The 72,089-nt window shown below is 44.6% G+C and overlaps 1 protein-coding gene and 1 pseudogene across 1 annotated transcript; one reads left to right on the top strand and one right to left on the bottom strand.

Moving 5' to 3' along the window:
- The first annotated feature begins 4,662 nt into the window (after positions 1-4,662).
- Positions 4,663-6,522, top strand: LOC110743625. The gene has a single exon (XM_021940295.2). The coding sequence runs from the start codon at positions 4,923-4,925 to the stop codon at positions 5,343-5,345; it is 423 nt and encodes a 140-aa protein (XP_021795987.1). The 5' UTR covers positions 4,663-4,922; the 3' UTR covers positions 5,346-6,522.
- A 16,940-nt stretch (positions 6,523-23,462) lies between these two features.
- LOC116272772 lies at positions 23,463-25,591 on the bottom strand (annotated as a pseudogene).
- Positions 25,592-72,089: the final 46,498 nt, after the last annotated feature.

Raw genomic sequence — 72,089 nt, 5'->3', positions numbered from 1 at the left:
GCAGTCACAGAGGGTGACTATCTTAGTCCACTTTTGCTGCTGTAACAGAATACCTGAGACTAGGTAATGTATAAAGAACAGAAATGTATCCTCTCACGGTTCTGGAGGCTGGGAAGTCCAAAACCAAAGCACTGGCATCTGGGGTGGGCCTCCTTACTGTGCCCTCACATGGTGGAAGGTAGAAGAGCATGAGAAGAACTCATTTGCACATGGCAGAAGAGCTGAAGGCAACCCCACTCCTGCAAGCCCTTTTGATAATGGCATTGATCCATTGATGAGAGCAGAGCCCTCAGGACCTGAGCACCTCCCAGAGGCCACACCCCACAGCACTGTTGCATGGGGATTAAATTCCCAACACATGCATTTTGGAGAGGACATATTCAAAGCTAGCAATGATTAAATGACACTTAGTAAAAGGACTGTTTTCAAAGGTGTGGCCCAGGTAAAGGACAACAAGGAGTGGTGAGGCACCCCAGGGGTTTATTTTTCTCTCATACCTGCTCTTGCTCTCATTCTCTCCTCTTTCTCCCTCTGCCTTTTACTGCAGCCTCTAGCACAGACATTAGAATTTACTGAGGAAATACATGCCTGATATAACTCCACTGCACCTTATAACGATCTCATTGTTACCCTTTTAACCTCTCCTTCCACTCCTTGGGTTCTGTGAAATTCTGAATTTTCAGCTGTATAGATCCAATTCCCCGACCCCCACTCCTGGGGTGATGATTAATGGAAGGTCGAAGCTGCCTTTTCTTTTTTTTTTTTCTTTTTTTCAGATGGAGTCTCACTCTCTCACCTAGGCTACAGTACAGTGGTACAATCTTGGTTCACTGCAATTGCCACCTCCCAGGTTCAAGTGATTCTCCTGCCTCAGCCTCCTGAGCAGCTGTGATTGCAGGCATGCACCACCTTGCCCAGCTAATCTTTTTGTATTTTTAGTAGAGACAGGGTATCGCCATGTTGTCCAGGCTGGTCTCAAACTCCTGACCTCAGGTGATCCGCCTGCCTGGGCCTCCCAAAGTGCTAGGATTACAGGTGTGAGTCGCTGCGCCTGGCTGAAGCTGCCTTTCTTTCTTTCTTTTTTTTTTTTTGAGACAGCATCTCACTCTTGCTGCCCAGGCTAGAGTGCAGTGGAGCGAACTCGGCTCACTGCAACCTCCGCCTCCCAAGTTCAAGCGATTCTCTTGCCTCTGCCTCCCGAGTAGCTGGGATTACAGGCGCCCACCACCATGCCCAGCTAATTTTTTGTATTTTTAGTGGAGACGGGATTTCACCATGTCAGCCAGGCTAGTCTTGAACTCCTGACGTCAAGCGATCTGCCTGCCTCAGCCTCCCAAAGTGCTAGGATTACAGGTGTGAGCCACCACGCCCAGCCTGAAACTGCCTTTTCTTAGCCTTTTGGACTCCTCCACACCAGCATCCCTGGTGAGGGTTTGCCACATTATGCAATGCTGCTGTCAGGGCACTGGACACAGTAACGAGCTAACACGTGGGTACCCCGTATGGTTGGCTGGGATGAGCGCCTGAAACCGCCTCTCAAGATTTGAATGTGGTGTTGCCCACAGGGTCATACCCTTTTCCCTCTGGTCCCTTGTACACCTACATTTCTCACAACGCCTAAGAGCATTTCTTCAGGAGGAGACCAGGGGCTATCTCCTGCCTCTCACATACACATCCATGCAGAAGGCCGGAGCAGCCTGTGAGTTTGGCCCAGATCTTCATGATCACTGATGCCTCAGTCCACAGCCAACACTCACCTGTCTGATTACAGCCTCTTTGGATTTGCTTTTGATATACCACCCCAGGTTCAAGAGCAGCCAGCTACCTTTTATCATCGTCCAGCTGAGGTAACCACATGGTGGAGAAGATTCCACTGGGGGTGAGTCAGCTCAGCACCTGCAATGGCTCCTGCCTACGCTTTAGCTAAGCCGCAACCTGTTTTCTCCCTTACAACCCCCTTGTACTCTGCCTCACTTGAAACATGTTCAACTCCCACTAAATTATTAGAAATTATTAGAAATTATTATGCCCACTACTTGCCAAGTGATCAGGAACCTGGGACCCTTCCTCTACTCTCCTTACCCTCCTAAGACCCCATCCAGAGCCAGCCCTGTCCACGGCTGCTTTGAAACCCTCTGCTTTCAACCCACACACCACTCAGTAGAATCCTGCGAATTCTCCAGAGCCCCTCTGATACATTCCATCTTGTAGCTCTTCCTTAACTGAATCCAATTCCTACCACCACCACCCACTCCCTGGGCCAACTCTGCATCCCCCACCAAAGCCTTCACTTTTCATTCCTGGGAGAAACATGGGCCTCATCACCTGCTTCTGCTCCCGTCCTGGTAACTTGATGTGGCGTCCATGGGAGCTTTTGTCTGCTGTGGTCTTCGTGCTAGTTCAGACGCGTCACTGGCAGACCTGTTTCCCCTCTGAGAGTAAGCCAACTCTCTCACACAGTCTGCCTAGATTCATCAATTGTTAATATCTTATTTCACTTGCTTAATGTATACATATATATACAATTTGACTATATGTACATATGCTCTAAATACATATGTATGATATATACATATATGTTTATATGTGTATGCATATATGCATAGGTGTGTATACATGTATATATGTGTTTGTATGTATATATGTGTAGCTGAACCATTTGAGAGTCCATTGAAGACATCATGCCTCTTTGAAATACTTCAGTGTGCATCTTAAGAACAAGGATGTTGGCCGGGCGCGGTGGCTCAAGCCTGTAATCCCAGCACTTTGGGAGGCCGAGACGGGCGGATCACGAGGTCAGGAGATCGAGACCATCCTGGCTAACACGGTGAAACCCCGTCTCTACTAAAAAATACAAAAAACTAGCCAGGCGAGGTGGCGGGCGCCTGTAGTCCCAGCTACTCGGGAGGCTGAGGCAGGAGAATGGTGTGAACCCGGGAGGCGGAGCTTGCAGTGAGCTGAGATCCGGCCACTGCACTCCAGCCTGGGCGACAGAGCGAGACTCCGTCTAAAAAAAAAAAAAAAAGAACAAGGATGCTTTCTTACATAACCTCGATACAATGAACAAAGGAAATTCAACGCTATGATAATACCCCTGTATAATATACAGATGAGGCCAGGCGTGGTGGCTCCCAACACCTTGGGAGGCCAAGGTGGGTGGATCACGAGGTCAGGAGTTTGAGATCAGCCTAGCCAATATGGTGAAACCCCATCTCTACTAAAAATACAAAAATTAGCCAGGCATGGTGGCATGCACCAGTAGTCCCACCTATTCAGGCGGCTGTGGCAGAAGAATCACTTGAATCCCGGGGCAAAGGTTGCAGTGCGCCGAGATCGCGCCACTGCCCTCCAACCTGGGTGACAGACTGAGACTCCATCTCAAAAATAGATAGATAGATAGATAGATAGATAGATAGATAGATAGATAGATAGACAGACACATAGATACTCAAATTTTAACAATTGTCTCAACCACATCTTTTGTAGCATTTTTTTTTCGTAATCCTCCTTCCAGTTCAAGATCCCCACTGCACTTAGCTGTCATGTCTTTCTGAGTCTCCTTTCACCTTGAAGACTTGCTTGGCCTTTTTCCTTCAGGACATTGACATTTTGGAAGAGCACAGGCAGACATTTTGTAGACTGTTATTCAATTTGAATTTGGTTGTTTCTTCATGGTTAGATTCAGGTTAGGGCATATTGGCAGGAATGCTACAGAAGTGATATAGCTCCCGGGCATATTCAATTCTGGCAGGAGAAGCTTGGAAGAAATCAGTTTAAATTCTTCTCCCTGGAGTTCTCCTTCCCTTCCCCCATTTGAGCAGATAGGAGATCCTGGCCTCCTTACCTCAGGGGAGATTTGAGGCAGGGCAGGAAGTGGTAGCTCCCTCCAGGCCCCTTCCTAGCTTTTATTTCCAAAAGCACAGGCTTATTGAGATTAGATGGAGGGACTTTGAAGGAAGCAGAGAAGGGGAAAGAATTGTCTCAGACCCAAAGGAAATTCCTCTAGGGTAGAGACAAGAGAGACAAGTGTGTGATTCCCACTAGGAAACAGGGCGAGCATCCTATTCCCTGGCAGAGCTCATGAGGTGGCAGGACCTCACAGGGAAGCACTGTGCGATGGCCCAGGCAGGCTGCATCCTAGGCCTGGGCCCCAGACTTCACAAAGACTCCTGTGCTCCCAGTAGAAGAAGGCCCAATAGAGCGGGCAGCCCTGAAGCGCGGTGCAGACTAAGACAGTGGGGGCCTGCTGACTGCAACATGGGGGCCTCGCCAGTGCCTGGCCCCAAGAATGGCCAGAACCTCTGTGCTCCTCTGGACATAGGCACAGCCCTAGCGATGACTGCCCAGCAGTCACTGGACTCGAAGGTTAAATTAAGTGTATTTAAGAAAAGCAAACATGGCTGGGCAAGGTGGCTCACACCTGTAATCGTAGTACTTTGGGAGGCCAAGGTGAGAGGATCACTTGAGCCCAGGAGTTAGAGACCAGCCTGGGCAAGACTCTTTGTAAGACTCCGTCTCTACAAAACTATAAAAATTAGCCAAGTGTGGTGGTGCAAGTCTGTGGTCCCAGCTACTCAGGAAGCTGAGGTGGAAGGATTGCTTGAGTCCGGGAGGTTGACGTTGCAGTGAGCCATGGTTGTGCCACTGTACTCCCATGTGGGCAACACAGCGAGACCTTGTCTCAAAAAAAGAAGAAGAAAAAAAAAGCAAAGCAAAGGAAATGAACTATTTATCTTATCCCCAAATTTATGGCTGAAATTCAGGCCTGCTGAACATACCCCTCACTGCAGCCCCTCTACCAGGTGTGGACCCAGCCTTACAGAGCTCATTCTGAGGCTGGGATTTCATGCAGAAAACTAGTTGCAAAGGTGCTGAAGGGGCTGGGGGAGCACAAGGGAGAAGGAGATCGCCCAGACATCAGGATGCGGGCACCCGACCGGCCAGCACAGCACTGGCCTGTTGGAGGCTTTGCCACTGTGCTGACGGGGCTGCGCGGGGTCCTCATCGGGAACCAGGAGCCCACACCCTCTGGCTGCTGCCATGACCAGAGGCCCCTTCAAGGGGCAGGAGGCCACAGAGCCTCATTTCTTCTTCCTGCTTTCAGCTTCTATCAGTGCCTCTCGCAGGCAGACCCCCAGCAGAAGCAGCTGGCAGAAGGAGGGTCTTGGAAATGTACTCTGGCCTCTGCCTCCACTGCTGCGCCCCAGGCCTGCAACACCGGGGACTCTGCAGAAGGACCGCTGGCCCTTCCACACATACCCGCTGCCATCTGGTCCTTGGCCCTTTGCCTTGGCTGCCAGGAGACCACCCTCCAGTCAGCCTCTCACTTGCAGTGGAGGATGTAAATGTTAACCAAAACCAATGGAAAATAATGGAATATGAGCCACACCTGCACAGGTGGCGGCTGGCTCTGGGTCACACATGGCCAAGGCTGGCCTTACTATTCAATTTGTCAGCTGTGGAATCCATGGTTAGGAAAACCTGATGCTTTATTTTGTTTCTTTAGCAACCATTCAGGATGACTTCCTTACATTTTTTCAAGTTCAATTTGTTCTATATTTCCTAGGAGATAGAGCAGAAATATTTGACTCGAGTGCTACACAAAACAGGAAATTGCATTTCACCAGGTTTTATGATTGCTGGTTCCCTTTAGCTCCTAGTGCACTTCCAAGTCAAATGCCTGCCTTTGAACAAGTGGCAAATTTAGCGGTAATTCGGAGACATTTATTGACAGCCTGCTGCTACTGGCCTGACCCTAATAATTTAAAAAGAAAAGGAAAGAAGAGAAATAGAAAAGAATGTCAGGCTCCTCATCTTTAAGTAGCTTACAGTTTTGTTTAGGAATGAGGCTTCTGCACACGCAACTTGAAGAAACAGATACAGTATAATATATTCTACAGTGTTGAAGTCTGTGCTGCAGATTCTAAGGAAGACAGAACAGCTGTCTCTAAAGGGATTGTATTTCGAAGGCAAAGGAGAGGGCAGGACAAGTTCCTAGCATGAAGAACTCTGACAGCGAAAGAGAGAAGTGAACAGGCACCTGGGAGTGGGCACTACGATTGCCCAGCTGCCTGACGGAAATGCGGGTCATATGCTTAAGGGTCTCGAACATCAGTTTGAGGAAACTGAACTTCATTCTAAAATAGCCAAAATGTGGTCACGAAAGCAATGACAATTATAAACCATGTTGTCATCATTCTGGTTTCATAAAATAATCATATATAAGCAGCCTAAAAGATGCAATATTTTAAACAACCTGACTCTTAAGTAATAACTTCAGTTCTGTAAGACTAATAATTAGGTTTTTATAAAATACTGATTCATTAGGTATCAGAGAGCAAATATTTTATCTTATACCTCAATGTATTTTTTTCTCCTAAAATACAAAGTATAAATATTCCTTACTCTGTGACTCCAGTTGATTCTTGAGTAGGGGAAGTGAGATTAGATAGAGAGGGATACTGTGCTGTCCATTTCTATGTAGCCCCTGAATTCTTGAGTTAGGAAAGCAAGGGATTCAAGCCCTAACTCAAAAATGTATTCCATTGTCTTCCGTCCCTGAATGCATATGGGGAGGGTTAAGAAAGCAAAGCTGGTCTATACCAAACTTGCCAGGGCTCCTTCCCTCCTTCCATTCCCAACCCCCCTTTCCTCCCTGCTCCCCAGGGCCTGATCCAACCCAAGGCCCCAATCCAGGTCAGCATCTTCTATCACCTACTCTTAGGTGGGGAAGTTGATAATCCAGCCTTCAAGCCCACGTGCTACTCAGGCACGCGCATGCGTGCGCACGTACACACGTACATACGCACGCGCACGCACACACAGAGGCACACTCATTCTGTTGTTAACTTTGAGAAGAGTCCCTCTGGTGGCCACCTGTACACCACACTGTGGGACCGGATGCCTCTGGATGGCTGACGTTGGTAGGTTACCTCACAGTGGCTACACTTTAGGTTTTCCGAGTGGGAGAGGTGGGAGAGGAAATGAAGAGGTTGGCTTTAGCCAGATTGTGAAGGGCTTTTGTGGCTGGACTAAGGACTTTGTCCTTTCCCTTATAGCAATGTGAGATGTTGGGCACCCAAAGTTTTAGAGGAGACAGTGAAGTGATCAGTTCTCGATTTTATAAAGGCAATGCTTGCCTTTAGTACTTGGGTGACTATCAGACAGTAAATGATGATAATAAAGTAGCTAGCTTAAGACATAAAAAATAAGCCATAAAAAATAAATAGGTCTGGGCACGGTGGCTCAGGCCTGTAATCCCAGCATTTTGGGAGGCCGAGGCGGGCAGATCACGAGGTCAGGAGTTCAAGACCAGCCTGACTTAACATGGTGAAACCCTGTCTCTACTAAAAATACAAAAATTAGCCGGGTGTGGTGGCGGGCACCTGTAATCCCAGCTACTCACGGGGCTGGGGCAGGGGAATCACTTGAACCCAGGAGGTGGAGGTTGCAGTCAGCCGAGATCGCACCACTGCACTCCAGCCTGGGCGACAGAGCGAGACTCCATCTCAAAAAATAAAAATAAAAATAAAAATAAAAATAAAATAAAATAAATGGAAACATCTTTGTATGTGCCTGGCTCAGTGCAAAGCTGAGAGGAAGGTGCTGCACCTCCTCGTTTACCAGGCTGAGGGGGGTAGGTACAGAAATTGGTGTAAGGCCTCTTAAAACGCAGCGCTCCCCACTGCCTCCTCAATCCCCAGGGACAGCCCGTCTCCTTCTCCATCATCACTCTCCCACGGTTTCAGACAGGGACATCTGTCTAAATGGAGATCAAGGACAATTGAAAAGGGAAGAAAAGAGGAAGTTACCACCAAAAAACACTCTAAGGCCCATATCAGTTAGGATTAGTAAGTTCATCTCAGAGTAAAAATTCCAAAATAACAATGGCTTCAGCAGATATAATCACTTTTATTTTTGTGGGATTTTTTTTTCTCTTTTTCATGTAAAAGTCTAGGGGCAAGCAATTCAGGGCTGGATTGTGGCTCTGTCCTTCCCAGTTCTCAGGAAACCAGTCCATTTCCATCACTATTCTGCTGCCCCTAGAAAGTAGTTCTTATCTTCATGGTCCAAAATGGATGCCAGAACCCCAGCCATCACATCTATGTTCTGGGCAACAAGGTAAAAGGAAGATCAAAGAAAAGGGGAGGAGCACATGCTAGCACATTTTAAGGAAGTGTTCTATAAGCTGGAACAGCAATTCTGCTTACACGTCATTGTCCAGGCCTTAATCACATGATCCCACTACGTGCAAGGGAGGTTGGGAAATTCTGGAAGCCAAATGATAAAGTATGTCTGTTCGGAAGAGGATGGTGGGTTTCTTTAAGTCCCAGCCAGTGACCTTATCTTCTTACCTTTTCTGTCCCTAATGCCCATTGTCTGTTGCCTGTGTCCCAAGCTTGTGTTGTGCCAGCGCTCCACAACCCACTTCTTCCAATGTGTTCTGCAGATAAACAAGACTGTTGCTGCTGTATATTTACTGCTAGGGGCTCAAGTGCAGGAGGTACCTTTAGAATAAGACTTTTATGTTCTAGAATGGGGGTTGGCAAACATTTTCTATGAAGAGCCAGATAGAAAATAGTTTTGCCTTAGCGGCCCATGCAGTCTCTGTTGCAACAATGTACTCAGCTCTGCCATGGCAGTGTGAAAGCAGTCATAGATGCTATGGAAACAAATGAGTGTGGTGTATTCCAATAAAACTTTATTTGGGGACATTGAAATGTGAATGACATATAATTTCCATATGTCATGAAATGTTATGTTTTTGGTTATTTTTCAACTATTTTTAAATGTGGCCCGGGCGTGGTGGCTCACACCTGTAATCCCAACACTTTGGGAGGCTGAGGCAGGTGGATCATTTGAGATCAGGAGTTCTAGACCAGCCTGGCCAGCATGGTGAAACCCCATCTCTACTAAAAATTAAAAAAAGAAATTAGCCGGGTTTGCGGTACGTGCCCATAATCCCAGCTGCTTAGGAGGCTGAGACAGGAGAATTGCTTGAACCCGGGAGGTGGAGGTTGCAGTGAGCTGAGATCGTACCACGGGACTTTAACCTGGGTGACAAACGAAACTCCACCTCAAAAAAATAAATAAATAAAAAATAAAAACGTAAAAACTGTTCAGTTTTGACCCATGAACTGTAGTTTACCAAGCCCTGCCCTAAAAGACGAAGGCGTAGGATAATCATTATAAATGTCTTAGATATATGACATTGTAAACGACTAGTGGTAGTGCTGAGCTAAGTCCTGTACACCACCCTCCCAGTAACCCATGCGTAGATAGCATCTGATTTTATAGATGAGGGAACTGAGACCCAGAGAGGCTAATTAACTTACCTAAGATCACACAGCCAGTAAGTGATCAAGCCTCATGCAGAGTTTGTGTCAAGTCACAGCACTGTGTCAAACTGACAAAGCTGTGGAACCTGCATGGGAGGCTGGAAGGAAAGATTGAAAGAACAATCAGGGAATATCCTACAAAGGCTCAAGGAGACACAGAGGCAGGTGCCTGCCCAGAGCAACTTGGTGGTAAAGAGTAGACTCTAGGTCAGAAGCCAGGTTCAAATCCCCACTCCACCATGTATTAGCTGTGTGGACTTAAGCACGTCACAGGACCTCTCTGAGCCTTATTTCTCTCATCTGAAAAATAAGGATAATGATATTACTTGCCTCATGGAGTTGCTTGGAGTGAAGTGCTTAGCTGGCACCTGGCACAGAGTCACATTGTTGTCAAATAGAGGTCCAAGGAGTTTACTGTAGGATGAGGGACAAGCTGTGTCCTTACTGTGAGGAGGCAGGAGAAAAGGGCTTTGGGAATGGCATTGCTATTTCAGGAAGTATTCAAATACCTAAAGAGAAACTCTTGGGCTTATGCTGGATGGGAGGAAAGAACCTGAGAAATTGAACTTGCGGCTTTGGGCTTTCACACCATGCACTGGGCTGAGGGTGGAGAGGGTTGGAGAAGAGAGAACAAGACCCCACTCAGGGGAGCTGCCTAGCTTGTGGGAAGATGAAACGCTTAGATTTGAAAACTAAGAGATCAGGTGCAAAGCCGTATTTCGTTACCTCCTGCCTCCAGCCCTGCTCAGCCACAATCACAAAGACACTGTTCAGGAAATGAAACCCCCTAAACACAGCAGGCAGGACACTGGGAGCTCCAGCTCAACCAGATCAGGGCTTGAGAAGAACAGGTTTTGAGATTGATTACACAACAGAATCCCTGGGCAGCTTGTTCGCAAATATAGATAGCTGGGCCTCACCCTCTTACAGATTTCTATTCAGTAGGTATGGGGAGGGTCCCAGGAGTATGCATCTTAAAACTTTTTTAAACAACATTTTATTTGGAGATAATCGTAGGTTTACATGCAATTGTAAAAAAATAATACAGAAAGATCCTGCAGGCCTTTCACCTACCCTTCCCCAGTGGTAACACCTTGCATGACTATAGTACAGTATCACATCCAGAAAATCAACATTGATAAAAATCCAGCAACTTTATTCAGGTTTTACCAGGTTTAACATGAACTCATATGTGTGTGTCCTTAGTTCTGTGTGATTTTATCACATGTACAGATTCATGTAACCGCCACACAGTGAAGACAGTCAGTTCCATCACCCAGATCTCTTGTGCTACCTTGTATATCTGAAGCCATTCCCTTCCTCCGTAACTCCTGGCAACCACTAATTTTTTCTAAGACAAATATTTTTAGTAGCCTTTCCAGGTAACTGTGGACATTCTTTGATACTCTATCAGTAGTGCCTCTCTCTCTCCTTTTTTTTTCAGACAGTATCCCTCTGTTGCCAAGGCTGGAGTGCAGGACTGTGATCATGGCCCACTGTGGTCTTGAACTCCTGGGCTCAAGCCATCCTCCCATCTCAGCCTCCACCTCCCCATAAGTAGCTGGGACTACAGGTGTGCACCACCACACCTGGCCAATTTTTAAGTTTTCTGTGGAGACAGGGTCCCACTATGATGCCCAGGTCGGCCTCAGATTTCTGGGCTCAAGCAATCTGCCCACCTCGGCCACTCAAAGTGTTGGGATTACAGGCATGAGCCACCACGCTTTGTTTATTGTTGTTGTTTATCTCCAGAGATAATTACTTTGCATAACTGAAACTGTGTACCTTTTGACCAACACTTCCCCAATCCCCCTGCCCACAGCCCCTGGCAACCACCATTCTCCTCTCTGCTACTGTGTGTGACTACCTTAGAGTTCACATTCCAGGGGTCACGCAGGATCTCTGGCTTGCTTATTATTTCACTTAGCAGCATAATATCCTCCAGACTCATCCATGTTGCTGCAAATGCAATATTTCCTTCTTTTTAAAGGCTGGATAGTATTCCAGCATGCATATATACCACATTTTCTTTATCTGTTTATCTATTGATGGACACTTAGCTTGATTCATGTCTTGGCAGTTGTGGCTATGTGCTGCCATCAACACAGGCATGCAGCTATTTCTTCGAGATTGAGATTTCACAGGAATATGAATTTTAACAAAAACACCAGGTGATTCTGATACATGCCAAGGTTTAAGAAGCATGATGGGGCTGGGCACGGTGGCTCACGCCTGTAATCCCAGGACTTTGGAAGGCCAAGGCAGGCGGATCACAAGGTCAGGAGATCGACACCATCCTGACTAACATGGTGAAACCCCATCTCTACTAAAAATACAAAAAATTAGCCGGCCATGGTGGCGGGTGCCTGTAGTCCCAGCTACTCGGGAGACTGAGGCAGGAGAATAGCGTGAACCCAGGAGGCGGAGCTTGCAGTGAGCCAAGATCGCGCCACTGCACTCCAGGCTGGGCGATAGAGCGAGACTCCATCTCAAAAAAAAAAGAGGTGGTAGGGAACAGTGGTGAAGACCCTATAACCTTGGTGGAAATGGGAGCCTGTTGCGAAGATTAAACTGCAACTGGGCTTCCAGAGAATCACGAAATAAATGTTGACTTTGTTTTTAATCTTCCAAACCCCAGTTAAATTCAACAAAACCGATTGAGAGTAAAAACGGGTGTAACAGAAGAGACCCTGATCTAAGCAGGCTCTTGAGCCAGAAGCAGGAACAAGGAGGCTGTAGGGCAGCTGTCTGGGTAGGGAAAACGTGTTACTCATCCCCTGCTGTGGGGACACCAAAGCTCTGCAAATCAACTGTCCCAGCCTCATCTGAGGAGAGGAGCAAGGGTGCGGGACTCAGGTGGGAGGGCCCAGGGACCCCTGCCTCAACAGCACAGTGGGGTGAACCTGAGGGGCAGACTGGCCCTTTGCTCCCCTGCGGCAGGCAGCTAATGAAGTTTTTCTAAACCAGTTTACTGGGCCGCAGATATTGTCATCCATGGAGAACTCGAATTGTCAGAATCACCAAAGATTCTAAAACACAGATGGTGGTGGTTCAGTGGGCTCCACTGGACTCCTCCTCTTCTGATGCTCAGAGGCAAAGGTCCTTTTCCTGATTTCAGGAAAGGGGGCAAGAGCGGCCACAAGGAAATCATGTGAGCAGGGAGAGAATCATGGCAGTTCGGGGTGAGAACGCTGACTCCTGCGGATTAGAGGGCCCACGTGACGGTAATGGCCAGCCTTAGGGCCGGTGGGCAAGGGTCTGTGGTGGGGTGGACCCCACCTGGGCTTGCATGCTGACCCCGAGAGGCAGCAAGAGAAAGCAGAAGTAGTTTTCTGCCTGCAGTGGAGGATCAGGTAGTGCCTTTCCCTGCTGCTTCCTTCTTGGGGCCCTGAGATCCTATTCTCCCTGCAAGGAAACAAAAAGGCAATTAAATGAGTGGGACTAGAAAAGACTGACAGGAGGCCGGACGCGATGGCTCACACCTGTAATCCTGGCACTTTGGGAGGCAAAGGCAGGTAGATCACCTGAGGTCAGGAGTTCGAGACCAGTCTAGCCAACATGGTGAAACCCCGTCTCTACTAAAAATACAAAAATTAGCTGGGCGTGGTGGCGGGTGCCTGTTAGCCCAGCTACTTGGGAGGCTGAGGCAGGAGAATCACTTGAACCCGGAAGGCAGAGGTTTCAGTGAGCTGAGATCACACCACTGCGCTCCAGCCTGGACCACAGAGTGAGACTCCATCTCGAAGAAAGAAAAGACTGACAGAGAAACAAATGGGAAAACACAGAGGAAGAAAGTCTATACTAAGCAAGAGCCACAGAGAAAATAAGAGTAGAAATGGGAGTGAGGGTAAAGAAAAGGAAGATGTGAGCAGATACAGGGAAAAGGAGAAGAGGACAAGCCTGCTTTAGAAAGAGCAAGAAAGCTGGTCAGAGCCAGAGCACTGTCTCGGCTTCTGAATCATGTGGCCTGTCCATGGGCTCTCTGACCCGGCCGGGCCTTCCATGGGGCCAGGCAGGCTGAAAGCAGGCCCATGGTCTTCCCCAGAAGGTGAAAGCTTTAGACATGAAGACAAGGAGAGGAAGCCATTGGAGCAGCAGAGAAGGGGGTGGAGGAAGGTTATCCTCCCTCATGATGGGGAACACGCAGTGGACAATGGGGATAACAGCACCCACTCTAAGGTTATTGAGAATAAAACAAGACAAGGCCTGTGCAGTAGCTACCTCAGCAGCATCCCCCAAGGACTGTTCTGAGAACAGTGATGACAGCCTGCACCATCCAGGGGATTGTGGGGACAGTATGGAGTTGATCCCAGAAGCATATAAGAGTCAAGATTGACTAGCTGTAGAAAGAAGAGCAGAAAGAGGCCAGGGGTGGTGGCTCATGCCTGTAATCCCAGCACTTTGGGAGGCTGAGGTGGGTGAATCACCTGAGGTCAGGAGTTCGAGACCAGCCTGGCCAACATAGTGAAACCCCGTCTCTACTAAAAATACAAAAATTTGCCAGGTGTGGTGACGCGCACCTATAATCCCAGTTACTCAGGAGGCTGAGGCAGGAGAATCACTTGAGCTCAGGAGGTGGAAGTTGCAGTGAGCCAAGATCACTCCACTGCACTCCAGCCTGGGTGACAGAGCAAGACTCCATCTCAAAAAAAAAAAGAAAAGAAAAGAAAAAAAGAAGAACAGAAGGAAGACCCAAAGTCTGTTCCTGGATTTCTGTTTTGGGTAACTAGTGGGTGATCATGACAGGGAATAAAGGAAATGTGGATTCTGGGGAGGAAATCAGTTGTTTCATATTATTAACATTTATATCTGGGCAGAAAAGTATAACGGGCCAATAAACATGAACATGTGCTCCTCCTCACCAGTAACTAAAGAATGAAAATGAAAACAAAATCCTTATTTATCAGAATGGGATACAAAATTGAAAATATCCAGTACTGGCAAGGATACAACAGGCATTCTCATACATAGTTGATGGAAGTATAATGTATAAAACCATTTTGGGGAACAATTTGGAAAGATTTATCTAAAATGTTAATTGTGCTTTCTGTTTGATCCCATCATTCCCCTTTAAGGAATTTATTCTAGAGCTTCCGAAGTTAAAAGCACCAAGCTATTCCCTGAAGCTTGTTTGTATTAGCAAGAACACCTCAATTCCTCCACGATCCAACCATGTGATCTTGGGCAAATTACTTCCCCTGCCTGTGCATCAGTTTCCCCACTTGTAAAATTGGCACACACACACACAAATAGCACTTAGATCATTCATTTGTTAGGATTAAATGAGGAAATGCAAGACAAGCGCTTAGCATGGAGCCTGAGCGATGATCGGCGCCCAGCTAAGGTTAGCATTCCTATTCCTCTTGCTAGCAGCAGGGGTTCCTGATGGTGCCTTAGTGGAGGGACTCTTAGGGAGGAGGGAATAGCTGGGCTTTGGGGGAGCACTGCTGCATGAAGCTGAAAGCCCAGAGCAGACAGGAGAGAAGATGAGTCTGCTACTAAAGTGCCCACTTCAATCACAGCAGGGAAGGAAGCAGGAGATTCAGAGACAGTCTGGAGAGATGTGTAACGACAGTAGACGAAAAGGAGAGGTAGTTGGGATTCTTTGTTTTTTGATTGGGGAAATCTATAAACCAATGAGCCTCAAGGTTCCTGCGGAAAAGTCACCAGCCTGGCACAGCCCCAGAGTCTGGGGGTGGATTATTTAGCGCTCCCTTGCTGCAGAAGTGCACCTGGGCTTCCAGAACAAGCAGGGGTGAGGAGCGAGGGTGGCAAAAGAATGGCTGGTCTGGAGCTTTGTGGCCTCACAGTGCTGGGAACCCAGTTCAATCGTTCTAGGATGACTTTGGGAGCACGTAGTGCCTTGGTCTCCTCGGTAGGAACGGGTCTGTGGCGTCATGAACCTGACTTTGCTCTCAGCAGCTGTGTCACATGGGATAATCCGTTGTCTGTACTTGAATTGGGTGGGCACAGCTCTTTTGCATTCTATCTGCCCACTTTTCTTACTGTCACTGCTCATGGGCTCAGAACTGCAAAGATGTTCTGGGCCTGAGCATCTCTTCCCCTCGATCCCACCAAACCTCCATGCTGTGTAGGGTATCTGGAACAGAGTTGAAGGAGTAAGCAGACACCTTACAGTGCATTTTGTGTGCTTACAAATAGCTCTTGAAATTTCACCCTTAGAGAGTCCTATGTTTTGGGATTCCGCAAGTATTCCTGACAAGTATGTTAACATTCATCAATTCACATCTGTGTGAAAAAACATGTAATCCTACTGAATTTCCCTCGGAGCCGTGATTGGTTTAGAAAGACAGAGGTTTCATGAGGTGGATGGAGAAGAAGAGGGCAACTTCAGAACTCATGCCATTAACCAGAGGAAGGCAGGACTCAGTTTCATGATAAGGTAGGGGTTCTCTTTTTCTTTTCTTTTGAGATGGAGTTTCACTCTTGTCACCCAGGCTGAAGTGCAGTGGCTCCATCTGGGCACACTGCAACCTCCGCCTCCTGGGTTCAAGCAATTCTCGTGCCTCAGCCTCCCAATTAGCTGGGATTACAGGCACCTTTCGGCTAATTTTTGTATTTCTAATAGAGACGGGGTTTCACCATGTTGGCCAGGCTGGTCTCAAACTCCTGACTTCAGGTGATCTGCCCGCGCCAGCCTCCCAAAGTGGTGTGAGCCGCTGTACCCGGCCCTCTGACTCTTGAAAAGCCCTGGAACCTGGAGCAGGAGAGAGAGTCTCCAAAATAAACCTGATCAGCTCTACAGGGTGGTGGAATTCTGGTAGAATGCAGAGATCATATGGCTAGGTATGGAAGATCTGCATTCCTGTCTCAACTTTGCAACTTAATAGTTCCATGGACCCAATTCCCCATAGCTAATCTCTCTTCCCTAGGTTATAAAGGAGTTGGTCATGCCTGCCCCAGAATTTGTTTGAATGTGACTGTGTTTTGAAAAATATTCCCACTGCCACCTAAGCTCAAGCACATTTTTTATCATTACTATTGGAAACATCCCACGAGGGCTGGCCTCAGGCAGGTCAATGTGGGAGCATGTTCTGGATGGCTGAGGCCGGCTGGCCGGCAGCCTTGGCTTCAGGTCTCTCAGAGTCACTCACAGAAGCACTGAAATGACCCACTCATCTTTGTTGAGATCTAAACCTTAAACAGAACAAGTCTAATTGACAGCAAGCTTCCTTCAAGGAGTTTCAATGAACAATTCAGGGCCTGCTCATGCTGGGATAAGATGGACAAAGAACTCTGGGTTTGTGCTTCTGCCTTGGGGAGTGCCTCTGCCAGGGCAGGCAGCCAGGGCCTGTGCCTAGGTCTCTCTATTAAACTTCTTTCTCTTGGGCTGGGCCACAGAGCCCTGATTCACCCCACAGCAGCTCCCAGCCCTGCCAAGAAAGTGTGGGATGGGGCCTGCGCTGAGTGCAGAGTGAAGCAGGTGCCCAGTGGGCACAATGTTGCGTGTGCAATAAAGAAATTGTATAGGACTGCCCCTGCTCATGTGGATGGGAGAGAAGATGTAGGCACACAGTGGGGGCAATGCCCACTAGCATTTCATAAGTGCAGTGGTGGTAGGGGTGGGAAGAGCCCTGACCCCAAGTTAGACATGAGTTCAAGTCCTTATTCTGCCACCTTCAACCTTTCTCAGTCTCAGTTTCCTCGTCTGTAAAAGCAAGGATGAGACTGCCAGAGCTCTCTGGCCCATGGTTGTTGTGAAGAGTTCTTGGTATTATGATGCACTGTACAAAAAACCTGTCATTATTAATGATGCATTATCAGCATTAATGATACATTGCTAATGATTCAAGTGCTGGAGGGACCACAGTAGAGGTGATGAGATTTGTGTGGCAGTTTCATGATCATGAAGCCTATTGGTAAATGTTCTGAAGATTTTTAGATACAAACGACTGCTTGGCTTTACTTCTTATCATAGAAGTCAGAGCTAGGAAAAGAGAGATTAATCATCTAATTCAAGCACCTAATTTTACAGACAAGCCGACAGAGGTAGAGCCTAGAGACACCATTTGATTTCTGTTTGCTTTATGCCATGCTTCTGGCACAGACTAGATGTTCAATGCTTGTGCTTAGTACTAGTTGTTGTTGTTGTTGTTGTTTTGGAGACAGAGTCTCACTCTGGCTGGAGTGCAGTGGTGCAATCTGGGCTCACTGTAACTTCTTCCTCCCAGGTTCAAGCAATTCTTGTGCCTCAGCCTCCCGAGTAGCTGGGATTAGAGGCATGTGTCACCACAGCCAGCTAATTTTTGTATTTTTAGTAGAGACAGGGTTTTACCATGTTGCTCTCAGTCTGATCTCGAACTCTTGGGCTCAGGCAATCCGCCCTCCTCGGCCTCCCAAAGCACTAGGATTACAGGCACGAACAACTGTGCTTGGCCATTGTGCTTAGTACTTAATGAGACAGAACTGAATTAATTCTCCCACCTAAGGCTTAGTGAGTGCAGGACTGGGACTCTATGACACTGCATGGTGAGATGGAAGGAGAAAAAAATAGGACCTGAGATCGACGTGCACATGCACTTTTTCAACAGTCCTCAAAGCATCTGGAATACTTGAAGTACCTTTTAGATAACATAATTCAACTGCATTATTCTATAAGTAATAAAATGATATAATTATGTCTATGTGTACATACATAGTTTTTGGCATGGGGAGGTGATGAGGAAAGAGTAAAGTGATCGTAATTCCTGCTGGTTACACATCCTGAACTGTAAATTTTCAGGTATTTTAGTTTAGAGGTAACTCCTTCTCTTGCTGTTGAAAAAAAATCCTCAATTTAAAATTAAATAGTTTCTTATAAATATGATATACATACACAGGTGCATACATATATACATTTGTATGTATGTATCTATCTAGTCTACACATAATTTGCTTTCTTTTAAACTACAAAAAACTGTCCTTCCTAGCTGCATAATTAACACTGAGTTTTACTGCAGTGCTTCAACATCCTTTGCCTGGCTACTTCCTCAAATGACCTAGATCTGTTTTGATCTCTGGATAGGGATAGCATGCTGCCTAGGGAAGATTCTGTATTAGAAATTATTCAGGAGGTCTGGCTGCTTGTCAAAAGTCTTCTGCTCTTTACTACGGACCTTGGTTTTCTCCTCGGGGTTGGGGCAGGCAGGGAACACGTGAACTAGTGTTACTTTACAAACATGTATGTAATCGGGCTTATGATTTGACAGCAACTTTCTAAGTGCTTGCAAATATGAACTTATTTAATCCTCATAACCACTCCATGAGTTGCCATTATTACCCCTTATTTAATAGATGAGGCTAAATAATTTATTTAAATTCTGCAATAATTTAGGAACCCTTGGAAAAACCCTCTGCTAAAACTAACACCACTCTTTTTTCTTTCTTTCTTTTTTCTTTTTGGTGTAGTTGGCAGGATTTAATACCACTCTTCAATGAAAAAGGAAACTTATCTGATGGCTCTTTCTAGTAGTAGATACTCTTAACTTTGGTGAGGGGTCATATACCCCTTGAAGAATTAGATGAGGCTAGGCACGGCAGCTCACGTCTGTAATTCCAGCACTTTGGGAGGCAGAGAAGGGAGGATCACATGAGGTCAGGAGTTTGAGACCAAGCCGGCCAATATGGTGAAACCCCCATCTCTACTCAAAATACAAAAATGAGCCAGGTATGGTAGCGGGCACCTGTAATCCCAGCTACTTGGGCAGCTGGGGCAGGAGAATCACTTGAACCTGGGAGGCAGAAGTTGCAGTGAGCCGAGATCATGCCATTGCACTCCAGCCTGGAAGACAAGAGGGAAAGTTGTCTCAAAAAAAAAAAAAAAAAAAAAAAAAAAAAGAATCTGATGAAAGTTTTAGATCTCTTACTTGGAAAATACACCTTCATTGACAAATTAATTTGTATCCCAAAGTCATCTGTAGAATCCAAGTGAGAAACAGTTATTATAGTAGAGGAATGCATCAGCACCCTCTGGGAGGAATTACAGCTTCTCTCCATGTGAACTCCAAACCATAGAGAGGGAGAGATTCTGGAATCTGCCTTATGCTCTGGGTGCGACATGCCCCTTCTTTTTCAATTATTCTAGATTAGAAATCATCTGGACAAACGAATAGCCATAGTGGTTATGAAAGGTGAGATTCTTGAGTACTTTCACATTCTGCATTATATATTTCTGCAAATATTTTCCTGTAAGCATGTATTACTATTGTAATCAGACACAACATAAAGAAGAAAACCAAAGTTTGCATTACAGACAATCACAGATTTGCAAAATTTTGTGCATACAAGGAAATTCACTGCTGTTTTGCTTGCAGTTCTCCTACATGGCCTCGGTTGAGGAGAGGCTAACTCAACTATGGTGCCTCCTTCACTGGATTGCTGTGTGGCTGCTAAAACACCTGCAGGGTACCTGTGAATGTGCCGAGAGAGCCTCAGATACATTGTTAGGAGAATAAGGCAAGATGTAAAATGGTGTAGAGGGTACTACAATTTTGTGGAGGGAAGAAAAAGGAATATTAGTTGATGCATCGAATACCTTTAGGAGGACCAGAAAAACCTGGCAAGAGTGATTGTCTCTAGAAGGTCTGAGCAGTAAGGGAGGCTTGCTGTTCACTCTGTACCCTTTCATACCTTTGAAATTTGTTCAATTTATGAATTACCTATTCAATAAATAGATAAAAATTTGTAAAAAGAAAGAGACTTTAAATGTCATTGAGAATCATCTCCCTGTTATCTAAGAGTTTTCTTCCTACCATAGAACCCTGCGTAGTCTGTCTTTTTTGCCTGGAGCACCCTTCTATACCCCAACCCAGCCTGCGGATCTCAGCTCAGTTGAGGGTTTCTCATCAAGGATATCTCCAGCCTCCCGTGATAGGTCAAACACCCTTTTATCTGCTCTTGTAACATCCAATGGGCCTTTCCATCAAACACTTTCCCAGTTGCAGTTTTACATACACTCCTGTGATTGTTCGATTCATGTTTGTCTCTCCCTAGGAGGTATAAGCTACATGAGAGAAGGGTCTTTGATTTTGCTCACCACTATATCCATAAAATTTGAAACACACAGCCGGGCGCGGTGGCTCAAGCCTGTAATCCCAGCACTTTGGGAGGCCGAGACGGGCGGATCATGAGGTCAGGAGATCGAGACCATCCTGGCTAACACGGTGAAACCCCGTCTCTACTAAAAAATACAAAAAGCTAGCCAGGCGACGTGGCGGGCGCCTGTAGTCCCAGCTACTCGGGAGGCTGAGACAGGAGAATGGCATAAACCCGGGAGGCGGAGCTTGCAGTGAGCTGAGATCCGGCCACTGCACTCCACCCAGCCCAGGCGACAGAGCGAGACTCCGTCTCAAAAAAAAAAAAAAAAAAAAAAAAAAAAATTGAAACACACGAATGTACTTGGTGCACTGGTATGGAGTAGGGTAAACAGTGAATGAATAGGGGGGTATATGTGCCAGTCACCACCTCTACTACTGGTCATCAGGCCTGTTCTTAATTATTATTTAAAAATTAATTTTAAAAATTTTATCTATTTATTTATTTATTTTGAGACCATGTTATGAAACTGGCTAATTTTTATTTTTTGTTTCTTTTTTGTTTGTTTGTTTGTTTGTTTGTTTCAGATGGAGTCTTGCTCTGTCTCCCAGGCTGGAGTGCAGTGACGTGATCTCAGCTCACCGCAACCTCCGCCTCCTGGCTTCAAGCAATTCTCCTGCCTCAGCCTCCCAAATAGCTGGGATTACAGACACATGCCACCACGCCCAGCTTATTTTTATATTTTCAGTTGAGACAGGGTTTTGCCATGTTGCCCAGGCTGATGTCAAACTCCTGGGCTCAAGTGATCCACCTACCTCAGCTTCCCAAGGCGTGAGCCACTGTGCCAGACCAGCCTGCTCTTTTTCTTTTTTTAGAGACAGAGTCTCTCGCTAGGCTGGAGTGCGGTAGCATGATCTTGGCTCACTGCAGCCTCGAACTCCTGGGCTCAACTGATCCTCCCACCTCTGCCCCTCAAAGTGCTGGGGTCTCAGGCATGAGCCACAGTGCCAAGCCAGGCCTCTTGTTAAACATCTGAGAAGAAGGCCGGGCGCGGTGGCTCAAGCCTGTAATTCCAAGCACTTTGGGAGGCCGAGACGGGTGGATCACGAGGTCAGGAGATCGAGACCATCCTAGTGAACACGGTGAAACCCCGTCTCTACTAAAAAATACAAAAAACTAGCCGGGCGAGATGGCGGGCGCCTGTAATCCCAGTTACTTGGGAGGCTGAGGCAGGAGAATGGCGTAAACCCGGGAGGTGGAGCTTGCAGTGAGCTGAGATCTGGCCACTGCACTCCAGCCCGGGCGACAGAGCGAGACTCCGTCTCAAAAAAAAAAAAAAACAAAAAAAAAAATCTGAGAAGCAGGATCTCACAACTCCCTCGAGCTGTCCATTGCACCTTTAAATTCCTCTCACTGTTGTTAATTTCAGCTCATACTGAGCTAAACTGAGTCTTTGTGGCTTTCACCCACTGGATTTAATTCAGCCTCAGTAACACAGAGAGCAGGACTAATCCTCTTTCATATGATTGCTTTTAAAATATTTGAGCATATAGAGTTTCCTTTTTACCTAACTATGAATCTTACATTCTTTCAGCCACTACTAACTGACTGAAAGCCATTACTAACTCTCCTTGAGAGTGGGGAAGGTGTCACCTACATTTCTGTTATCTGTAGCCCTCAGCTCTGGGTTTGGCTTAGTATATGTTGTTTAGATAGAATCATTTTTTATATGGCATCTTTTGTATTACTTACCCTGAACATGTTCCACTTTGCCTCTTAAAATATTGGCCAAAATGCTGGACAAATATCATAGCTTCAGTCTCCCCAGTGCACCTTCTTTCCATTGTCCATAACTCTAGTAATGCCAGCTAAGATCCCATGAGCTTTGGGGGCAGCCATTGATGACACATAGTCAGCCTTGTTCTTGCTACTCTCCTTCTTTCTGTTGTTCAGAGCTCCTGTTTCTACCCTAGAGCATTACTGTATGTTGGCCCTTATGTATTAAAATCCTGCACTCGACTGCTCCCAGGCTCATTAGAATGGCTAATGTTACAATGTTGACTTGTTTTTCAGACTCTCCAAAGCCAGACCAACAGCTTCATGAAATACCGTGAGTTCCACACCAAGAATGACATCACGTTTAAAAAAAATAGGTCCACTTGGACCTACATGCCACGGCAAATACCATTTGGGACTGACCCACAATGGTTCCCTCTACAACACCTTTACTCAGTGAGTATCTCCAGAGACGAAAGGAAAACTTGAAGGTTTGAGCTTCAAGTGAGAGTTTTTTTAAAGGCCAGCCTCTTTACTCATCAACCCTGCTGCTCAGAACTCTGATGAGACCCATTCTCGAGAGCTCTCATAATGCTGAATCTAAGCTCTCAGCATCAGATGACTCCTGGGTAATGTGAGCACGGGCACATCATTGCTAATGTGCGCAGTGCTTGGCAGAACGCCACAAGGCCGATATGTCGAGTGTAGCTTCTCAGTCTCTTAGCCAAGATCAACCGCAGAACCAGTCAATCTCCAACATTGTAATAACTCCTCTGTGGGGAACATGGGGAACATAGCCTGACCTGGTAAGGGGACAGATGCAGTGATTTAGTTTCTTTTTCCCATATTCAGCTTTCATGAGCCATATGACAAATGAGCAGAGGATCAGAGCATGCTGGGAACTAATGAACCAGAGGGAAAAATTCATTTAATGACTTAAGTGTGTTTTATCTAATGTGAAATGTAGGTCAATTCACTATAAATTTATTCATAGGGATTATTTGTCCTTAGCCTGATTACATGGCATGTGCTGCAAGATTCAGCCCTGTGAAAAACAGAACAGGCTCTGCCTGTCTGTGTCCATCCTTACCTTCCCTCAGCATCCCTTCCCCTCACACACACACACAGGGTGGCAGGAATCTAGCAACATCCATCAGTGCTTGTCTCAACAGATAAGACTGATTTCAAACTATTCAAAACACTGATTTGGGGCTGTTCATTTTATTTTTTCAGACGGGGTCTCACTCTGTCTCCCAGGCTGCAGTGCAGTGGCACAGTCATAGTTCACTGCAGCCTCAACCTCCTGGGCTCAAGTGATCCTCCCACCTCAGCCTCCCAATAGCTGAGACTACAGGTGCACCCCACTACACCTAGCTAATTTTATTTTTTTCTTTCATAATTGAGATTTTATTGATTGAGGATCAGTACAGACAATTCTTAACATATGCAACAAAAATCTAAAAAGCCATGAATTATAATTCATTTTTAAAGTTATTCCAGTGATTTCCCAGCTTGAAATTCCGAAGCAAATTTTCCTTAAGAGGCTATCAGGTACCAGTATCTTCACATGTTGATAAGCTGTTACATACATCCCACCAATTCACAACTGGAATAGCGTGTACACTACATATTCAAATTTTTAATCTTTCACAGTACAGTAACAAAGTTATTAGGAAATCAGGACTACCACAACCAAAGTTGCAGATTGCACATAATTCTCACAGGGAGAGCCGTAAAAAAAGAGTGGTTTTCTTTAGGAAGCAATTCTACTAAAAAACAACATGGGAATAGAAGTAATTTAAAATGTTCAAGACATTAAATGCAGGACTGACTCCATATTGCCATTTAATATGCTTTGTATTATAGGATATGAAAACTAACCCCCCATCTATGGAAAGTTAAGCTGACACCAGAGACAGTCAAAGCTTCCCATAATTCAATATCCCACACTATTTTCTGGTTGTACCAAAAAATTAACAACAAATGATTTCACCTCTTAAAAAAAAAACATTTACACTTAAAAAATGGGATGAGATGGGATTCCCTCCTTCTCAAAAATGTTTCTAGAGCTACTAAAAAGCTTGTATTTACAAAATAGTTGATAAAAATATTCCTCTGGATTGTACCAGAAGGGAGACAGAGACCACTGATAAGACATGGTGTATGGTGTTCATCAGACTCGGCTTCCTTCTCTCCTGCTTCATCAGGGAGGCTGGACTGTCCTCAGTTTTCGTTTCACTGTTTTCTGCAGGTAAATCTTGCTTAATTTCTTGGTTAGCCACTTCAGCCTGTTTTCCCTTTGCTCCCCTTTTCCCTTTTGTTTGCATTTTTTTATCTGAAGATTTATCCTTCGCTGCTGCCTTTTTTGGCTTCACTTCCACTTTTGCAGGAGGTTTAGCTGACAACTGCGCCAATCTCCTCTTGGGCTCTTCCTTGGCAGCCCCGTAGGTGGAGCTGACCTTCCTCTTGGGCATCCTGGTGGCGAGGAGGGCACGTGCCGTGCCAGGTGCCTGCGGGCCATGGTGCACCAAGAGCCTTCTCGAAGCTGGGCTGCCTGTCCGCTGCCACTTCTCCCTCCGCCCGAGCTGCTGAGACCCACAGCGAAGGTGGTGGGAGAACGGAATGGAACTGGATCGGGAGCCCGCCTCCTAATTTTCTAATTTTTGTAAAGATGGGGTTTTGCCATGTTGTCCGCTGGTCTCAAACTCCTGGGCTCAAGCTATCCTCTTGCCTTGGCCTCCCAAAGTGCTGGGATTGTAGGCTTGAACAACCATGCCCGTTTTATTACATTTTTGGAAACACTTGGAAAAATCTAAAGGCTGGACACCTACACAGAAATTCAGACGTATTGCTGAGTAGAGTCCAAAAGAAAAATTAGACAAGAAGGAGAGAATTTCATCACTCTGTTGGTCCAGCCAGGTATGTGTCACCAGAGAGACAAATTTATCAAACTCAACAACCAGGGAATGAGTCTTGGGAGGTTTGGCTAGCAACGGTTTCTCAACTCTAAGAAACTCAAGATAACAATCTTAGGGCACTTGTCATCATCGTCATTGTTGTTATTATTTTGTAAAATGCAAATTAGTAACTGAACAGGTCGGCTTGCATTCATGTCCTGTTAGCTTCCTTAGCTTCATTACCTCTTAGAATAAAAAAGAATGTTCAGTCCTTGGTCCTAAAAGATAGGGGTCATAAAGCAATTTGAAGGAAGATTTGAATAAAGGCTTAAAAAAAGACATCGATTCAAAATAGATGCCCACAAGATCATATTTGGGGAGGAAAAATGTGTGATGACCTAGTTCACATCGGTATAATTTGTGGTTTACTGCAGCAATGTGAAAATCTTATCATCAAAAATCGTCTTTCTGACTCAGAGAAGAGAATAATGAAATTGTAAGCTTCTTTTTCTTTTCTAAGTTTAGCATTGATTTTAGAAGAAACATATAGGGAAATACTAAGAAACATTAACTTTTTTTTTGAGACGGAGTCTTGCTCTGTCTCCAGGCTGGAGTGCAATAGCGTGATCTCGGCTCACTGCAGCCTCCATCTCCTGGGTTCAAGTGATTCTCCCACCTCAGCCTCCCGAGTAGCTGGGATTACAGGCGCATGCCACCACGCCTGGCTAATTTTTTTTTGTATTTTTAGTAGAGACAGGGGTTTCACCATGTTGGCCAGGATAGTCTTGATCTCTTGACCTTGTGATCCACCTACCTCGGCCCCGCAAAGTGCTGGGATTACAGGCGTGAGCCACCGCACCCAGCCAGGAGCACTAACTTAACATTGAGCACCTAGCAAGTAAAGCCAAATGTCGTACTTTTTCCCATGCCAATTTCATCTCCAAAACAAAGAACAGGATAATCTTTTCATAATTCTGTAAATTCTAATGCGTTTTACAGGGGAAAACAAAGAATGCAACTTTTTTTTTTTTTTTTTTTGAGCCTGTTACCCAGGCTGGAGTGCAGTGGCACAATCACTGCTCACTACAGCCTTGAACTCCTGACCTCAAGCAATCCTCCCACTTCAGGCTCCTAAGTAGCTGGTACTACAGGCATGCGCCACCTCACCCAGCTGATTTTAAATTTTTTTGTAGAGACAGGGGTCTCCCTATGTTGCTCAGGCTGGCCTCCAACTTCTGGGCTCAAATAACTTTTTGTTTCATGTGTTTCTAGTTAAGAAATGAGACCATTAGGTTAAATGCACTCTCCTTATCTTCCCTAGAAATCATGATTTAGTTTCCCTTTTTTTTTTTTTTTGTAGAAACAATGGAGAGGCCAGGCTCAGCAGCTCGCCTGTAATCCCAGCACTTTGGGAAGCTGAGGTGGGAGGATCACTTGAGCCTAGGAATTCAAGGTGACAATGAACTATGATCACACCACACTGCACTCCAGCCTGGGTGACAGAGTGATACCCTGTCTCCAAAAAAGCAAAATAAAATAAAATAAAATAATAAAACAGAAAACAGTAGAGAACTCTAAAAAACCTTCAAAGTAACTTCTCAAGTCCTATAAAAAGACTTAAATTGCATTGTTCCTGGATGACGGGGGTTTGAAATGTAAGTAATAATAATGTCCTATGTTTGTTTGAAATTTTACAGTTTATAACGTGCTTTCACTCATACTATTTTATCTGATTCTCATATTGCCCTGTGATTCTCAGCAGAGCTTCATCTTGCATGAGGGGTTGGGTTCCGTAGTAAACAAGGAAGGTGAAATACACTTAACATACACTTAACATCTCCTGACCATGAAATAGAGGATACACAATTTTGTGTCTATGTAAATAAGTTCGTTTGCTTTAGAGGCCAGGATATACCAAAACCTCCACAACTTAAAACCCAGTGAGGGGGCTGGGTGCAGTGACTTACACCTGTAATCCCAGCACTTTGAGAGGCCAAGGCAGGTGGATGACTTGAGGACAGGAGTTTGAGAATAGCCTGGCCAACATGGTAAATCCCTCTCTACCAAAAAAATACAAACATTAGCGGGCACGGTGGCACATGCCTATAAATCCCAACTACTCAGGAGGCTGAAGCAAGAGAATCGCTTGAATCCAGAAGGGGGAAGTTGCAGTGAGCTGAGATCACACCACTGCACTCCAACCTGGGCAACAGAGTGAGACCCCATCTCAAAAACAAAAATAAAAACAAAACAAAACAAAACAAAAAACCCAATGAGGGACACTAAGACTTGATAATAAGTGAGAGTTCCATGTCTCCTACCTCACCCTCACTCCAAGGCACAGGCTCATTGAGAGGAATGGCTAGTGGAATTGCCCAACCTGTTTAGATTCCTATTCTTTCCCTCTCTTTTTTTGTCAAGGGTTTAGCTGCATTGATTAGGGTCCAGTCAGAAAAACAGAAACCATTCTAGGTATTCAAACAGAGGGGCTTTATTACCCGGAAATAGTTGCACAGGGGATAGGAATGTCCAGAAGAGAGTTAAGAAGCTGATATGGTTTGGCTATGTCTTCACCCAAATCTCACCTTGAATTGCCATAATCCCCACGTGTCAGGGGCAGGGCCAGGTGGAGGTAACTGAATCATGGGGGAAGTTTCCCCGCTATTGTTCTCGTGGTAGTGAATAAGTCTCACGAGATCTGAGTTCCCCTGCACAAGCTCTTTCACCTGCCGCCATGTAAGATGTGCTTTGCTTTTCCTTCACCTGTCACCATGATAGTGAGGGCTCCCCAGCCATGTGGAACTGTGAGTCCAGTAAACCTTTTCCTTTATAAATTACCCAGTCTTGGGTATGTCTTTACTAGCAGCGTGAGAACGGACTAATACGGAAGTCAAATAAAAGACAGTGAAGCAACCCAGCCATTCCTGATTTCTGAAAGCCTCTGCCACCCCTCGGCTGGAGGAAATTACACCAGAACTAGGGGCTGGGATCACTGAAGTTAAGCTGGAACAAGGTAGGCCTGTTCAGCGAGAACTGCAGCCATAAAGGAAATGCAGCCACTCCTAGTGAAGCCACCCAAGAAGAGAAGAACGAGGAGAAGTACTGAGACTTTCTTCCTGCCCTCCAGTAGATTCCACAAATTCCCATGTTACTACTGCAGCTGGTGCTCTTTTGCAGGCACGATTTCCTGGCTGGAGGTCAACTGACACAGGCCACTACATCATCTCCAGGTAGAATAACACTGCATCCAGGAAGGAGAAAACGTGTGCATGACCTCAGCTATTACCATTGCCTGTACTACCCTGGCTAACCAGGAGGTCCTGAGTCTGTCAATATAACCTTTTCATTACTACTACAGCCATCATTTGAGAAAGCCAACACATTAAGGCTATCCATAGCCAAGGAATCTCACTCCTGCCTACTGGTGTCTTCTGTAGGTGGATCATAGCTGGAAGACAGCAGAAAGGGTGTCTGTCAGATGTAGCCTGTGGGGGTCAGCCCCCTTGCCCAAGACACAGCAGATGAAGGGTGAGGAGTGGAGCTGAGGACAAATAGCAGGTCCAGCACTATAACTAAATTCTCTTTGTGTTAATTGTATCCCTGAATTCCTGCACATTAAATGTGCATATGACGTGTCACCACTGTACATATTACCACTTCCAATTGACACTTGAGGAAACTAAGATTCGGGTTAAATAATTTACCCAAGATTACAGAGGTAAGAAGTCCTGGACGTCCTCTGATTCTGATATCTAATGTTTTTGCCTCAACCCCTGATTCCTTTCATACGGATATGTTGGAAAAGGACTAGGACATCTGAGGTTTTAAAAATGCTTTTATATACTCTTAGAACTCTACTAATCCAGGGGATTTTAAACTGAGTACTCAAGTTCTGAGGTCCACAGACTATTTCAAGGACAGAGTCAACAGGACCCCAAGATCCACCCTCCACTTCAAACCTTGTGGCAATCTAATCTGGCATGTCTCAGGATTCTAAGTAAAATTTTAAGAAAATGATTCTGCTAAAAGAATAAAATTGTATTCTAGTTGATCTCTCCTAAATGAAAAAGTTGTGGCTCAGAGAGGGTCTAGTTAACAGCAGGCTTAAACCCAGACTTATACCCAGGTGTTCCCGCTTGTTACTCAAGGCTCTTACCAGTGAATTGTGCTTTATGCTTACTAACAGATAGTGAGGCAAGAGAAAGGGAGAAGCAACAGGGAAAGGCAGGAGAAAGATAGACATCAAGCAGAAAGATGGCAAAAGGAAAAAAAAAAAAAAACAGAGACCAAGCAGGAAGATGGCAAAAATGCCATTGTGTTTTTGCACTTGGGGCAAAAACAAAGGTAACTGTCAGAAATCTGGACGGTTCGTGGAAGGGCTAAGTGAAATCAAGAATAATCATCAAAAAGTGGATGCAATCCAAATATTTATCAGCCAATGAACAAATGAACACATGTGGACTATCCACATGGTGGAATCCTATTTAGTTATAGATACTGATCCATGCCACAACATGGGTGCCCCTCAAAAACATGCCGCTCTCAGGCCTGTAATCCCAGCACTTTGGGAGGCCAAGGCTGGTGAATCACAAGGTCAGGAGATCGAGACCATCCTGGCCAACATGGTGAAACCCCATCTCTATTAAAAATACAAAAATTAGCCGGGTGGGGGGGCATGTGCCTGTAGTCCCAGCTACTTGGGAGGCTGAGGCAAGAGAATCGCTTGAACCAGGGAGTCGGAGGTTGCAGTGAGCTGAGATTGCGGCACTGCACTCCAGCCTGGTGACAGAGCGAGACTCCGTCTCAAAACAAAAACAAAAACAACAACAACAACAAAAAAAAACCGTGATATGAAGTGAAAGAAGCCAGACACAAAAGACTACACATTGTTTGATTCCATTTATGTGGAATGTCCAAAATAGGCAAATTTGCAGTGACAGAAAATAGATTAGTGATTGCCAGGGGCTGAGAGTAAGAACAGAGAATGCCTGCAAAGGGACCTAAGGTTTCTTTTATGCATGATGGAAAATGTGCTAAAAACTAGATTGCAATAATGGGTGTACAACTCTGTAAATTTACTAAAAATCATTAGATTGTACACTTAAAATGAGTTAATTTTATACCTCAATAAAACTATTATCTTTTTTTTTTTGAGACAGGGTCTCACCCTGTCACCCAGGCTGGAGTGCAGTGGCATGAACATGGCTCACTGTAGCCTCAAACTCACAGGTTCAAGCCATTCTCCCACCTCAGCCTCCCAAGTAGCTGGGACTGCAGATGTGTGCCACCACGCCCAGCTGATTTTTTGTATTTTTTTGTGGAGATAAGGTTTTGCCATGGTGCCCAGGCTGGTCTCAGACCCCTGGACTCAAGGCACCCACCTGCCTCGGCATCCCAAAGTGTTGGGATTACAGGGGTGAGCCACTGCACCAGGCCAAAATTAAATTTTTCTTAAAAAAATGAAATAAAACAAAGACGGACTCTAGCCTGTGGTCTTGATGGCACACAAAACTTGCACAATAAAATCTCATAAGAAAAAAAATATCTTGCAATGGCTATTGAGGTAGGTGAGGTGTGGCCATTCTACTATTCCTGTGTCGAGTCACACAGGGCACCTGCCTTCAAGCCCGATAATGGATCTGTCATGTGGTACAATTGTGCCCTGAGATTGCCCAACACTTTTATGTCCTGGCTTTACAGACTATAAAAGCTACATAGATGCAGATTTGGGGTGAATACAGTATGAGAATAACAAAGTTATTGTTACATCATATCTCTTGGCACCCCTCATTGTAACGATCTGCATACTAGTCTGTATTCCTTTCTAGACTGTAAGTGCCATGAGAGCAAGAACTATAACCATCTCATTCACTGTTTTTCTCTCCACCACAGAGCACAGGCCTGTTTTGTGGTCTGTTCTAAATAACCATTTGTTTAAGTAATGTATTATTTATTTTGTATTATTATTATTATTTTGAGATAGGATCTTGCTCTGTCGCTCAGGCTGGAGTGCAGTGGTGTAATCATGGCTCACTGCAATCTCCTCCAACAGAGCACAAGCTATCCTCCTGCCTTAGCTTTCCAAGTAGCTGGGGTCAAAGGCATGCACCACCATGCCCAGCAAATGTTTACTTTTTTTTTTTTTGGTAGAAATGAGGTCTTCCTATGTTGCCCAGGCTGGTCTTGAACTCCTGGGCTCAAGCAATCCTCTTGCCTTGGCCTCCCAAAGTGCTGGGATTACAGATGTGAGCCACTGAGCCCATCCTAAGAATTTTTTAAATTATTGAGAACTCTCTAAAAAAAAGTAGTGATGCTGATTCAATGATCATAAATTAATCTAACTACCATGTATTTGGGAACACAAGCACATTCCTACATGTCATTTTATTTAATCTTCACAGCATCCCTGTTATGCAGATATTACAGGTAGATAGCTCAGAAAGCTGAAGTGATTTAGTTCAAGGTGGTGGAGAAGGAATTCAAATTGAGGTTTCCTGATGCTAAGTCCCAGAGCAGTTTCATTTCACCTGAGTTTCACACAAGCAGAGATGGGCTCCTCGACTTTTGATAAGGTTGCAGTCCCCATAAACCCATCAAAAGCTGAACATATCATAAATCAAAAATGCATTTAATATACCTAGCCCACAGAACCTCATAGCTTAGCCTCACCCACAGTTGGGCTAAATCCTCTAACAAAAAGCTTATTTTATGAGAAAGTGTTAATATTTCCTATAATATATTGAATACTATACTGAAAGTAAGAAACAGAATGGTTGTATGGGTACTCGAAGTACAGTTATTATGGTACTTTTTCAACTTGGTTCTAAAGCAATGATGCAACTTAAGATTTTTCAACATTGCATTAAAATCACTGTAAAGTTGAAAAATCTTAAGTCGAACCATGGCAAGTCAGGATCTGTGTGTATGTTGCTTTAGATTTCTCTGATGATTCGTATCAAACATACATAAAGGGACTATGACTGAAAAGTTCAATACTTTTTATCAGGAAATGACCATAACTGCTTAGTGATTTTTAAAAATTCGTCGATAAATAGAGTCAAAATGTGGAGTGGACCACAGAGGTCTCAGGGGAATAGCTATCAAATGAAGGATAGTTTTTATACGTCAGAAATCTGTTCTCCAACTCCTGAGCTCAAGTGATCGGTCCGCCTTGGCCTCCCAAAGTGCTAGGATTACAGGTGTGAGGCAGAGGTTGCAGTGAGCCAGGATCTCACGTCTGCACCCCAGCCTGGGCCACAGAGCCAGACCCTGTCTCAGGAAAAAAAAAAAAAAAAAAAAAAAAAAGGAATCTGTTCTAGGAAAAGATTGAACCAGGAATAACTGCCTATGAAGACTTAAGCTTTGCTTGATACTCCTAAAATTTTATTAAATTCTCTTAAGGAAAGAAAATAAACTACACTGGATACTTTACTGAGCAACTTTTAATAAAAGTATATGATAAACCTAACAATGACCACAAACATGGATGAAGAGATGCAAACTTCCAAGAGTGGTTGTAACTGCCTTGGACATTATTATTCCTTTTGATTATCCACCCTTAGTGAGTGGTCCTCACCATGCTGAGGAGACAAAAGCTTCCTTCTTCAGCTCTTCTCTATTCTTGCCTCCCATAGTTAGCTGCTTCCACACAGCCAGTGGCTGGAACAGTTCTATCATTCTCTCTTACTTTCCTCCCTTCCTTCTCCCTCCCTTGGTCTACTGAGTCCCACTAGAGCCTTAAATATGCTCATTTTTTTAATCTTTGAGTAAGCTATTCAAGAATAATGAAACCTCATGCCTTTAATGCCAGCACTTTTGGAGGCCAAGGAGGGTGGATCACCTGAGGTCAGGAGTTCGAGACCAGCCTAGCCAACATGGTGAAACCCCATCTCTACTAAAAATACAAAACAACAACAACAACAACAACAAAACTAGCCAGGTGTGGTGGCGTGTGCCTGTAATTTCAGCTACTCAGGAGGCTAAGGCAGGAGAATTGCTTGAACCCGGGAGGCAGAGGTTACAGTGAATTGAGATCATGCCACTGCACTCCAGCCTGGGTGACAGAGTGAGACTCTGTCTCAAAAATAATAATAGTAATGAAACCTTTTGATATTATTACTCTTACTGAAGATAGGAAAAGAAAAGTATAATCAACCCTGTATTCCAACAAAAGAGTGAGGCCCCAGGTGTCAGGCACAGTGTTGGGGCCATGTCAGTTTCCATCTCAGGTCGCCAGAGATCTGGGTCAAGGATTTGCTTCCTCCTGTGTTCTTTCTTAGCAAAAGCATAGTTTATTAGAAGTCTAGATGCTCAGGGTTGGAGAAAATTACAAATATGGTTGTGTAAAAACTCTCTCTGTGTTTTTCCTCTACTCTCACGCCACAACAATCATCAACACAGAAGACTTCTGTGACCAAATGTGTGGGGGTTTTCCCCCAACACCAAGCAGGGGACACCAGCTCGGTATTCTCTAGTTCATTTCCAACACTACCTGGAGATGATATCAGATCCCATAGGTTGCAGGCTCAGTCCTCGAGACTGCCCCCCTCAACACATACCAGTCACCTGTCTGGGCCTCTGGAACTTCTGACCAACTGGTTTCAAGTTGGGGCTCCCATAACTCCCTTTTGGGTTGGATTAATTTGCTGAAGTGGCTCACAGAACTCAGGGAAACACTTACATTTACCAGTTTATTATAAAGGATGTTGCAAAGGATACAGATGAAAACATGCATAGGGCAAGGAATGGGGGAAGGGCACAGAGCTTCCATGCCCCCCAGCCCGGGCGCCACCCTCCAGGAACCCCCATGTGTTCGGCTATCCAGAAGCTCACTGAACCCTCTTGAGTTTTTAGGGAAGCTTTGTGATGTGAGCGTTCCTTCCCCCAGGGAACAGGGCAGGACCCTCTCACGGGAGGGTCTTAGGACCGACAATCAGAAAGGTGGGCAAACATTAGAGTCCGGCCTTGGAGCAGGCGAAAGGAGGGCAGGAGATGGTCAGAGGCTGCCAGTGCAGCCTCACACACCCAACATTATAAGAAAAGACTGCAACAAGGGCTATGGGGGTGGTGATGGGTAATACTGAGTGTCAACTTGATTGGATTGAAGGATGCAAAGTATTGATCCTGGGTGTGTCTGTGAGGGTGTTGCCAAAGGAGATTAACATTTGAGTCAGTGGGCTGGGGAAGGCAGACCCACCCTTAATCTGGGTGGGCACCGTCTAATCAGTTGCCAGCATGGCTAGACTATAAGCAGGCAGAAAAATGTGAAGAAAGACTGGCCTAGCCTCCCAGCCTACATCTTTCTCCTGTGCTGGATTCTTCCTGCTGTCCAACACTGGACTCCAAGTTCTTCAGTTTTGGAACTTGGACTGGCTCTCCTTGCTCCTCAGTCTGTAGACAGCCTATTGTGGGACCTTGTGATCGTGTCAGTTAATACTTAATAAACTCTCCTGACTAATACAGGGGTTATGAGCCAAGAACCATGGATGAAAACCAACATATATCATAACACCATAATAGTTCTGATCAATTTCAAAATATATTTCCAATATGATAATCCCCACATCCTATCGCTTCAATTCCAAAAAGACTCTGGGAAAAGTGTCCTCACACCAATCCATCTTGGACCTCAAAACATCTAGGCAAGCCTTGGAGATTATCCAAACTCAGATATATCACTTCATATTTTTACAACATAATTCATGTTTCTCTGGAGATCTCAAAAATTTTACTTTCCCTTTTGCCATCAGCCTTATGTCACAGGGGCAAAAAGATGGGGGAAAAAAAGGTGACTTTTCCTGACTTGATTTTCTTCTTTCTTTCTTTTGATATTTCCAACAGCTTTATACTATGGCAGCCGATAAAGGATTAAAAACAAAACATCAAAAATGACCTGAGACCAACAAATGAAGAGCAAGAGTCAGAGGAAACCCAAAGCGACTCCATTTCCCTGATGCAAACTTCACCCTTCTCTGAATGGCCCCCTCCCACTTGTTTCCTGACCTCAGCACTAACTTGACTCAACAAAGGAGACTTCTCTTCTGATTCTTTTACATCTGTTATTCCCGCCCTTCCCACACTAAATAGGGAATTGCAGAAATGATGGAGGGTGACTTCAGAGGGGAGATTATAAAAAGGTTCCATGGCTTCCACCTTGCTCTCATGTCACTGCCTCTGGGGAAAACCAGCTGCCATGTTGTGAGGACGCTCAAGCAGTCCTAGGGTCAGGCCCTTGTGGGAAGTAACTGGGGCCTTTTGCCAACAACCAGCACTGCTTGCCAGGCATGTGAATGAACCACCTTGGAGGCAGATCCTTTAGCCACAGTTGAGCCCTCAGAAGGCTGCAGCTCTGCCGGACACAGTGGCTCACACTTGTAATCCCAGCACTTTGGGAGGCCGAGGTGGGCAGATCACGAGGTCAGGAGTTTGAGACCAGCCTGGCCAATATGGTGAAACCCCATCTCTACTAAAAATACAAAAATTAGCTGGGCATGGTGGTGTGTACCTGTAGTCCCAGCTTGGGAGGCTGAGGCTGGAGAATTGCTTGAACCTAGGAGGCGGAGGTTGCCATGAGCCGAGATCGAGCCACTGAACTCCAGGTTGGGCGACAGAGTGAGAGTCCATCTCAAAAAAAAAAAAAAAAAAAAAAAGGCTGCAGCTCTGACTGACATCTTGACTGCAACTTCAGCAGAGATCTTGAGCCAGAGTACCTAGAATATCTGCTCCTGGACTCCTGACCCACAGAAAATATTAATTTTTAATCCATGAAAGGTGAGAAAACTTATTACATAGCAATAGACAATGAATACAAAAAGTAACCTGAATATATGACTAATAATAAGACAGATTTGGTCAGAAAAGTAGCCAGATTCTAGCTGTCGAACTTGTTCCTAGTGTAGAGAGAGGAGAGATTGAGGTAAGAGGGGAGACCAGTATATTTGACATAATTATTTGTCTTTTAAAAGAACATAAATATGTTCTTTTCTTTTTGTTTTTTTGAGACAGAGTCTCGCTCTGTTGCCCAGGCTGGAGTGCAGTGGCCGGATCTCAGCTCACTGCAAGCTCCGCCTCCTGGGTTCACGCCCTTCACCTGCCTCAGCCTCCCGAGTAGCTGGGACTACAGGCGCCTGCCACCTTGCCCAGCTAGTTTTTTGTATTTTTTTTTTCAGTAGAGACAGAGTTTCACCATGTTAGCCAGGATGGTCTCGATCTCCTGACCTTGTGATCCGCCCGTCTCGGCCTCCCAAAGTGCTGGGATTACAGGCTTGAGCCACCGCGCCGGGCCATATGTTCTTTAACTTTAGGTGCATATTATTGCTGTCTTTTCTCTCCTCCACTTTCTTTCATAAACAGGATCTGAGTAGGCTGATGTTACTACGCATGCACCTCCCTGGATTTAGAGCTACTGAGATCACTGGAGAAGCACTTGAGTATGAATGAAGGACAGAGTCATTTTCTTTCTTTTGATATAAAAAAGGACATTCTAGATCAGGTGCGGTGGCTAACTCTTGTAATCCCAGCATTTTGGAAGTCTGAGGCAAGCGGATCATCTCAGGTCAGGAGTTTGAGACCAGCCTGGCCAACGTGGTAAAATCCCGTCTCTAAAAAAAAAAAAAAAAAAAATTAACCAGGCATGGTGGTGCACACCTGTAGTCCCAGCTATTCAAGAGACTCAGACAGAAGAATTGCTTGAACCCAGGAGGTAGAAGTTGCAGTGAGCCACTGCACTCCAGCCAGGGCAACAGAGCAACACTCCATCTCAAATAAATAAATAAATAAATAAATAAGACATTCTAATTTCAGATTCTGCAATAGAATAACATCAGCTTTGTCTTCATAAGGAACTTCGTGTCTTTAAAAAGTGCAAATAGTAACTAACAGTGGTGAGAAATGCTAACCTGTTGTGGGATCTTCCTGGATAAAATTATACACCCGTATACACACACATATAGACATTAAAAGCCAATTTCCAAGAGGAAAAGTTAATTGTAGACAATATTTCAAAGATCATTCTTGGGAATTATGATGTATTGGACAAATGGAAAGTGGGATTAAGAGTGAGAAGATTAAATATTTGAGAAGAGTTATCAAATTTTACTTGAGAAGGCCTTTCCAATTTTAGTGCACATAAAAATCACTTTTTTTTTTTTTTTTTTTTTTTTAGGAGATTTGGGTTCCACTGTTTCCCAGAAGTTCGAGAACTTCTGGACTCAAGAAATCCTCCTGCCTTGGCTTCCCAAAGTGCTGGGATTATAGGTGTGAGCCACCACATGTGGCCCTGTTTGTTTTTTAATAGTTCAAAGTCTAATCATCTGTACAGTGGCAATCAGAGAAGGTCTTTTAAAAATAATTTTATTTTAAAATTGTATGTTTTATAATTTTAAATAACAAATTTTAAAATAATGTTTCCATGGGTTTTAATGGAATAATATGCTCTTATTTTGAAATAGCATTTGACTTGCTAATTCTAAAACAAAATGAGAAATTTTTAAATCCAGTTCTGGAGGTAAATTAGCTAAATACACATTTTTATTAGGAAGAAGATGCAGGAGAGAACTGTAAATATCCTGACTGTGTGGTGCATGGTTGGTAGAATCAGTCTTACTACTGACTAGCAACATACACTTTGCAGACGCACACCCTAAGGACATACTGGTACAGCATGACTTAACTGTTCTCAGCATGGACCATCAGTATTTCCAGTCATTTCCACAACTGACAGACTGACAATTGGATTTGTGCAGCAGTGACCCAATTCAGTCACTCAGACAGTTAAAAAGCACAAACATGTCACAACACAGGCAAAAATAGGAAAATGACAGCAAGTGAAATAACAATCAAGAGAAAAGGAAGAACTCTAGGACTGAAGGGAATCACGGGGGACCCTAAGTCTGGCACCTTAATTTTATAGGTGGGAAATGGAGTCATGAACAAATGGAAGCTTGTCTTTGACTACACGCTGCCCTAGCTGGAACCCAGACCTCTCAGCAATTAGCCCAGTGGCCCAAGGATTACTGGGCTCAGCATGGTAAAGTCAACGCTAACCTGCCCCAAGGACAGCAGCCTCCGGGCGTCATCACTGTCTTGGAGGATGCACCTGGCTATTCTGCTGAAGGGTTGCTGTCTCGAGTAATTTTTTTTTTTTAATTTATCTGTTGTTTTGTACTGAACTTACAGAAAAAGGTTGTTCTTTAAAACAATTTTTTTTTTTACTTTAAAAAATCTTTTGAAACATTTAATTGGAAATTGACAAATTATAATTGTATATATTTATAGGTTATAAAGTGATGTTACTATATATGTATACAATGTGGAATGATTAAATCAAACTAATTAACAGATTCATCACCTCACTCATCACTTTTTGTGGTGAGAACATTTGAAATTTACTCTCTTAACAATTTTGGGTCAGGCATGGTGGCTCATGACTGTAATCCCAGCACCTTGGGAGGCCAAGGTGGGAGGATAATTTGAGTCCAGGAATTCAAGACTAGCCTGGGAAACATGGTGAGATCTGTTTTAACTAAAAGTAAAAAATTAGCTGGGCATGGTGATACGTGCCTATAGGCCCAGCTACTTAAGAGGCTGAGGTGGGAGGATCACTTGAGCCCAAGAGGTCGTGGCTGCAGTGAGCCTTGATCACACTGCTACACTCCAGCCTGGGTGACAGAGTGAGACCCTGTCTCAAAAACAAACAAAACAATTTTGAAATATATAATACACTATTATCATCTATTGTTACCATGCTGTGCAATATATCTCAAAAAAAAAAAAAAAACTAAAAGAAATGCTCTTTGTTGAATAACTTTCTATGATTACAAATTTTAAAATAAAACATTATACAGGCCAGGCACGGTGGCTCACGCCTGTAATCCCAGCACTTTGGGAGGCCGAGGTGGGTGGATCACCTGAGGTCAGGAGTTTGAGATCAGCCTGACCAACATGGTGAAACCCCGTCTCTACTAAAAATACAAAATTAGCTGCGCGTGGTGGCACATGCCTGTAATCCCAGCTACTTGGGAGGTTGAGGCAGAAGAATCACTTGAACCCAGGAGGCAAGGTTGCAGTGAGCCGAAATTGCGCCACTGCACTCCAGCCTGGGCAGTAAGAGCAAAACTCCATCTCAAAATAAAACAAAACCAAAAACATTCTACACTGTAATAATAACGTGTTGGGGCCGGGTGCAGTGGCTCACACCTATAATCCCAGCACTTTGGGAGGGCAGATCACTTGAGCTCAGGAGTTTAAGACAAGCCTGGTCAACATGGTGAAATCGCATCTCTACTAAAAAAAATCCAAAAAAACAAAAATTAATTGGGCGTGGTGGTGCATGCCTGAAATCCCAGTTACTGGGGAGGTTGAGGCAAAAGAATCGCTTGAACCTGGGAAAAGGAGATTGGAGTGGGCTGAGATCGCACTACTACCCTCCCACCTGGGTGACAGAGTGAGACCCTGTCTCAAAAATAATAATAACAATAATGTGTTAGCTGGGCGTGGTGGCACAGCCTGTAGTCTTAATTACTGGGGAGGCTGAGGCAAGAGATCACTTGAGGCCAGGTGTTCAAGGCTGCAGTAAGCTATGATAGTGCCTGTGAATAACCACTGCACTCCAGCCTGGGAAACATAGTAAGACTCTGTCTCTAAAAACAAACAAAAGGCCGGACTCGGTGGCTCAAGCCTGTAATCCCAGCACTTTGGGAGGCTGAGGCAGGCAGATCACTTGAGGTCAGGAGATTGAGACCCTGGCTAACACGGTGAGAATCATCTCCACTAAAAACAAAACAGCCGGTGTGGTGTCGGCACCTGTAGTGCCAGCTACCAGGAGTCGAGGCAGGAGAATTGGCGCGGAACCTGGGAGGCAGAGGCTGGTGAGCTGATTATGTCACTGCACTCCAGCCTGGGTGACAGAGCAAGACTCCATCTCAAAAAAAAAAAAAAAAAAAAAGGCCCTCCATAAATATGTGTTTCTTTGTGTCCTACTTTAATCACTGATTGTGTCATGAGTATTCCCAGAGAGGCAGGTTTAATGGCCCACTGTTTTCCAGGTTGGAACCCTGTTTATTTTGATCCTCTTGATATCTCCAGCCTTTAGTGCCATGCTGGTACACAGCAGAAACCCAATAAATATATGTTGAATGAGTTAATTAGTAGAATATGTCATAGTTCAACTCATCCTTTATTGTGGCATATTGAGATTGAATCTACTTTTTTCACAATTATAAATACTGCTGCAGTGAACATTCTTTGATGAATCTTTGCACCTACCCTTTATTATTGCCTTATGATAAATTCCTAGAAGTTGAATTACTAGATCAAAGGCTTTGGAAACATATTGGCAAATTGCCCTTCAGAAAAATGGTTCAATCCCCCATCCTCCTGCCAACTTTCTTTTCCTTTAAAAAAAAAAAAAAGAACAATGAAGATATTTTTCTCTTGGGAACTGTAGTACTGGCAAAACATTTTAAAAGCACTTCACCCATTTTGATGGAATAAAAATAGCTTTTGAACACTTTATGTCTGTATTATATTAAATCATACCAGCAATTTATCTAGAGGTGAAAGGTTATTGAAGCCACTGCTAAATCACTTATATTCCTTGGACTTGTTCTGTCTTATATACGTTTAATAAGGGAAAACATGTGATTTTTGCTTGAGAGAGAGCAAGTGAGCCCAGATTGGCTGTGATGGAACTGCTGTTGGATGAATTGGCTAGGAGGCCAGGGGATACAGCAGGAAAAGCTGTAGCCTTGGAGAACCGCAGCAGCGGGAAGCAATCGGCTACATGCTCACATGCAGGACAATATGGGCAGATCTTCAAGCATACTGCAAGGTGGGGAGGAGGGGACAGACACATTTTTCAAACGTGTAAAAATTAAAATCATGCACATTAAACACATCAGAATGGTGCCTATATGGGAGGAAGGAAGTGATCCACTGGGCTAAAATGTGAGAGGGACAGTCAGTGATGCTGCTAATGTGCCATAAACTAACGAGTCCAAGTAACCTAGTCCACAACAAGAAAGGCAGAAAAGAAGGAAGGCAGGGAGGGAGGAAGGGAGGAAGGGAGGAAGAAAGCGGGGAAGGAAAGAAGGAAAGAAGTGAGGGAGGGAGGGAGGGAGCAAGAAAGGAAGGAAGGAAGGAAGAAAAATGGAGGAAGGAAGGAAAGAAGGGAAGCAAGGTGGGAGGGAAGGAGAGAGGAGGAAGGAAGGAAGGAAGGAGGGAAAAACGAAGGAAGGAAAGAAAGAAGGAAAGACAGAAGGAAGGACAGAAGGAAGGAAAGAGGAAATATCGAAGAAGGAAGGGAAGGAGGGAGGGAGGGGGAGAGAGGAAGGAAGGACAGGGTGTGGCACCCTCTGAGCCCTGACTGGCACTAACTCCAGGTGCACTGCCCTGGATCCTTTACCTCTTCTGGGCCTTGGCTGCACCATGATGGGGAGAGGCTAGATGATTTCGAAGGTCTCAGCCATATTATGCTGTGACTCAAAGCACAAGTAGGACATGAAAGCTGTGGCCTAGACTCTTAAGTGTAAATGCAGGTGTAGTGTTTTTCCTGTATAAGCTGACAAATACAACAAGAAGAAAACATTGATTTTTAAAATAAGCCATGTGCTTTATATAAGAAGTACTTTTCCCATAGACTTCCATGATATTATAAGCAGATGTGAGTCGTTTATTAAATTTACAAACAGTGAAGTCCCGTAATGATGGACCTCCCTAGCTATTCTTTGGCAGAATTCCAGCAGGAAATTTTCTGGTGTCGACGGTTCTTCTTTCCTCTTGGAACCACACAATATTCGACAATGTTTGAATTATTTAAATATGCCCAAGTCTGCAGTTCATTGTCTTATTTCAAAGGACTGTGCTTCCATAAATCATATCAAATGTCTGAGATCCCGACCAAAAAATTGAGTGAAAAAAAAAAAAAATCAGGCACAGATACTCCTGGCTATTGAAGGAAAGTATACAGCAGAAGGAAATTATACTGCATAATGAAAGTAAGTATCCATTGTTTGAAAGGTTTATGTTAGCAGAAGAGGACATAATGCAGTCAGCTGGCCCTAAAGGTAAAGATATGTGTGAGCCTGGGCAACATGGTGAAACCCTGTCTCTACAAAAAATACAAAAATTAGCCAGGGCATGGTAGTGCATGCCTGTAGTCCCAGCCTCCAAAGGAGGCTGAGGTGGAAGGATCGCTTGAGCCCAGGAGGTGGAGGCTGCAGTGAGCCATGAGTGTGCCACTGCACTCCAACCTGGGTGAAAGAGCAAAATGCTATCAAAAAAAAAAAAAAAAAAAAGAAAAAGAAAAAGAAAAAAAGATGTGTGTGTATCTGTGTGTTGATTTTGAATTAATCTAGTTTAAAATTGCATACCACTCTCATAAGAGCAACAACAAAGTCAATGTATCACAATATGTGAGGAGCCAGGGGTTGGCTAAAAGCAATTTTCCTCTTTATTATAGAAGGGAACAGCAAACCCTTCTGAAACCTTGACACCATCTATGATGATGGATCCCAGACCGTCACTGTGTGATCAGTTTCCTCCTGGTTTTCATTTGAAAGAGGAAGCAGTTTGAAAACCAGGGGTTTTCTCTAATTTTAGAAGAAAAAAAGACAGGCCAACTTTTCAATATTCTGTTGGTCTTCGACAAGTTACGTAGGACCCAGTCCCTCGCCTCTAGCTGCTGCCAGGAATTAGATACACACATGGAAAGAGATGTGCAGGAACAAAATACAGTGAGCCTTACCAGTGGAGAACATTTCCTCTGCTCTTGGCTTGGCTAATGGAGACTTGGACTCTGGGAGAAACACTGTCAGTTTCAGCATATGTGGAGACAAAGACCAGGGCTTCTCCCAGCATGGGCTGCTCTCTCACCCTGCCGCAGCCTCTGCTGATGTTGGTTCATTTCAGCCTACCTTGCACAGGAGCTGGGTGGATACATGGGAGAGACAGGAAGGTGGTGAGGAACAGAATTACTATCACCAAAAAACAGACTGTGAGACTCTGAGATTTGCATGCAGTGGGTTGACTAGGGAGTGCTTTCAGGAACATACTATTGAGGGAGTAAGGAAAGCAGGCTACACGAGGAAAAGATTGGACTGTGATACAGTCATGAAAAGACCTCGGTCCGCAGGGCGCGGTAGCTCACGCCTGTAATCCCAGCACTTTGGGAGGCCGAGGCAGGCGAATCACAAGGTCAGGAGTTGGAGACCAGCCTGGCCAATATGATGAAACCCCATCTCTACTAAAAATACAAAAATTAGCCAGGCATGGTGGCAGGTGCCTGTAGTCTCAGCTACTCGGGAGGCTGAGGCAGGAGAATCGCTTGAACCTGGGAGGCGGAGTTTGCAGTGAGCCGAGATCACGCAACTGCACTCCAGCCTGGGTGACAGAGTGGGACTCCATGTCAAAAAACAAAACAAAACAAAAAAAACACCTCTGCCCATTGCAAGGGAAGCTCTGATGGGAGAAGCTCTTTAGAGCTTTCCCTCGTGGTCTTTGTTGCCCACTGCCTACATGGGAGGAAGGAAGTGGTGCCCTGTATTTGAACGCCAGTCACATGGTCACTGGATGCTGGCCATCACCTCCCTCCACCTCGCATCCCACATGCCTGGAAGGGCTGGACAGGGACTCAGATAAATGCCATCAGCCGCCAACACCCCAGTGGCTGGGGAGGAGTGCCTCAGCGAAAGCATCACAGCGTCCACTACACAATATGAAATACATTTCAGCTGCTCCAGGAAAGAAGACCAGAGCACCAGCCACAGCACAAAGCAGTACATTGTAAGTGCCATATGAATGACATCAATTACACATTTTATAGATATGCCGAGAAATAACAGAAAGTTAGAAGTGGAATTATTAATGATTAGACTCAACCTATTCCTTATTTATTTATTTATTTATTTAGAGATGGAGCCTCTCTGCCGCCCAGGCTGGAGTGCAGTGGCGTGATCTCGGCTCACTGCAACCTCTGCCTCCGGGGTTCAAGCGATTCTCCCACCTCAGCTTCCTGAGTAGCTGGGATAACAGGTGTGCATCACCACATCGGCTAATTTGCGTAATTTTAGTAGAGACAGGGTTTCACCATGTTGGCCAGGCTGGTCTCGAACTCCTGATCTCAAGTGATCCGCCTGCCTCGGTCTCCCAAAGTGCTGGGATTACAGGCATGAGCCGCCGTGCCCAGCCACAACCTGTTCATTTTGCAAATAAAATTACTCTGATGTTAAAAGTGAAGAGACATGTCCAAGGTCACATATTTACTGTGGAGCCACCAGTAGAACCCAGGTTTCCTGATTCCCGCTTCAATTTTCATTTTCCTCTTTAGTAAACTGCCCCCATTGGGAGTGATTACTTTTGACAGGATTGATCTGCATAATCTTGAACAGAATCCGATAAAGTAGAAAACAGAAACCCCAAAATAGTCCTCGATTGCAGAATTAAAATTTGAGCCAGTATCTTTGGGGAGTCTTAAAAACGGGCAAAGTCAAGATAAAGGAGTAGAAAGATCCCCCTTATAAATAATTTCCTGTTTCATCACTTGTCTATTTGTGGGAATGTGGGAGGCTGCCATCTCTTCTGAAGGAATGGGCAGCTCTAGCCATGCTCACTTTGTGGAAATGAGAAATGGTTTCTTAGGGTGTTCCCCCCCCCCAAAAAAAACACCAAAGAATATACCGGCAAGAAACCACCAGAGTCAACACCAGGCCACACTGGTGGCATCTAGAGTTGTCTGGTAAACCATAACTGTAGTCCTAAGAGTGCTCACCTCCTTCCAAATGACAGCATGTTTTCTATTTTACCTGATTCTATTAGCATCATGAGGTTTCCTCAAATGTGGTCTCTGGATCAGCTGCGTCATGATCCAGAAAGGATTTTTAAAGGAAGAGATTTAGTAAATCCACATCTCTGGGAGCAGGGCCTAGGCATTTGAATGAGCGGTCTCTTGAATCTAGTCTGTTTCTAGAGAAATGCCCATTGCTTAGAAAGCCTCCTTCTCTCTAGCCTTTCAGTCCCATGGTGGTTCTCTGTGTGGCCTGACCTGCAATCTGGGAATATTCATTTCCCTGGAGATTTCCCCCTCAGAGAGAATTGTTTCCAACTTTTTAACATTCTATAAAGGGAATAATTCTATAATTAATTTCAGATTGGGTGAGAATGTTTCTTCTTGCAGATATGGATGAGCTCTGTTATAAATAGAAAAATTAATAGATCATATTTGGAATATTGTATAACTGGTGGGAACCCTCCCAACAATATGACAGTGATAATATCAGTGACAATATGACGTGATTGACAAAGTGAAAATATCAATAGCTGCTTCTGAATGGAGCTAGACTTTAACAACTTAAATAACAAACCAAGCTTTGAAACTAAAGGTTTTTGAGACGAGTCTCACAGCTGTCGCCCCCAGGCTGGAGGCAGTGGCGACCTCGGCTCACTGCAAGCCCGCCTCCCCGGGTTCACGCCATTCTTCCTGCCTCAGCCTCCTGAGTAGCTGGGACTACAGGCGCCCACCACCGCGCCCGGCTAATTTTTTGTATTTTTAGTAGAGACGGGGTTTCACTGTGGTCTCGATCTCCTGACCTTGTGATCCGCCCGCCTCGGCCTCCCAAAGTGCTGGGATTACAGGCGTGAGCCACCGCGCCCGGCCAACTAAAGGTTTTTTTTTAAATCTTCATTTGAATGGAATTTAGAGGGATTTGGTGCCTTCTTAGCTGCCTTCTTGTGATCATGTATTTTCATGAACTTTATTACAAACATTCTAATTGAATGAATTCTAAGATCTCATGGACCTTTCAGGGAAAGAAGGTGCCTGCCACCAAGTATATTCCTTCACATGCTAATGCTCAATTAGAACATCCTGGAAGGGCATGGTGGCTCACACCTGTAATCTCAGCACTTTGGGAGACTGAGGTGGGTGGATCACCTGAGGTCAGGAGTTCAAGACCAACCTGGCCAACATGATGAAACCCTATGGCTACTAAAAATACTAAAATTAGCCAGGTGTGATGGCAGGCACCTGTAATCCCAGCTACTTGGGAGGCTGAGGCAGGAGAATTGCTTGAATCTGGGAGGCAGAGTTTGCAGTGAGTCGAGACAGTGCCACTGCACTCCAGCCTGGGTGACAGGTTAAGATTCCGTTTCAAAAAAAAAAAAAGAACATCCCTATTTTGCAGCTCCTAATGAATCTTCAATTCAGACAATAGGAATAAGTAGGTGAAACCATTTGATAAAAGGCAGATGGGAACTTTACAATAGCGGGATCCAGCTGGCATCTCTTGAACATATTGATCAATCTCAGCTTCATTGAAAAATGGACAAACTGACATTCTGTGCCCTCTGATATGATGTAGTATGGAACACACAGCACCAGCTATGAAGTATGGTTGCCTAAAAGTCAAACCTGAACTGAACTAAACTGATAGAACCAACGTCAAGTTTACAATAGGAGGTTAGTGGGGCAAGTTAAACAACTTCACAAGGAAGCAACACATAGATCTGGAAAATGGAACATTCTATGGGACAGTTAAGGAGTTTTCTTCTAGTTAATGCCATAAAAAAGGTAAGAATGGGCTACTTTAGATGCCAAGATTAAAAGATAGTTGAGAAAAATAAGAAACTAATCTACTGTTTGGTGTTTTAAAGACAATTAGGGAAATCTGTGAATATAAACTGGGTGTGATCACAATATAGATAACATTAAGGAATTATTACTAATTTTAGTAGGTATGATAATGGCATTGTGCCTATCTAAGAAAATGTCTATATGTTGTAGAGAATGGGGTATATTTAGTGAGCAGGGGTGAAATCACATGGTGTCTGAGATTAGCTTTAAAATATGTACACACAAAGGATAGATGGACCAAGTAGCACTATCTTGAGATTGTTGAAGTTGAGTGATGGGGTATATGGGGTTCATTACACAATTCTCTTTACTTTTGTTACATATTTGAAAATTTTCATAAAACATATTAAAAATAAAACCTACCAGGCTGGGAGCGGTGGCTCACATCTGTAATTCCAGCACTTTGGGAGGCCGAGGCAGGTGAATCACCTGAGGTCGGGAGTTTGAGACCAGCCTGGCCAACATGGTGAAACTCTGTCTCTACTAAAACTACAAAAAATTAGCTGGGTTTGGTGGCGTGTGCCTGTAATCCCAGCTATTTGGGAGACTGAGGCATGAGAATGGCTTGAACCCGGGAGGCAGAGGTTGCAGTGGGCAGAGATCCACTGCACTCCAGCCAGGGCAACATCAAAAAATAAAAGTTAAAAAAAAAGTTTTCTAATTATTTCTAATTTTTAATTATATTTTTTATTTTTTTTGTGAAGTTATGGATTATATTGAATATATTTTAGTTTGGGGTAGAAAAAAATTAAGCTAATTGAGTTGGTGCTGGAGGTTTTTGTTTTTTTATTGTTGTTGTTTTGTTTTCATCTTATTTTAGACTGCACTGGGGAAACATTCAAATAATGTTAAGAACTCATGCACTGCAAATCACCTGAATGGATATTTTCTTCTTTTTCCTTCTCTCCTCAGCTGCCCTCCAACTTACCTTTTACATGGCTCTGTAGCATGCCAACTTTACAGTCTTTGTAAAGGTGATTCTGACTAATGCTGAAAATTCCAAGTTTGTAAAAATAAATACATGTGAAACATCAAAAGTCTGCAAATCTCAATGGAATCACCTTTTGAGGCAAATTTGCAAAAAATCAAAACTTCCTGAACTCTAGGAGATGGATCTGGCAGGAAATAAAAGTACATTCAAAATGGTGAGACAAATAACATATGAACCATTTCATCAGAGCTCCTGCTACGTAGTTAATCTTAAAAGTTCCAGGCTATTCTAGACTGCTCTGGGCAACAGAAGACAGGACAAGGACCATATCTGTGGCTCTGTGCCTAGGACTGGTCTTACCAAAAAATGTTTCCTTTTGATGTTTTCTAAACTCCTGGAGCTTGTAACTCTGAGGGAAGTGATACGATGCCAGACTTCTAAAGACCTTTTATCAACAGAATCAATTTGAATATCTGGTGTGGCCTCTCTAATCTTAAAAGGGAAGGCAGAGACTCTTTTATTCAGTAGATGTCTGCCACAGCTGGGAGGGAGAGTGTCTTGCTCATAGTAAGTCCTGGCATCAACTCAGTAAATATTTGTTAAATTGATTTAAAGAAATAGGCAAGTAAGAATTGTGCTGGACATACTTATTTTGTCTTTGATGTAAACCCATAGTCCCCGCTTATTTCCCTGAAGTCACATTAAACATATCTAAGTAATTTCTGCTTAAATTTTCTATATTTCAGTGGATCACTTTTAATTAAATAATGAAAAACAATGATTTAGACACGATCTAATCATCTTATTTTGTTTAGAACAAATCCATTCCATTTGAGGAAGATCTACAATAATATTTCCTAGATGACAATACATACATTATTTTAAAATTAAAATTGGTCTAATCCCTAAACAAAATGTTTTTTTTTTTTTAAGAGTTCTGTCGCACCTATAAATAAATTAAAAATCTCCAGAGTCCCAAAGACCAATCTTAGTTAATATAGTTTAGTGAAAGGCGGGGGGTGCACCAGTCTGTGATAACAGATTTTTAAAACACTTTTTTAGTTTAAAAGTCTTTCTACTGTATCTTGACATTATGGAACAATTTCATGAAAACATATTTATACCTAACCTTAAAAAAAATTGCAAGTGACCAGAGACTTAAATGACACATTTAATAAAGCAATTTTGATGATATACAATGAAATATTTTTAAAAGGTTTTTAATCACAGTATAACTACAAACACATCTTAAATCAGCAAGCAAGCAGCCAAAAGAAGAAACATCCTACCTCCCATACTCTATATTAATCATTTGATTTGGATTAAGGATCAATTCAACTTAGGAAAATAATTATTGGCATTATATTCTTCTAGACAGTATATTGTTTCAGAGACATTTAAAGAACCTTGTAGTATGTTTTATATGCTGCAAAAGAAAAATTAATCTCAAGCATGTTCTGCATTGAGTACAATGATAACCATTTGCTAAATCTATCGGAGCAATTTCCTCTTTTCTTTCTCTCTCTTTTTTTTTTTTTTTGAGATGGAGTCTTGCTGTGTCGCCCAGGCTGGAGTGTAGTAGCATGATCTTGCTCACAGCAACTTCCACCTCCTTGGTTTAAGTGATTCTCCTGCCTCAGCCTCCCAAGTAGCTGGGATTACAGGGGTTTGCCACCGCACCCAGCTAATTTTTGCATTTTTAGAAAATAGAGATGGGGTTTCACTATGTTGGTCAGGCTGGTCTTGAACTCTTGTCCTCAGGTGATTCGCCTGCCTTGGCCTCCCAAAGTGCTGGGACTGCAGGTGTGAGCCACTGTGCCCAGCCTCTTTTTTTCTTAAAAATAAAAAAAAATTAAAAAAATTAAAAAAAAAAAAAAGAGGTAAGGTCTTGTTATGCTGACTAGGCTGGTCTTGAATTTCTGGCCTCATGCGATCCTCCCATCTCGGCCTCTCAACGTGCTAGGATTGCAAGCATGAGCCACCATGCCCAGCCCAATTTCCTTTTTAAAATAGGACATTTAAATCTGTATCTGTCATGTTATTCTGAATAGTTAGGGATGAAATGAGGTCCTATGCTTCGAGATAAATAAAAAGCTAAAATATATTAATTTTTGCAAAATGTCAAATATTTGCTTTTCAAATAAATTAAAAATAGCTTACGAACTATATGCTGTACTACAACTCAGATAATATTTCCTCCTATAATTTTTGGTTAATATACTCTCCTAAAACTTATAATCAGAAAAGATTTCTACAAACCTAAAGATATCAAATTACAATAGAAGCCTAAGTATCTTCTTTTCATCTCTGGTTCTGAATGATGGACAATTATTAGAAAATGTGGTTCCTACCTTCCTTGCTCTCGGGAAAGGATACAAACATTTTTGAAAGGATAGGAAATCATGAACTGTTGGTGTATTGTATCAAGGAAGCCCTTTAAAATATTTTAATATGGCACAAAATAAACTCTTATAAATAAAGTAGAACAAATATTTGATGGAATTTCTTTTATTTTTTCCACATGGACACAGTTGACCCCAGATACCTACAAGTGCTGGACAGGAATTCAGGAGGTTAAGGCTCAGTGCAATGGGAGGAGAGGGGCAGTCTCTCAGCATCCAGCTCTTTGGCACCAAGCAAGGTCTAATTTGGTAATCACAAATCTAACTTGTGAAGCAAATGTTTTTTTGTTCCAGATATATTTATTACAAGTGACTTGGAAGCTATCTCTTTGACTTACCTCCCCAAATGCTCCACTCTTGATTCACACAAAGTGTATTTATTTTGTTACTTAAGATCTGCTTGGCAGAAGTAAGAGGCTATAAAGGCTTGAGAAATTGCTTAGATGGACTGTTTTATCTCCCATCCTGTTTTCCTCTGCTGGGTAGAGACAAAGCCCCAAAATGTAATCTTGTTAAAAAAAGTTAGATTTTGTTTTTGTTTTTGTTTTTGTTTTTTTTTGCTGATCTACAATGAACTATGATCACTGTGAATAAAGACAGAGACTACTAGTAGCTAACTCTAAATTTAGAAATAACTCTTTTTAGGTCTAGGGAGGCATCTCAATTTCAGAAAAGTTAGTAAAGGTTACTGGTAAAATTGCTTTTACTTCTACTGGGGAAATTTTTGAAAAATATAATGCTAGGACATAGAATGGTTAGTTGATTTCTCTAAAAAAAAACAGTAAATGATTTTGGAGCCCTAAGAGTGGTTAGAAAAACAAGGAGCTGTAAAATTAAGAAGTGTCCAAATCCAACTGGTTTGAAGCCAGAACTAAAGCTGAGTTGTAAGGTTGATGTTCTTTCTCACTGGGGGAAAGAATTTAATTGACCTTGGAAAGCCACAAAATAGTGCTATTTGGATTATTAATGCACAAATATTCAGACACCTGCACCGCACCTTCTGTATGCCTTAGGATTTAGCTGGAACTTTGAAAAGTAACTGAACCAAACCAAGGCTATAAATCTACAGGATCTCAGCATCCTAGAATTATGCTGACACTCTAATAGGAGAGATAACTTTTCAAATATCTCAGCAACTAGTAAACTAGGTACTGAACAAATAGGCTATTTTCATAAAGCAGATTTTTATTGAGTACCTATTAAATATTATGTGCCAGGCTCCTTCAGGCACAGAGATACAGATAAGGTTCTTGCTCTCATGGAATACAGCTTCTAATACTGAATGGCATCCTGCTGATCGGTAGTGGAAAAGTGTGGGAATACTTTCAGGAGGATGCATTAAGTAATGGAAAATCTTGAAATCCAGGTGTCAGAAAGATTTTGAGATGCTTGATAGGAAGCTATTGGGCCCTATGAACGGAGGACTAAGTGGAAGGGGAAAATCACTTTAGTTGCAACCATTTTTTCCTCTCCTAGATGAGCCTCTTAGGTAAACCTGGCAGTTGGACCATAAAAATATGGTTATTCTTTGTTAGTAAACCAGGGAACAATTTAGGTGGCATTAATTTAGTGAGCTTATTACCAGGCTTGTACAGAAATTAATAAACATGTACTTTTTAATCATCCCCTGAGGTGGCTTGCTGTCACCACTAGTTATTCTGTCAGACTGGTAAATGTTTAAAAAGGTGTGGTGAACAAAAATACTTTACCTGTGCAATTAAAAATTGTGCCCTGCAATTTTTAGGACTTTCTCAAGTTGCCAAGTAATTGGTTCTCTCACTGTGCATTGATAATGCATACTTTGTTAGCTTTACAGTTTATTTTCTGCAATAAGTTACAAAGTTGTACCCTAAGGTTATCTTTGCTATTATGATACAATCCGGTTCATCGGCCTGGATAAGGACAGGGTATTGTTCTCACAGAGTGTCCAGCCTTATCCAATGTCCCAATGGACTTATTCAAAATAATTTCAATTTACAAAATCAATTCACTCTCTGGTTTATGGTGACAGCAGTTTCTTTCTCTGAGAAACACTAAAAAGTTGCCAGCAGTTTCATTTGAGTAACTGAAGAGATTTGCTACCTATTTCCTCGTCATTCTGTATTGGGATGGAAATAATGTCGTCTTTCGTTTTTGAGACAGGGTCCCACTCTGTCATCCAGGCCAGAGTGCTGTGGTACAGTCACCGCTCACTGCAGCCCCCGAGCTCCTGGGCTCAAGTGATCCTCCCACCATTCTCCCCAGTAGCTGGGACTACAGGCATGCACCCCCACAGCTGGCTAATTTAAATTTTTTTTGCGTGTGTGGAGATAGGGTCTCGCTGTATTGCCCAGGCCAATCTTAAACTCCTTGGGCTTGAGATCTTCCTGCTTTGGCCTCCCAAAGTGCTAGGAGTAAAGGGGTCATGGCTAATTCTTTTCTTTTCTTTTTTTTTTTTTAATTACTAATGTGTCCCTTACAGATAAATAAAAAAGTAAAATTACTCACAATTCCACCAATTACTGAGAGATTTATTGGTGTTTCTTTATCCAGTCTTTTCTGCCTTTCTCTAGAAATCACAGTTTTTAAAAATGGGACCATATGGTACATAGTATTTTGTCTCCTCACCCCCTTGAATAACCTTCACATTGTTCCACGGTATTTACAGTATTTACTAATAATGACTGTAAATGTAAGAGGTATATAACTGACTTTATTCAGGGCATGGTAAACAGGAGTGAATTATTTTCTCCTTGTCAATAGAGCACACCCCTTCCGCCACTCATCCCTATAGTCGTTCTCTAAATTCCTAAGTGACCCCTGACTAGCAAGGTTTCAGGATCCTTGTACTGAAAGGAGCAGGCTCGCCTGGGGTCACCGCCCGCCACGGCCCTCCAGTCAGCCACACCTCGCTTCCCCCAGGACCTGGCCAGTGGTCCCGAGAGGGCACTCTGCGGACCTAGGGGCCCCAGCCCACAAGACGCTGGGTCCTCCAGTCATCCCCTTTACACAGCAGAGCCCCAGTTCTGGGAAGCCGGGGTCACCCCGAGCCTCCCTTCCACGTGACAGCTCGGCCTGTGCATCGCCTTCCCTCACGGACCCTTTCAGCATCACCCCACGCGAGGAGAGACCCAGGAGGGGCGCCAGAGCCTGGGTGGCGGCCCACCCCCGATGCAGCGCGGCGCAGCGGCCGGACCTGAGCCGCGCCGTCCCCGAATGATGACGCGCTTCCTGCCCTCCCAGCGCTCGCGGGCAGTGCGCTCGCGCTCGCCCTCGGCTCTTGTTCCGCGCCCGGAGCCAGCGGCGGCGGCAGCGGCTGAGGCGGCTGCGGGAGCGGAGTGGTCGCCCAGCGCGCGGGGGGACGCGGGCTGCACTCCCGGGCAGGCGCTCTGCAATGAGACAGTAAATGCATCCCCCGGTAAGGCGCACGGCTCACTCGGGTTTTCCTCTTCCTCCAGCTGCATGCACGTTGCATGAATTTCTCGTATCTTTTCCCTCCCCTCTCCAGAAGGAAAATGTGGGTGTTTTTTTTTTCCTCCCTTTTGCTTCTCGTGAGTGATGCCAATGCAGGAAAAACCCGTAAAGCCCCCAGATTTGATGGTCTAGGAGGGCTTCTTGCAGGAAAATAAAAATAAAATGATATTAATGCACCTGTCTATTGCACATGTATGTTTAACTGCACTGGACCCGGGCGCAGCGGTTTGCAAACAGCCTCGCAGCCGGCGCCAGAGAGCGGATTCCTGGCCGTGGGCAGCCGGTCCCCTCCGGGGCTCTCGCTGGGTTTCCGGTAACTGGGCTTTGAAAAACGGCCCCGCCTGCATAGAGTGTCCCCTCGACCCCGGCCGGGCCCCCGCGCCAGGAGAGTTGGCGCGGGCGGAGCGGCTTCATTCCAGCACTGGCCGCCGGGACTCCAGCGCCACTTCGCAAACAAGTCTCCCGCCGAGGCTCTGGGCTAAGACAGCCCTCCAGTGCGGAGTTCCTTCTCCAGTGCCGGACACTCAGACCTGCCGATCCCACGACTGTCTTTTACTTGGCAGTCTCGCCACGGGCGAACTGCTGGCCGCTGAGCGACGGGGGCAGTGCCGGGCCGAAAGCAGGGACAGGCTTTGCATCCAGTGCTGCTGGCCTCACACAGACTCAGCTGCTCCCTCTCCTTCCTTGGTCCCACGAGCTGAAATTTTGCACCCATTGGAAGCTGGAGGGACCTGGAGACCAGTATTTCGGGATCCCTGATGGGACCAAGGAACGACTTTCGAGGGCGCCATATTTTCAGTGGGTTTTAGCTGCGGAGGGGAGGGGGCAAGCCGTTTCTGGGTCCCGGGGAGAGGGCCGCGCCCCCGTCGGAGAGGCCTGAGCGGTTTTCGCTGGGAAAGTTTGCGCGCCGAGGCAGGCGCGGAGGCGGCCGCGCAAGGCGCTCACGGCTGCTGTCCCTGCAAGGGCGCGCGGGCTACAGCGCGTCGCCACGCCAGCCGGCGGGGCTTGGGGCCGAGAGCCGTCGTCACGGACAGCGTGCTCGGCTTGCCGCCTTCCCCTGTCCCGCCTGGACCCGGCCTTGGGGCTCGGAGTCTCAGGGAACACGCCCCTCTTCCCCGCAGCTACCGCTGCCCGGGCGCTCAGCCGGAGCCGTGCGCTTGGCGGCGTCCCGGGGCTGGGCGCTGAGTGCAGAGCGTTCTCCCGACGCCCGGGCTCGCCTGGGTACTCCGAGGGGCGCGGGAGCTCACTCCCTGGGGGAGATGAGGCGCCTTGGTTCGTGGATCGGGATCAGGGCCTTGCCTGTGGTCGCCCCGAGGCCGCCGACCAGCCTGAGCTTCCAGTCGCCTCCTTGACTTTGGCGGCGACAGCAGTAGCGCCCGCGGCTGCATGTTCTGCTCTCGCAGCTCGTGGAGGCGAGGAAAAGAGGGCGTTTCCAGAAGTTGGGGCTTCAGGTGACGTGTGGGGAAACTTGGATTCTTGCTGTCCGTGAAGGGCTGGGACAACTTAGGCCAGAATTCCTGTGTCTCATAGTGAAAACTTCTGCCTTTCCAGAAGATGAGAGAGGAATGAACTGAAGTGTTGGTGTTGTTGGGTAGGGATGATGTCCTGGAGAAGTGGACCCCAAAATACACGTAAATTGCCCTGGTACTGTAAGTACCACTTACTATTCCTTCTAATAGTACCTGCGTGTGTTGAGTTGTGGCATTGTCAGGTTGCATGCTGACGTCCCTTCTCCAGAGCTTGGAGGCAGCGACCTCTCCGGAGGGAGGGGGAAGCGGGAGTGGGGAATCTTTACTTTTGAAATAGACTGTGACCTCTGCTTTGTGAAGGGGCAGGGCACGGGCGTGTTTGCTGACCTACACATAGCCAACTGCAGGAACGTGTTCTCCTTGGCGTGTTACCGAAATGATGTCATAGTATTAAGGCCATGTCCGCACTTGGGGTCTTCATCATTGAGGAGGCTAGAAGGGACCACAGAAACCTCTGGGGTTGGGGGTTAAGTGTGCAGAGGGAGGGGAGAGGCTCTCCTGTGGGAGATGTGCCTGGAGATGTTAGGTGTTAGGCAGCTCTTTCCCTGATTCATTTCATGAAGCGCCTGCAAAAATGTCTCCGATGTGAATGTCAGCCAAGATTTTATCTACCTTGATTGCTTATTTGGGACCTCTATGCAAAATCAGAGGATGGTGGTGGGTGTGACAAGTGGCCTTCAGAGAAGAGGGATGCCTACACGAATGATTTTTTTTTTTTCCATTGAGCACTGGAATAGTGGAAAACACCCAGAACCCAAGATACATTTTTCCAAAATTAGCATAGCTAATTTAGAAGAGAAGTCAGTTGCAGAAAGCCTCCATCCGTTTTAAGTTTCCAGTCTTAGAGGGAGTACCTTAATCACAGAAACATGTCTCTTCAGATTGGTGAAGCCACTGGTTTCTTTCTGCCTTTGTACCCATTAAAGTTATCAGGGAGTTTCCAAAGAGTATTAGAGGGTCTCTCTTTTTGGTATTGATGTGGGGCTTCTACCTCCAAAGAGAAAGCGAACTTTTTAACAGCGTGACCCTATTGAATGAGTTACCAGGGATATTCTGTACAGGCATAGGCGATATATGTGTTTTGAACTCACCTACTGCTGACTCATTCAGGTTTTTCCAAACACTGTTCCCTAGAGTATTTTTAAGTGAAGTTAGGGTTTAGGAAGAGGTGGGTATGTCATTTTCTAGTCAGTATCTTTCTTTTCTGTCTCAAAAGTAATCTGATTTCCCCTCCTTCACCCCTCACTCCCCGAACATCATTGGTTCTCTAGAGTAGTAAAGGACGATTACAGGTGGTGAACAATATACATTTTTACCAACTATTCTCAGAAAAAAATCTATGCATCTAAATGTATTTGTGCATTTTAGCATTATGCTTTATAACTACATATATGCCACATATATTTTATACATGTTAAACCTTACATAATAAAAAAGAGAAGCTTTATTGCGAACCCTCCAATCTTTATTCCCAAGTTTACTACCTTAATAGTTATCTATTTTTTTATGCCTCTCTCAACGAATTGTTATAAATTGTGTTTTGTTGCCGCTTGCCTGATTCCTTTTTTTTTTTTTGAGAGAATCTTGCTCTGTCACCTCAGCCTTCCAAGTAGCTGGGATTACAGGCACGCACCACCAAGCCCAGCTAATTTTTGTATTTTTAGTAGAGACACGGTTTCACCACATTGGCCAGGCTGGTCTCAAACTCCTGACCTCAGGTGATCCACCCGCCTCAGCCTCTCAGAGTGCTGGGATTATAGGCATGAGACACCGCGCCCAGCCAACCTGATTCTTATTGTCATAACTTCATAACTTGAGCAAAGTTCTTGCATTTTTTTTCCTTTTAAGATTTTGTAACTTAAAAAGGTTAGAAAACGAGTATGTGTTTTGGGAAGTTGCCTGTCTGTTTACCAGTCTGTGAGGTGGTGTTGTGATATGTGTGTGGCATGTCCAGCCTCTTGAGACAGTGTCTACAACTTGTGATCTGTGACATTATTGCTCCAGAACTTTTGAGTCATAATGTTTTCTTGGTGATTTTGAGTGGTGGTTGGCCAGTACAAGAAGTACCCAAAAAGAGTTAAATAATTCAGTTATTTTTATTAGGTACAAAACTTTTAAAGACAAGAAGGAAAACATAATAAGCAGGCCTGGAATTACAGCTTAACATACCCACTGGTGCCGTTTTAATTACAGTAGTTTCCCCAGAACTTTTTAATCGTATTACTTTTATATCTAATAGGGAGACTAGTTAAAACATAAGCCACACATAACTATTACAAATAACAGGGATAAATGGTGGGTATGACCAGATGTTTTCCCTAAAGTTCAAAGAGTTAGGGAATCTGAACTCTGTCAAATTTCCCCTGCAGGGCTCACATCCCCTCCTCAATAAGCTGGAGAAAAGGCAAAGAAGTCAGGGTGAAGGAGGGGGAGAGATAACGTGCTTAAGGTAGGCCTCTCTTTTGTACTGACCACCCTGACAATCTGTGGCTCAGGGGCAGGTGCCATTTGAATGACAGCTGGTGGACAAGGTTGGGTACAAAATGCTTTAGTCGTGAGAATCTTTATGTGTCGCCCAGAGCTATGAATTAGGACTGGGCTCATTTGCCACCCATTTCACAGTGGAGTTTCAGAGACAGTGCCAAGACCATGGTTTTGTTTTCCTCTTAACCAACAATTTAATTTCAGTCAAACTGATGCTGTTCTGAAAATGTAGAATAAGGATTGAACATTTGTATTTTCTTTTTACTCTTTTAGCTGCAATTTTTACAAACATAATTCCCTACGTCTGTTATTCACTCATTCAGTGAATGTTTTTGAGGGTTTGCTGTGCACTTTATGCTGAGAAGATATCCCCTGCCCTCACAATGCCCACACATTGTATTCCGAGGAGGTGATACACTTTTGTACTTTGTGTATCTAGTAGCCAGGGTGAGGGTGGGGTAGAGGGTGGGGAGATGAGAATGTGATGAAATAGTAACTGAAATACAACATTATAGAACGATGAGAAAAGGATGTGACCAGGCAATTCCCAGAAGAAGGGATGCAAATTATTGCATCTCTTCTCAACTTCCCTAGTGGACAGAGAAATACAAATTTAAAGACAGGTATTATTTCCTGTCCATATAATTGATACATCTTTTAAAAGGTTGGTAATACTGGCTGTTTGGGGTTGGGGTGGTGGGAATTCTCAGACCATTGATACAAGTGTGAATTGTTACAATCTTTAGGAAAAGCAGATGGTTTCTGTGAAAGTTTGGAGCACACCTGCCATGTGACCCAGCAATCCCACATTTGCAACCTTGTTTTACATTAAGAAAAACATTGGCCTGTAAGGATCTGTGTGTAAGGGTGTTTGTTGTAGGATTTTTTGCAGTAAATAAACTAGAAGCAACAAATGTTCATTAGTAAAATGAATAAAATGAGGTACATACATAGTATGGATTATTTTGTGAGGGTTGTGCATGACATATTAAAAATAATATGTAAAATAAAAGCTAGTTGCAGAGTATCATGTTGCATGACCGTATTTCTGATTTTATTTAAAAAAATTTTTTTTTTTTAGATGGAGGCTCACTTGTTAGCACAGACTGGAGTGCAGTAGCTCCATCTCGGCTCACTGCAACCTCTGTCTCCTGGGTTCAAGCGATTCTCCTGCCTAGGCGTCCCGAGTAGCTGAGATTACAGGCACCCGCCACCACACCTGGCTAATTTTTGTATTTTTAGTAGAGACGGGTTTCACCATGTTGGCCAGGCTGGTCTCGAGCTCCTGACCTCAGGTGATCCACCTGCCTCAGCCTCCCAAAGTGCTGTGATTACTGCATGAGCCACTGCGACCGGCCGTATTTCTGATTAAGAAAATAAGCCGTATGTGTATGACCTTGGAGAAAAGTGTGTAAGGACACCCAAAACTTAACATTGTTTAAGATTAGCAGTGAGGAGGGAGAGGTAATTAACTTTTTCCATATATACTTAAATTGGTTGACTTGTTCAAACACGCAGGCTTTTCTATATGAAAACAAGTTTAAAAATGTTTGGTTAACGGATAAGAAACTCACCAGCAACCATTTAGAAAAAAAGGCTGGGAAATATCACGCTTACTTTTTCTGATGCCTCCTATTGCAATCTCTTATCTCTTTGGAAATTTTTAATTAATTTTTTTTTTTTTTTTTTTTTTTTTTTTTTTTGAGACGGAGTCTTGCTCTGTCACCCAGGCTGGAGTGCAGTGGCGGGATCTCGACTCACTGCAAGCTCTGCCTCCCGGGTTCACACCATTCTCCTGCCTCAGCCTCCGAGTAGCTGGGACTACAGGCGCCCGCCACCACGCCCGGCTAATTTTTTGTATTTTTAGTAGAGACCGGGTTTCACCGTGTTAGCCAGGATGGTCTCGATCTCCTGACCTCATGATCCGCCCGCCTCGGCCTTCCAAAGTGCTGGGATTACAGGCGTGAGCCACCCCACCGGGCACAATTAATTATTTTCTAAAATCCTTTGATTTCTCAACTTCTAGTAGAGGATACTTTCAGTGTAAAGGATAGCTTCCGAAAAAACTGTTGCCCTCTGCCCCAGGAGGTGGTGAAAGTAAGAGCTCAGGAAAGCTCTTAGAAGCACTCTCCTTTATCTTAACTTTCTCTGATCCCATTCTGAGGGAAGACCAATAGTGGCCCCTGCAGGGAGAGCTTCTGGCCAATTGAGAAGCCTTTCTTTTTTTTAATTTTTAGACAAGGTCTAGCTGGAGTGCAGTAGCATGGTCTTGGCTCACTGCAATCTCCACCTTCTGATTTCAAGCGATTCTCATGCCTCAGCCTCCCGAGTAGCTGGGATTACAGGCATGCGCCACCACTCCCAGCTAATTTTGTATTTTTAGTAGAGATGGGGTTTTACCATGTTGGCCACGCTGGTCTGGAACTCCTGGGCTCAGGCAGTCCACCTGCCTCGGCCTCCCAAAGTGTTGGAATTACAGGCGTGAGCCATGGTACCTGGCCTGAGAAGCCTCTCTAGATAGCAGCAGCATCTCCTCAAACTTGGTTTTCCTAATTGAGGCCCAGAGAGGGCTGGGTTGGGATTTGAATCCAGGTCTCTTTCCATACGATCCCTGGCTTAGCTGGCTGTTCCACCTCTACCATTTTTAACCCAGCCTCCTGATGTGATTTTTGATATCTTGATAGAAATGATGAGGTTTTGCCCGTTGCAGCTAAAGCTAACCTTTCAAAAGCATTTCACATTTTATTTTTATTTTTTATCTGAATAATATTTTTAGAGACAGGATCTCTCTGATGCCCAGGCTGGAGTGCAGTTGTAGAGTCACACCTCACTACAGCCTCAAACTCCTGGGCTCAAGTGATCCTCCTGCCTCAGCCTCCTGTGAAGGTGGGGCTACAGGAACTTGCCACCATACCTGGCCAATTTGTATTTTATTTATTTTTTTAATAGAGACCAGGTCTTACTATGTTGCCTAGAGTAGTCTCAAACTCCTAACCTCAAGCGATCCTCCCACCTTGACACCTCCCAAAGCACTGGGATTACAGGTGTGAGCCACCACACTCTGCTCTACATTGAAAAAAGTACATACTGTGTGACTCTGAATCCTGACGGGAGATCCAGAATCTCAATCCACTGGAAGCCAGGGCTGTGCTGCACAATTTGAAAACCATGCTTGAGATTACATCAGTGGTTCCCAAACTAAAATGCATGGGAATCACCTGCAGGGCTTGTTAAACCCCCAGATTATTGGGCCTGAGTTTCAGATTTGATGAGTCCTTGGTGGGGTTTGATTTGCATTTTTAACAAGTTTCCAGAAGAGACTTATCCTGCGGGTCAGCCAGAGAGGGCTGGGCTGGTATTTGAACCCAGGTCTCTTTCCATATGATCCTGGCTTAGCTGGCTGTTATGCTTCTACCATTTTCAACCCAGACTATTTATGTGATTTTTGTAATCTTGATAGAACTGATGAGTTCTATGGAGAACCACTGGTTTAGAGGAACTAGCTACCTCTCTTCCATGGGTGTTATGTTCTTTTCCAGCCAGCCGTGTTATGGATGGGATATGATTTGACTGTGTACCCATGCAAAATCTCATCTTGAATTGTAGTTGCCATAATCCCCATGTGTCTTGGGAGGGATGTGGTGGGAGGTAATTGAACTATGGAGGTAGCTATACCCATGCTGTTCTCATAATAGTGAGTGAGATCTCATGAGACCTGATGGTTTCATAACAGCCTTTTCCCCCTTTGCTTGGCACTTCTCTCTCCTGCCATCATGTGAAGAAGGACGAGTTTGCTTTCCCTTCCGCCATGTCTGTAAGTTTCCTGAGGTCCCCGGCCCCAGCCTCCTGGTCCCAGCCATGCTGAACTGTGACTCAGTTAAACCTGTTTCCTTTATAAATTACCCAGTCTCAGGTATGGCTAATAGAGTAAATTGGTACCGCAGAGAGTGGGGTGCTGCTCTAAAGATACCTAAAAATGTGGAAGTGACATTGGAACAGTTTGGAGGGCTCAGAGGAAGACAGGAAGATGTGGGAAAGTTTGGAACTTCCCAGAGACTTGTTGAATGATTTTGACCAAAATGCTGATGGTGATATGGACAGTAAATTCTAGGCTGAGGTGGTTTCAGATGGAGATGAGGAACTTCTTGGGAACTGGAACCAAGGTGACTCTTGCTATGCTTTAGCAAAGAGACTGGCGGCTTTTTGCCCCTGCCCTAGATATCTGTGGAACTTTGAATTTGAGAGAGATGATTTAGGGTATCTGGGGGAAGAAATTTTTAAGCAGCAGAACATTTAGGAGGTGACAGAGCATGAAAGTTTAGAAAATTTGCAGCCTGACGATGTGGTAGAAAAGAAAAACCCGTTTTCTGGGGAGAATTTCAAGCCAGCTGCAGAAATTTGCGTAAGTAACGAGAGACCTTCACGGGAGCCCCTGGGAAAATGGTTTCCTAGGCTGGGCCCAGGGCCCCCCTGCTGTGTGCAGCGTTGGGAATTGGTGCCCTGCATCTCAATCACTCCAGCAGTGGCTAAAAGGGGCCAGAGTACAGCCCAGGCTATTGTTTCATAAGATGTAAGCCCCAAGCCTTGGCAGCTTCCATGTGATGTTGGTCCTGCAGGTGTGCAGAAGACAAGAATTGAGATTTGGGAACCTCTGTTTAGATTTCAGAGGATGTACAGAAATGCCTGGATGTGCCACTGCACTCCAGTCTGAGTGATAGAGTGAGACTTCGTCTCAAAAGAAAAAAAAAAATGCCTGGATGTCCAGGGAGACATTTGCTACTGGGGTGGAGCCCTCATGGAGCACCTCTGCTAGGGTAGTGCAGAAGGAAAATGTGGGGCTGGAACCCCCACACAGAGTCCCCATTGGGGCACTGCCTAGTGGAGCTGTGAGAAGAGGGCCACCATTCTCCGGAACCCAGAATGCTAGATCCACAAACAGCTTGCACCACATACCTGGAAAAGCTACAGACACTCAACACCAGCCTGTGAAGCAGCTGAGAGGGAGGGTGTACTCTGCAGAGCCACAGGGGTGGAGCTGTCCAAGGTCATAGGAACCCACCTCTTGCATCAGTGTAATGTAGATGTGAGACATGGAGTCAAAGGAGAGCATTTTGGAACTTTAAGGTTAAATAACTGCCCTGTTGGATTTTGGACTTGCATGGGGCCTGTAGCCCCTTTATTTTAGCCAATTTCTCCCATTTGGAATGAGCGTATTTAGGTAATTCCTGTACCCCCTTTGTATCCAGGAAGTACCTGAGTTGCTTTTGATTTTACAGGCTAATAGGTGGAAGGGACTTGCCTTGTCTCAGATTAGACTTTGGACCTGGACTTTTCTGTTCATGCTGGAATGAACTAAGACTTAGGGGGACTGTTGGAAAGGCATGATTGTGTTTTGAAATGTGAGGACATGAGAGTAGGAGGTGGTGGCAATTGATATGGTTTGGCTGTGTCCCCATGCAAAAATCTCATCTTGTAGTTCCCATAATCCCCATACCAGTGGGAGGTAATTGAATCATGAGGGCGGTTACCCCTATGCTGTTCTTTTTTTTTTTTTTTTTTGAGACGGAGTCTCACTCTGTCGCCCGGGCTGGAGTGCAGTGGCCGGATCTCGGCTCACCGCAAGCTCCGCCTCCCAGGTTCACACCATTCTCCCGCCTCAGCCTCCGAGTAGCTGGGACTACAGGCGCCCGCCACCTCGCCCGGCTAATTTTTTGTATTTTTAGTAGAGACGGGGTTTCACCATGTTAGCCAGGATGGTCTTGATCTCCTGACCTCGTGATCCACCCGCCTCGGCCTCCCAAAGTGCTGGGATTACAGGCTTGAGCCACCGCGCCCGGCCCCCTATGCTGTTCTTATGATAGTGAGTGAGATCTCACGAGACCTGATGGTTTTATGAGGGGCTTTTCCCCCTTTGCTTGGCCCTTCTGTTTCCTGCTGCCATGTGAAGAAGGACATGTTTGCTTCCCCTTCTGCCGTTATTGTAAGTTTCTTTAGACCTCCCCAGCCATGCTGAACTGTGACTCAATTAAACCTGTTTCCTTTATAAATTACCCAGTCTCAGGTATGTCATTATAGCAATGTGAGAATGGACTAATACGGGTGAAAGTTAGCATCTCAGTCAAGGGACATTTAATGCAATTCTGCCAATTTCCCCAAGCTGGGAAAAAATAATATTTGAGTCATATTACTTAATTCTTGTCTGAATTTGTTGTAGATATTTGGGGATTTAATGATGTTTGATAGATATTTGTATGTTTCATCAGCAGTGAAAGTGAGAATTTGTGGGTATCATTCTAAATAGTCTATAGAGAGTTCTCTTGGGAAAGAGGACATTCTGATTCCTGTTTTTTCCCGTCATACATGCATATTCAAGATTTGATGTTATTGATTTCTTTTAATAAAAAGTTGGCTACATGTGAAGGGTATTGAGAATAATATGGTGACCAGATGATAAATATGGCATAAATTGTGTCATAATCTGATCATTCATGCATTTTTTGGAGGAAATTAAGTACAGTAGCCATTAATTTCAACAAATGTTTATTGCAGTGTCAGCAAAGTAGTTATGTTTCTGGGTTTTCTTTTTTTCTTTTTGAGGTACAGTCTCGGTTTGTCGCCCAGGCCGGAGTGCAGTGATGCAATCTTGGCTCACTGCAGCCTGTGCCTCCTGGGTTCAAGCGATTGTCCTGTCTTAGCTACCCAAGTAGCTGGGATTACAGCCATGTACCACCATGGGTGGCTAATTTTTGTATTTTTAGCAGAGACAGGGTTTCACCATGTTGCCCAGGCCTTTCTCGGCCTCCCAAAGGGGTTATGTTTCTAATGATGCTTATCAGTGACACATAAGTGTTTGGCTGTCCTCTGGGACCCTCGCTTGCCTGGATGTCCTTGACAGATTTGGATGACTCAAAGCTCAAGCAGAGTATTCCCTAAAAGGCTTTCCTTCTCACTGATCTCCTAGTTCTAAAATTTTTTAGCAGTTGAACAGTTTATTCTGTTTTCAGCCACTTAGTTTTAATTTGTTTTGTTTATTTTTAGAGACAGAGTCTCGTTCTGTCACCCAGGCTGGAGTGCCAGCCACTTAGTTTTAGAGCCTTGAATGTTTTTCTAGTGATATCCTATGTCAGCTCTAAGCAAAGCAAAATTGGTAGTGATAGTGGAGTGCAGGAAATAAAAGAGACCTGGAAGGGAAATTGTCATGAAGGAGGTCACGTTTAAGTGGGGCTTTGCAGGATGGGTTTCTTCTGCAGTGTTCCTGGACCTGGCTGCACATTGGAATCACCTGGAGATTCTGTGGAGTTGGTTTGGGATGGGGCCTGAGCATTGGTGGGTAAGTTCTCCAGGTGATTCTAATGTGCAGCCACGGTAGAGGACCACTCATCTACAGTCCTCTGGGTCACCTTGCCTCATTCTTGGGAGATTTTAGCATCTGGCCCACAGTCCCTCCTCCTCCCATCAACATTTTTGGTGACTTGAACATCTGTATAGGTTGTCCACCCAATTCCCAACCTCTCAGTCCCTTGACCAACTCTCCTTCAGTTGTCTTTTCCTCTACCCTGCTTCAGCCATCGCTCACATGGTTATCTCGAGACCACTGATTCTCAGTGATTTTTTCGACAAGGAGGATATTTGGCTTGTCTAGAGACTTTTTTTGGCACAACTTTGGAGGAAGAAGAGACGCTGTTGACATTCTAGTGAGGCTGCTGAACACCCTGCAATGCATAGGACAGCTCCCCACACAACAAAGAATTATGCCATCCAAAACGTCAGTAGTCCCAGGGTCAAGAACCCTTGCTCTAGTGTCTTTGAAGTTTTTTTTTAACCCTAAACCATAGGAGAAATATATGTTATGTGATGACCCAATGCAAACACACAGAAGTTTCACAAAACAGTATTTACTCTTACTGGATATAATGCACTTTCATACTTTTTATTGTTTCATTAAAACAATAAGATGCTGATCCTGACCCACTAAATTGATTTCACCACCTGCTAAACTTGCACCCCATCATTTGAAAAATATGGTTGTAGACCTTATCATTACTGATAACTGCACCTGCAGCAAAATCTTGACAAACTCACCAGTCTGACCCTCCCCTTTTCTCTTTTGTCTTATTGCCTCTAGTACTTGGTTCCACCTAGCTTTCACCTACAAGGGCTTCTGACCTGGTGGCCCTTTCTTTTTCGTTGTCCGTCATCCCTTTCTTGTCCTCCTTACCCAGCTCAGGTTCTTAACTCCCTTGACCTTTCCCCGCGTTGTCTTACTGTCCTGGGAAAGAAAACCCCATCCTTGGTTAAGCCCACCCTCTGCTCACTCTCCTTCAGCTCCAGGCTGATGATCCTGGCTGGAGAAAACACATATCCCTTGGCATTGTCTTGCCGTTAATTTATGGCCACAAACCTCAGGGGGACTCTTGACACTTTCAGGTCCACTATGTTTCTAGACCTACTTCTCAGCTGATGAACTGGCTTATTTCACTGAGAGAAGAAACAATTAGAAGCTACTTTCATCATCTTCGTGTACTAAACTTACTAACCTACCAGCACCTGTAACCACGTGTGAATGAGATCTGTCCTCTCTTGGCTTTTATACATGCAGCTATCTCCTTTCCCTTTGGCATCATCAGTTTCCCACTCTGATGGGTAGTCCCCATCAGAAGCATGCAATAGCACCTGTCATCTAAAGGAAAAAAAACAGCAGGCCGGGCACGGTCCCTCACACTGAATCCCAGCACTTTGGTAGGCTAAGGTGGGCGAATCATGAGATCAGGAGTTCGAGACCAGCCTGACCAACATGGTGAAACCCCATCTCTACTAAAAATACAAAAATTAGCTGGGCATGGTGTCGTGTGCCTGTAGTCCTATCTACTCAGGAGGCTGAGGCAGGAGAATCGCTAGAACCCGGGAGGCGGAGGTTACAGTGAGCCGAGATTGTGCGACAAAGCTAGACTCCATCTCAAAAAAAAAAAGAAAAAAAAACAAATAGCAACAAAAAAAGAAAAAAACAGCAGGAACGGAACACTCTTGACCCTGTGTCCTAGTCTGCTGTTCTTCCATTCCTCTCCACGCCCTTCATGGTAAAAATATTTGAAAGAACTGTCACACTCGCTGACATCATTTCCTGCTCTCATTCTTTCTTGAACTCACCCCAGTCTGGCTTTTAGCCAATTTTTGTTTTTTGTTTTGCCATGTTGTCCAGGCCAGTTTCAAACTCCTGGGTTCAAGTGATCCACCTGCCTTGGCCTCTTAAAGTGTTGGGATTACACACATGAGCCACTTTGCCCCTCCCAGAACCACGCTTATGAAGGTGGCGGCAGTATCCATGTGGTGCTATCCAGTGGCGAACTCTTTAGTTGTCATCTTCTACAGGCTCTCCTCAGCATTTGTCCAGGTCATTGCTTTCTCTCTGGAACCCTTCCACTGGCTTCCATGTCACAACCTGGTTCTCCTGCCCCCTGGCTTCTCCAGCTCCAGCCTTCTTGCTGGATGTTTCTTCCTGGCTTAAAGTTGGGGGCGCTCTCTCACCTTTCTCTTCATTGGGAATCTGCTCCAGGATCACCTCTTATGAGGTCACACTGGCATCCCCCGGCTCCTATTCTCAAGCTTCTTCCTTATTTTCCTATCATTATTCCCTGATATTACATACAGGACTCATTTATTGTCTGTGTCACTGCATTTAGAATATAAGCTCCAGAAGAGAAATCATCTCTGCCTCTGTATCCCCAAGTGCCTACAAGAATGCCTGGCACATGATAGGTACTCGTCAAAAAATTCTTAATGAACGATTGATGAAGGAAACTTGCTGGTTAGAGGTTGGCCTTGGATGAGGGAATAGAAGTCTTTTCCAGACTTGAGCTAAGGTAGAGCATAATGTTGAAGTGGAAAAGCAGTGTCTCATGGTGCAGTATTTTTAGGTCATGTGTTGAGAGTTGGGGGTTCAAGTATTGAATGAAGGAAGCACATCCTTGTTAAACACTTGTTGAGTGATGTAAGGCACCTGCAGAGGACAGCTGGATGGAGACAAATGGTTGCAGTTCTCATCTTTATCTCTGAAGGGGGCACTTAAGCAGTCTACTTGGCAACTTTTGTCGCTGGGTTGAAGACGATAAAGGGACTCGTCTGAAGTGTTTATCATTGACCTTAATGTTCTGGCGACTTGTTTTGGTGAATCACTCATCCCCAGAGTCCACTTCATCACAGGGGGAGGTGTCTCCTTCTTCTCCTAAGCATTTGAGCTCATTGGGGAGTTCAGTGGACCCTCTCTGTGCTGCTTTCAGAAACCCGGGTTAAAAGAGCCCCAAAGCATCCTCATCCTGTATTTAAATTAAACCTCTTTTTTCATTTGCATTGCTTCAGTACAGTCCATTTAATTACTTGGCACGTGCACCTAGGTCCTAGTTTCATGGAAGTGCGGCTATTTCCCAAGTTTAGCCCGAGGTCATGCATGGCGGATCTTCCAAGGGGGGTGTGGATTATTCCCGGGTTTGGGAGATTACATGGAGACTACTTTAAGAAGCTTAATTTTCTCCTTGAAGAGCTCTCTACTGGACTCAACACCTGTCACTCCTAGGCTCTCCCTGATGGGGTTCAAGGAGCTTGCCCGGTGGGTAAGACATCAGACAAGGGCAGCCTGAAGCACAGCCACAAAGCAGTTAGGTTTAGTACACCCAAGAAGACAGGACAGATGTCTATGTGGGACATCTCAGCGATTCGAGGGAAGTTTACTTTTATTATCAGTATTTGTTTTAAAGAAAGGTTGGTCAGAATGGTTGTAGGTGGGTGTCTCCCTTTGACAGGGAAAGAACTGAGGCTCAGAAGGGTATGATACTTGACAGAGCTGGCACTAAAACCCTGCTTCCTCCTTTTCTTGGGATGTGCTGTTGAAACCTGTCTGTAATTCAGGGTTGCAGTTCTCAGCCCTGGGTATGCATCAGAATCTCTAGGGAAGCTTATTAAAACTGCTAGTTCCTAACCCCCACCGGACTCACTGAACTGAATCGGGAGCCCTAGGAAGGATCCTAGGAGGGTTGCCTGTAGGGGGTCAAGGCAGCCAGAGGACTGGGGACAGGCACCCTGCAGGGCAGACGCCTGCTGGCCATGCACACTGGACAGACTCGACTGAGACACGACAGCCATCTTGACTGACTGGATCGCAGTTTGCTCCTCACTCCTGCACTGCTTCTGGTTTCTAAGACAGACCCTGTAGGGCTCCATTTAAAATGCATATAGAAAGGGCTTTTTATTTTCTTTGGGGAAATTTAATTTTCTGGCATTTTCCCAGTGTGTTTTGTCCTACTTAGGTGAGAATGAAAGCTGCATTTAGTGTGAGGAAATCACCTCCCTGAGGGCTTTTGTGAGTCTTCTTGATTAGGGTCCCTAGGTGAGGCTGACTGGCTCTGGGGTGGGGTTTGGGTTTAACTAGCTCTTGGAGAAGCTGGTGGGGAACCAGAAGCTGGCCTGAGTGCTCCTGGGACAGAAGGAGCAGAAGGGTACAAGCTGGCTGTGCAGGGATGGATTTTAACAGTAATAAAGGATGGTAAACTGTTGGCTGGTTTTTGCTGGTGAAGTTGTTGCGTGTTTGAGTGCCGTGATCTTGTGATAGTTGCTATAGGCTGGACACGGCCCAGTAGAGCCTGCAGCAGTGCCTTGTCCCACTGAGCTGGCTCTTTGATGAATCTCAGAAGATGTTTAGATGGAGCTTTATGAACGTGCCTGGTGAAGGGCCTAGAGCAAGCCCTGGGGAATCCGAGAAGCATCAGGTGACCGTATCCCTAACCACAGGGACAGGAGAAGGGCATTTTTCTCTTGAATTGGAAGCTGATGGTATTAGTTTTATTATATTACCGTATATTAATTAATTAAATATTACAATATTACGGTATTATTGTATTAGTTTTCTAGAGTTGCTGTAACAGAGTATTGTATTAGTTTTCTAGAGTTGCTGTAACAGAGTACCACAGACTAGGTGACTGGGATCATAGACATTTATTGTGTCAGTTCTGGAAGCTAGAAGTCTAAGAGCAAGGGTTTACTCCTTCTGAGGACTGTGAGGAGGAGCCTGTTCCATGCCTCTCTGTTTCTTGTGGAAGGGAATCTTCTCCACGTCTCTTCATTGTCATCCCTCTGATGCAGGGCAGACGAGCCCCAAAGTGGGGCTTAGTCCATGAGGATTCTTGGCTTTGCCCAGGAAAGAATTCAAGGGCCAGCTAGAGGTAGAGGAAAACAGCTTTGTTGAAGCAGCAGTGTGACAGCTCCGTGCCTGCTCCTGCAGAGTGGCACTACCTCACAGGCAGTGTGCTGACAGTAGCGGCTCAGGGCCGTTTTGCAGTCATATTTATACCCACTTTTAATAAAATGCAGATTAAGGAGTGACTTATGCAGAAATTTCTAGGGAAGGGGTAGTAACTTTTGGGTCTTTGGATCATTGCATGGAAATGGATGGTAACTCCCAGGTGTTGCCATGGCAATGGTAAATTGACATGGCATATTGGTGGGCATGTCCAACTGAAAGTTGCTTTCACCCTGGCTGTGTCTTAGCTAGTCCTCCATCCGACCTGTAAGCCCTGCCTCCGGCCTCACCGCTATCCTGTTGTGTCTGTTTCTGTGTTCAAATTTCCCCTTTTTATAAGAACAACAGTCATATTGGATTAGGGACACCCTAATGATCTCATTTCAACTTGATTCTCTCTGTAAAGACTCTATCTCCAAATACGGTCCCATTCTGAGGTTCTAGAGTATTGGACTTTAACGTATTTTGGGGGATGGCGGGGCACAATTCAACCCATAACACAAATTGTCAGACTGACTTCTGTCTCAGAATCTGCATCTGACATGGAATGCTTGTCAGTGAAGTTACCTTTACAGGCCAGGGGACCCTAATTGTGGAATTCCCTGAAGTAAAGTCAACAAAGCCTGCAGGTGCAGAATTCCACAGTTCCCTTAATTGTGGAATTCTGCACCTGGTGATTTTGTTGATTTTACCTTTTATTAAGGCCTTGCCACATTGATTTCCATCATAATCCTGTGAGGTATGTATTATCACTACTTTGAGGAAGCTAAGACGTAGCAAGGTTTATATACTAAATAGTAGATAGGTTTGACTGAAGCTCAGATCTCTTCAGTATCATAGGTTTCTCCCATAATACCAGTGAGTCGCAAACCTGGATATGCATAAGAATCTCCTAGGCAGGATTCTTATTTTCGTTACAAATACAGATTTGGGAGGTCCTATGGAATACCTGAGAATCGAAGCTCAGGTTGCAACCACAGAATACATATTTTTATTGTTTCCCCCGGATATTTCAGTGCATTCAAAGATAGGAGAACAAATGTCCTCTATCATGGACATAATTTAGAGGGGAAAACCACCATCACCACCAAGTTTTCATTTAATTTTTGTTAGCTGGCTTGCATCGGAATAGCTAGGAGATGTCATGGAAAGGTACTTACTGGGCTGGGTGCAATAATGGCTCATGCCTGTAATCCCAACACTTTGGGAGGCCGAGGTGGGTGGATCACTTGAGGTCAGGAGTTCGAGACCAGCCTGGCTAACATGGAGAAACCCCATCTCTACTAAAATACAAAAATTTAGCTTGTGTTGTGGCGGGCGCCTGTAATCCCGGCTACTTCAGAGGCTGAGGCATGAGAATCACTTGAACCCGGGAGGCAGCGGTTGCGGTGAGCTGAGATCACGCCACAATACTCCAGCCTGGACAACAGAGTGAGGGAGTGAAACTCTGTCTCAAAAAAAAAGAAAAAAACACGTGCTCACTGGAGTCGGGGGCATTTCAAACCTTAGAGGCCAAGGGGAGTGTCTTCTTGTACCGTACCCCTGCCACCATACTTGTGAGCAGGGTCTGAGCTCTTTGTCTGCCCACACCATGCTAATTGTCCCTCAGTTAGTAGAAAAGAAATCTGGCTTGAACCTTCTGTGCTATACAGATGTACCTTGTACCACAGTGGGCTGGCGGGTGGGAGATAAACTGAGAGGGTGTGGCCATACCATAAGTCACTGCATGCCTTATCAAAGCAAAAATAAAACCAGCAAGAGGACAAGGCAAGAAAAAAATTGTGATTATTAAGTATTTATTGTTATTGTTATAAAATGTGTTTGTATTAACTAAAATGTGTTTGAGCATGCGCAGTGCAGAAGAACACCTGGATAAATTTTTTAAAACATGGATGCCTGGGCCCCAGCCCCAGAGATTTTCTTTCAGCATGTCTAAGATGGGCCCTCAAAATTTCAAGCTGCTGGTCAGGGGACCGCACTTAGAGCAAGCAGCCCAATATTAATGCTATGTTGTCACTGTATCGTTCAGCTTTTGATATTACAATGATCATCTTTCTGAATAATGAAACTATTTATAAGCTTTGGCCACTAGCCTGTAGATTCGAACCCATATTCAGGACCAATATCCAAATTATTTCACCTTATTAGCTTTATTGTAGTGATTATATAATAAAGTACATGGTCTCTTAGCTAGGGTTGTGTTTCTTAAGAGTGTAGTCTTTGGATCACCACCATCAGAATTACCTGTGATTAAGGTTAAGTATTGTAACTGCCCAATCCCTGGATATTTTAATTTGGTAATCCAGATTAATTGCATGGCCCAAGAACTTG

This window comes from Papio anubis, unplaced genomic scaffold (assembly GCF_008728515.1).
Source record: "Papio anubis isolate 15944 unplaced genomic scaffold, Panubis1.0 scaffold189, whole genome shotgun sequence".
In the NCBI taxonomy this organism is placed as follows: Eukaryota; Metazoa; Chordata; class Mammalia; order Primates; family Cercopithecidae; genus Papio; species Papio anubis.
This window is presented reverse-complemented; position numbering and strand designations above follow the sequence as displayed.

What these genes read in the sequence shown, in the direction of transcription:
- LOC110743625 (XM_021940295.2), top strand. Translation starts at nt 4,923, where the DNA reads ATGCGGGCACCCGACCGGCCAGCACAGCACTGGCCTGTTGGAGGCTTT.